The sequence below is a fragment of the Centroberyx affinis genome, unplaced genomic scaffold, assembly GCF_046629955.1.
Source record: "Centroberyx affinis isolate AG114_WGS23_722 - 3 ecotype Tasmania unplaced genomic scaffold, CSIRO-AGI_Caff_v1 ptg002059l_1, whole genome shotgun sequence".
NCBI classification, from domain to species: Eukaryota; Metazoa; Chordata; class Actinopteri; order Beryciformes; family Berycidae; genus Centroberyx; species Centroberyx affinis.
The window spans coordinates 185001-237500 of NW_027280392.1; the positions used below are offsets into that span (position 1 = coordinate 185001).

At 43.5% G+C, this 52500-nt stretch overlaps 3 protein-coding genes across 3 annotated transcripts in view; 1 reads left to right on the forward strand and 2 right to left on the reverse strand.

Annotated features, from left to right (window-relative positions):
- The window catches only part of LOC139654199 (microtubule-associated serine/threonine-protein kinase 1-like), a 39274-nt gene extending 37630 nt beyond the window's left edge, over positions 1-1644 (reverse strand). The window contains exon 1 of the mRNA XM_071531266.1: positions 1561-1644. Coding sequence (XP_071387367.1) covers positions 1561-1599 — 39 coding nt within the window. The 5' untranslated portion in view covers positions 1600-1644. The remainder of the gene's footprint in view (positions 1-1560) is intronic.
- Positions 1645-16656: 15012 nt separating this feature from the next.
- rtbdn (retbindin) lies at positions 16657-26515 on the forward strand. The gene is made up of 6 exons (XM_071531252.1): positions 16657-16855; positions 18245-18424; positions 19153-19252; positions 19715-19843; positions 20643-20739; positions 24866-26515. The coding sequence occupies exons 2-6, from the start codon at positions 18265-18267 to the stop codon at positions 25202-25204; spliced, it is 825 nt and encodes a 274-aa protein (XP_071387353.1). The 5' UTR covers positions 16657-16855; positions 18245-18264; the 3' UTR covers positions 25205-26515.
- A 6200-nt stretch (positions 26516-32715) lies between these two features.
- On the reverse strand, positions 32716-34533 carry junbb (JunB proto-oncogene, AP-1 transcription factor subunit b). The gene has a single exon (XM_071531225.1). The coding sequence runs from the start codon at positions 34196-34198 to the stop codon at positions 33209-33211; it is 990 nt and encodes a 329-aa protein (XP_071387326.1). The 5' UTR covers positions 34199-34533; the 3' UTR covers positions 32716-33208.
- Positions 34534-52500: the final 17967 nt, after the last annotated feature.

The following is a 52500-nucleotide window of genomic DNA, read 5'->3' on the forward strand; positions in this document are numbered from 1 at the left end:
TGATTAATTCCCTTACAGCCGCTGTCATACATCACAGCAGCAGTGAGCTGAGCACTGTGGATGATGAGACCTGAAACCATCCGTACACCTCAGCTCTAATCCCCCCTCTATTCCTTTATTCCCTCTCTCTCTCTCTCTCTCTCTCTCTCTCTCTCTCACACACACACACAGTAATAGGGGTCAAATTGCCAGTAAGCGTTTTAAAGGTGAAATTCAGAGCACTCACTGAAAATCCTGTTTTTTCGGGGGAAACCAACATAATGAATGCAAACTCTCTTTCAATATCCCCTCCACTCCCACCCATTAACCCCCCCCCCCAACACACACACACACACACACACCCTATCTCCAGTATAACCAGCCTATAGGAGAGGCACTCCTTAGCTCTGCTCAGTTCACTTGACTGAATCCTGAATCATACACAGAGGAGAAAGGGTGTGTGTGTGTATGTGTGTGTGTGTGTGTGTGTGTGTGTGTGTGTGTGTGTGAGTGTGTGTGTGTGTGAGTGTGTGTGTGTGTGTGTGTGAGCATGTGTGTGTGTGTGTGTGTGTGTGTTGGAGGGGGTGTGGGTGGGGGGTATGACCCGTGGTTAAGCAGGCTGCTTCATAATGGATGAACACGTATGGCCTCAGCGGCCACAGTAATGTGCACGAGTCATATCAGTATGCATGAGTGACGATTCATTAGTGTCAACGTTTTGTCTAATAGACTACAGCCTAAATTATTCCATTAGGAAGAAGAACTGTACTAAGCCTATAATGAATTTTAAAAGGAGACTATAGAAACATGACAGCAAAGCCTCAAGTCTTTATAGTAGTATTATATGACTATTATGGTGATATCATTGCAGATTTTTAAAAAAATGCCATAAATATCATAAGGTCACTATGGAGTACCCCAGGCACACTGTAAGGCCCTATAGGAATATATTAGAAATGCTTGAGGGATTATTTGTTAGGGAGTTGTATGAACAATGAATCATGTTTGGACTACATTTTACATTATTCCCTTATGAAAAATAATAATCCTGCAACATACAGTATTTTAGAGGGATACTAGCCTATATCAATATCACAGCCTATAAGTTACATGAATATTATATGAATATTATAGTGACACCATAGGAGATAAAAAACAAATACCATAAAGTAGGCCTAGGATAAGATAAGTGTAAACTCATTACCACAGGCGCACTGTAACTCCCTATGGGAATATTTTTGTGAACGGTTGAAAGTGAGGCCTACATTGGTGCATTAGCAATAAGTCTCCACTTTGTACCCTAACAACGATTTCTACTGTGGTGATGAAACCATAAATTGAAAATTGAAAATCACAGCCAGGCTCCTGGTTATGAATATGCAATGAACTTGTCACTGCACATGCACAAGTTAGCCTGTGGCTACATGCTATAGGAGATGATGTTTGACTAAATGGCCTATCACTAGAAGCAATAAGAAACATGTTTTTTCTTATAACAGGGAACAGTTGCACACATGACAGGATGATAATATCCAGCATCAGAACAGGAGTCCAGCCTGCTGTGTGGTCAAACTGCCTCACCTGCAGCCTCCGGCGCCGTATTATCCCCGAGTCATCCATGGCGTAACGAAGCGCAGTGGAGCTCCTGGTGGGGATTTCCCCCACTAAATCAGTCCCTCGACCCTTCACTTATCTGGGTTTTGACCCAGCAGCGCTGCGGCATCCGCCGGCGGTCCGGTTCACACCCGAACTGCACAGCAGCAGCAGCAGCAGCAGCAGCGTCCTGGCGCACTTAGAGCCAGAGAAGCGCGCAGAGAGGCGTCCGGTGTCACGTAGAGGAGCCGCTTGGAAATACACAAATGACAAGCGGTCCCATTCTGTCTGATTTCACAAAAAGCCTCTCGTCGAGTTCCTAGGACTGAAAAACGTAACGTCAGTGTTTCTCTCAGACTCACTGAAGCCCCGTGTCCTATGAAAATGTGTCGGTGTTGACAGGCGGCTGCTGTCTCTGCGGTCTGCGCTCCGCGCTCCTTATGGGGGCATCCTTGACATTTAGCCAAAGGTTTGTGCGCTTTGATGCTGTCCAGACGAGAGACTGGGCGACCTCCTCCGTAGGCCTGAACGATCAGTGGCAGGCTGCAAACGCAATGTTCATGTAGGATCAGCCGATCCGACTACTCAACCCAAGTTGTTGCGGTGCCGAATAAGAATCTCCAGAGGATCCTGGTTTCTTTCCACATTCGGTTTGAAACGGCGACGAGTTCACTGTCGGGGCAAGCGAAGACGAAAACAACCAAGCGAATTTATACACGATCGTACCGCGGTTGAGCTGCAGCGTTGGTCTGAGACGCGCTTCATCCTTGAGCTCCTCGGTCGGGTTGACATTGCCGCTGATTCGCCGCTGAGGAGTCTGTCCGGTCCGGTAACATCACCGTGTGTGGGGACGCGCAGGAGAGCAGGTCCTTCTCTCTCGTCTTCTTTTACAAGAAATAAGTGCAAAGTTTCTACTCTTACCCGTTTCATTCATTCATTGCTCCTCCACCTTCACTTCCTAGGATACTGGATACTGGACGGGCGACAGCAGCAACGCGATATTTGTAACCCCTTCCTGGGATTCCCTCTCGCCCCTCCTCCACACGGCTCTCCTCCGATGAATGGTAGGCCTGTCTAACCCGTGTTGAGAAGATACACCCTCCCTCTGTTGCCGTAGGCAGCCATGAAGATCACATCATTGACTTTTAATATTGCTGTTGTCATGTGTAAAAACTCGTAACTCCAATTTCGGTGATTTTCATGATTTAACTTCAATTGAGGGAATACAAGCTTCTCTACAGATGGAGAAAATTTGAAACTTGCATGGAAAGTGCATGGCGGTCAGGCCAAAGGCAAAGTTGTTTTTCTTAGCTCCTGAAAAGTTCACATTTTGGAGATACAAGCTTTTCACCGGACAGCAGGAATGCGTAAAGTCAGTTAAATGAGGCAAATTCAGCACCAGGGACAGCAACACAGGATACACACTCAATTCATAGCCAACTGTAGCGAGAGTTTATTGTTGAAGTTGACAGTCAGGGAAAGTTACTAAAGTAATTAGTTACTTTATTTTGTTACATAGGCTACTTTTAAATGAAACTAATTACGTTAAAGAGTTAAAAGTAGGCCTACCTCGTTAGAATAGTTTTACACAGACTGCGTTTTATCAATTAGCAGTATGTTGTCTGTGCGAGATTTGGACTTTTTCTACTCGGAATTCTATATAAAAAAAAAAAAACTATTAATGGATTACAGTAATTGAAAAACTAAGGTGTTAAGTAACTAGTTACCACAAAACTAATCTGAGTACTCTAAAGCGTTAACCACCAACACTGTTGCAGGATACAAGGTGACTCAAAAAGGTGAGGTGGACAGTGCTTAGTAACATGTAAAACTTGATAAACTGTGCAGTAAAAGGTTATTGTCCAAACTGTATGGCCAATTCTGTAGCACCCAACACTAACAGCCTACTTGTTAAGCAAAAAGTTAAAAGAATGTTGGAATATCATCTTCCCTATCCTTTATGGACCAGTCTCCCTCCATACAGTAAGAGACGTTAAAGTTAATCATGGATAGATTTATTACTGTTTGTCTTGGTGTTTCCCTTGATGCTGAATGAATAATGCTGAAAGCAAAAGAACACTACACATGCCCATGTGTACAGACACACAGGCAATATGTGCACATACATGCACACAGAGGAGCACATGCACACACACAGACACACCTCAAATTTGTATCTGTTCATGTTGAGTGCATGAGGTGAGGAGCCAGCCAGACTGTGTAAAACTATACTAGCTACTGTAATGCTGTAATTCTAATACTAATACTGCAAGTCTCAACACCTGGTGTTTGATCAATAGCAGGTAGCTGCATGGTGTCATGCCAAAGTCATCAGTATGCAAGACTCTAAACCATATGACATAAGTGACCCTATGCATACTGTAGGCTTATCATATGAGGAGAATACATTTATCTGCATATCTGTGTCTATACAGTATCAATATCTAGATCTATGCCATCTACTGTTTATCAACATATACCAATCTATATCGAGAAACTGAAAACTGAATATATGCAACTTTGAATAGATAGCTAGATAGATAGACAGACAGACAGACAGACAGACAGACAGATTAAAATGACATAACAGCAATACAGAAGTTGCAAATGTTCCAAATATTTAGATTTCACTTTCACTCAGTGCTTAAGGCTTCTTCTGTAAAATATGTTTTCTTTTGACCTGAGTTGGCCGTCCTTTGCTTGGTTTCTCCCTTCAACATTTTGACTAACAGAAACGGACAAGACTCTCAGACGCAACACAACCTGAGGGCAGAAAGAAAAACAAAAGAATCGGCTGTGACCTTTCCACAGCGTGCTTGCTGGGTCACTGTGGACTCTGGACTATGTTTCCACCCATGATATTATTTCTGTGATTGACAGATGGGTGGCCCTTTGGCAAAATGGTTGCGTAATGCCTTGTTGAGGATTAGGACTTTCACACAGTTTTTATGTAACATATGGTCCGAGCTGCCCACACAGCCATGGCCTCATCAGAGCCGGACACAGCGAGGGATCAACAGCACAGCCTCCAACACTGACCCGTCCAAAAGAAGAAGCCGTCCAAAAGAAGAAGTCGTCCAAAAAGGCTGCAGGAAGGCTGCTGGTTTGTCTTCTAGTGACACTTTTCTTTGTAAATAAAAGGCTGAGTGCAAAGGAATAATAGCTTGACAGACCAAGCAAGCAAGACCTTTTATTATGATTTTACTTAGATTTTTTATATAACCAGGTAGTCCAAGAAGCAACAGACCAAGCCAAGACAAGCATAAATATTGCAGACAAACAACAAACAATGCACATAAAATCCCATAAAAAAGATCATGTAAAAGGTAAGCACAAAGTAAAAATTTCTACATAAGTGCTGACAAGGCAGCGGTCCAGCTGCAGACCAGCAGGATCAGGGGACAAGCCCATATGGATCTTGGCCAAACAGGTCCAGAATAATCCATCCAAAATCCCAAATACACTGGTGGTTTAGATTTGTGCAGCACAATTGTTATTCTCTGTGAATAAAGGCTTGAAAAATGGGTTTTATTTACCAACGATTGCATCAGAATCTTATAGATAGATAGATAGATAGATAGATAGATAGATAGATAGATAGATCGTTCATGGCTTCATATCATCCACTGAGTCATGCCATATTACATTTAAATAGCTCCACACAAATACATTTAACAAATCCGTAAACACTGAACTCTGAAAAGCTTTCGACTGCTGTGGCAGAATGTGTTCTGAGACGCACAAATCTCGCAGGGGAAAAAAGCTCCAGTAAGCAGCCTGTGATTTGCTTGATTAAATGGAGCTGTCAAGGCTGTCTGGTTGGCAGTCAGAGAGCCAGCCAGTCTCACTGCTGATGGCAGTGCTTTGTTCTCTAGTCTCTGTGCTGCGTGAGCCCTGCTGCACAGACAAAACGCTCACAGCACTGTCAACCGCCTTTCATACGCACAAAGCCCCGCTGCGCTTCTCCCACTCCAGTCCTCTCTCCACTCAGGGAAAAGTCCTGAGTGCTGCTTGTGCTGCGGTGGAGCCAGTGGACACGCTGCAGGCCGGAGAGCCTATTGATTTCTGGCTGAACTGACCTGAAAGCCAAGCACAGGTGGAAGTCTGGCTGGTAAGGCACACTTCACTGAGTTCCATTATGTCGTTATGACAGTCACTGTACAATGAGCTGATGTTAGTCAGTGGCTGCTGAAGACGGAGACACTGCTGCTTTCACATCCTCTTGCATAATAACTCTGTAATCCCTTTGCTGTTTAGAGAATAACAGCTGCTCAGTTTTGTACGGAATGAGCTGATGATATCCTGTTCCTCTCTGCAAAACTCAAGTATAATACATCCTAATTACTCCGGTAATTATGCCATAGCTGTCACACACAAAAAGAAACATTCACGTCTGATTCTTCAGGTTCTCACCTTTGAATAAGCTCGCCAGGCAGAGCCGTGTAGAAGATTATTATGAGGGTAGAGAATAAAACCACATGGCTACTGTACATCTGAAAAAATCACTTATTTTCCCCCCACTCATTTTCAGCAACAACATCCTTTATAAATGTAAGGATTAGTGGATTCATGTCCCATTACACAACTGAACAGCCCACGCACTGAACTCCACACACTCACAACAATGTCCTAAATGGGACATTTAGGACAGAATGTTGGACAGGGATCACACTGTCTCTGTTAAAACAATTGCTGTTGTCATGTGAAAAACTCCTAACTCCAATTTTGGTGGCTTTGATGTTTTAACTTCAGTTTAGGGATTACATGCTCCTCTCTGGGTTGAGGAAATTCCACAACACCTGGGATGATGAATCCAGTGTATCCCATTGGATAAAGTCAAAAGTGTATAGTGGACAAGCTAAAAACTGTCTGTTTTCCTTAGTCACTGAAAAGTTGACATTTTGGAGATACAAGGTTTTCACTCGACAGCGATGACAGTTTTGCAGGACTGTATAGATTGTGTAGGTTATGAGATTTTCACGCCCCCATGGCCCTGAGGTACGGACGATAATTAACACATATGGCATTGGTGTATGTTTGGATGTGTTGTGAGAGAGGGACAGTGTATGTGTGAGTGTGTAAAACAATGTTAGCATGGCATGATGCAACAAACGGAAGCTGTGTGCAATCCCATGGCACACAGACACATGCAAACACACACGTACACACACACACACACACACACCTACACTCACACAGAATGAGAGCTGAGGTATGGAAGCGCAGATGGGAGCAAAGGGATGTTTTCCGGATCACGGCCTCTCTCCTCTCATCCAGCCGCAGCGTTACTGAAAAACAACTGTACAGCTGCCAGTCCTGAGCGCACTGACTTCTCTGCTGAGCTCCACTGCAAAACAAACAAAGGCTTTCTAACAGCTCAAAGCCCTTAGGGATGCAATAACATGTAGTATGTATTCTTGTAACAGATTTAATTATGTATTGGCTTATCCATACAGGACCATACGTTAACATTGCTGGAGCATTATAAAAAAAATAAACAGGCTATGCCTCTTTTCAATAATCAGTTTCACCACATTTTTAAACTTTTCTTACTCCGACTTCCCTGCTCAAAAACACAATAACCCTTGAACCTGGTATTTCCATGTATCTGCTTCTTGCCAAACCTATCATCAGTCAACAGCATAATCATATCTTCAAGCACTATAGTGTCTGTGTAAATGACATAACAGTGAATAGCACCATAGAGTATACATGAAAGTAAGGAATATAAACAGTGAAGCTGTGTAATATTGGCTCTGAATAGCAAAATGACAAGAATAGGCCTGTGTGTAAAATAACCTTGACATAAAAAGTGTGTGAGAGAGAAAATATCCAAAGGTTTGTTGAAGGGTCTGTTTTTATTACTTTAAAATGTCAACTACACCAACCACTTTCCTCGAGAACTGAGTCATAAAGAATACACACACACACACACACACACACACACACACACACACACACACACACACACACACACACACACACCATCCCCACCACACACAATGCACACACAAGCCTCAAATGTACTTTCATTCTTCTTCTCTTCGCAAGTCTTGTGCATCCACACACACACACACACACGCAGAATGCCTGTGTTGAGAGAGACCCCTAGAGGATCACCACTACCAGGAAACAGACGCAGCTCTGGGCCTTGGGGTGCTTGTTGTCTTGCCAAGGCGTCAGGAGTGTAAAGACTGAAACAATAGGAGGGGGTGATGAAGAAAAGGAGAACAAACCCAACTGATGTTTTATTCCCCCTCATCCTGCTGTTCCCATGATAAACTCAGTTTCCTCCTCCCTCCTTTATCAACTATTACACCGGCACTCTTGTACATGATCAGTCAGAGTTAGCCTTTTTAGTGTCTTCTCTCTAAATTAATAATAATGTGATGCTTTATTGATCCCTGTAGGAAACTATTCCTTTCGCTTCGGTGTGTGTGTGTGTGTGTGTGTGTGTGTGTGTGAGAGAGTGCATGTGTGTGGCATGCGGCAATAAATCACCACTGTGCCACCCTGTGGTGACAGCTGACAGTGCAACAGTGATTTCACACATCCACTGCACAGTATTGTACATTACTCTGTTCGAATGCACAACCGAGATTAAATTCAAAGGTAAAAGTAGTTAATTACATTTACTCACTTTACTGTAGTTGAGTAGCTTTGTTGTATACTTGTACGTTTTTGAAGTATTGTCCTTCACTACATTTTACATCACATTACAGATTACAGGTATAAGCATTAGTCAATGGACACTCATAAATGACCATATTGTGGAGCCATTTGTAGTAAACGGCCAGTCAGCAAAAAATTGCAGATTAATGTGGCTTTACTTTGTTTGTGCACTTTAATTTGTAATTTTTACAATTAAGTTTGAACTCTGTCCTCTGGTCCTTTTAGAATTGCATGGGAAAGATCACATCTAACGACGCTCTCTTTTCTAAAAAGTAACTTTTACTCCAAGTATATTTTCAATGAAAAAAAAAAAATCACTTTTAAAATCACTTTTATTTTTACTTAAGTAGATTTTTACACCAGTATGTTTACTTCTACTTCAGTAAAATATCAGCAAAGTATCAGTATTTCTAGTTGTAGTAGGACATTCTAGCACTCCTTCCACCACTGGTTAAATTAAATTGTCTTATCTCATATGCTCTATTTTATCTTCTCCTATCATAATACGCCGTCCACTTAGCAGAATGAAACCTTAAATCTGTTCTCTTTCCCACTAAACTGTCCAGAGGCATAATATGGAATTACAAATATATTAAATGAGGATGTTTTCTTCCAAGGGGAATCAATTAAGTCAACCTGGCAACTAAGTCCACCTTGTGAATGGAACAGCGATGTTCTTAGTGCTAAGAGGATCCTGGAGCCATACTCTGGTCTACTTTTGCACTCATTCAGAAGTACACATCGCTTCCCTCATCAAATAAATTAGCTTGAGCACCGGGAGTGCCACTTGATCTGTAAGGCGATCACAGGTTCAGGATCGGGTCAGCATTAAACACAATTAAAGTCGAGGTATCAGACGTCATGGCAACTAGTCTTAAACCACGAGTGTCTACTGTTTATCTTGTTATATCTCTCTTGGATGGACTAGGCTAGACTATAAATAGAAGAGAAGAGAAGAGAAGAGAAGAGAAGAGAAGAGAAGAGAAGAGAAATGTGTGATTTTCATCCTTCTTTCTCTTTTCTCTCTCTCTCTAATAATACAATACAGCAGCAACAAATACTGCATGTAAGATTTTTCTTTCATTTCTCTATTTCCACCCCCTCCTTCCTCTCTGTATGTCCCTTTATCAGTTACACCCACACACACACACACACACACAGGGCTAGACGTTCCCAGCGGGCATTGTGGGTAATCCTGGTGGTCACCATGTCTGAGCCTGAGTCAGGAGGCCCCTCCCCTGCTGGCAGAGCGATGCACCGGCCCAGCAGGGCGTCCCTAAGCCCTCTCCAGCACCGCATCGCCCACTGCTACTGTTGACGAGCGGACACCATAAGAGGATTGGTCCATTCACTCTGGCCAAAACATACAAGCAAACACAGACAAGCACATGCACACACACGCAAGTGCACATCGACAACAACACACACAAACACACACACACACACAACAATCACAAACCCAGGGACACAGGGTCAAAACAGCTAAACATGGATTGAGCAAAAATGTTCTCTTAGACCAGACTCCTTCCATTTCAAAAGAGCGCAATAAAATCACTTAGCTCGGTAAATCTGTGCCAGTATACCATGGCTGGGATTAGGCTCTGCTCTGTTACAGATGAGGACACTTCATTTACTACCGAATATGGCTCATGTAGCGATGTAATATTCATTGAACTGGCTGTGCTGCAATCCTTTGTAGTCTGACTTGTAAGTCTAAGCATTTTAGAATTGGGTCTTGTTTGGGTCTGTGCAAACAACACTGATGCTGAGAGAGCTCTTACTGTATCCCTTGTATCAGTTGATCTTTGGGGGATCTGTGGGAGGGAGAGAACACAGAGAGAGAAAGGGAGGGAGAAATGGAGAGAGGAGAAATGACAGGGCCTTTCTTGTATAATTCATTATTACTTAGCTAAGGCAACAGAGAGGAATAACAGAATGAGAGAGAGGGAGAGAGAAAGAGAACAAAAGCAAGCATTATCAGAGGAGTGCTTTTAGAGAGCAAGTTTTGTATTGTTTCCATTTGTGTGTGCGTGTGTGTACGTGTGTGTGTGTGTGTGTGTGTGTGTGTGTGTGTGTGTGTGTGTGGTTTAGTCTTTGATACAGAGGGTAATTGAGTGCAGGTTCATAGTAGTATTGGAAAACCTCAAACAGAGCTTTTAGTCCCTCTGTTGATGAAAAGACAATAGAGTCTGCCAGCAGGGCTCTGACATCCGTGACCTGTACACACACACACACACACACACACACACACACACACACACACACACACACACACACACACACACAAGGACACAGCCAAAGCCTATTACGAAGAAGCAAAGGGTCAGTGTATTGGTCCTGCAAGAGTACATGACAAGATCTGAAAAGTAGCACACAGCTGCGGCTTTGTGCTTGGACTGATGCAACTTTCGCTGACCTTTTAGATATGGACAACAATATTTTGGGCCCCCCAAAAATATCACAATACCACAGGAATTGTTACATTTCAGTCTATGAAATGAACCTACCGAACCTACCAGAACCTGCATAACTGTAGATATACTGAATGTGTCACCTTGTCATATTATATTTGAATAATTGCTGGGAATGTGCAATTTGCTTGACCAATCAGGGTGATGTCATGGCTTTTGCACATGCGAAAGGTTTTTGCACCCATGAAAGACTTCAGTAAATGACCAGTTACCTCCAAGAGAGGCAAAAGCCCCCAAGATGACCGAGATTGTTGCAGAGAAGAGAGAGGGAGAGGGAGGTCAGGCGTTGTCTATTGATCTGTAGTCATTTTAGAGGTGGAGTTATGGGACAAATGCAGCCGTATGAGGGGACGTCCCTCTGCCATCCATCTACGGCCGAAGACGCTGCACTTGTAATACAAACATGAATCGTCTGGGGGCCACTGTCATGTGATATATCTTCCCAAGGTGCATCCGCAAAACTCCAGCATTACGAATTGCCTGTGCCTGTATGTGTGTGCATGCGTGTGTGTGCGTGTGTGTGTGTGTGTGTGTGTGTGTGTATATATAATGCTTTCTGCTTTGTGTTTCATTTTTCTTGCCTGTGAGGCCCTTCCTTTGTGAACAGGAGGAAATGAACCAAAATAAACAGCAGGCTCCACCCAGAGAGCATTAATCTGGATATGAGAGAGATAATGAGGAAGACAACAAGGTGCAGCAGAGCCAACTGTGAAGTCGGTTTTCTCCCAGAAACTGATTTTCACCCCAAAATAACTTGGCAATTAGAATTCGCAGAGATACAGATCAGATCACGAAGGGTTCATTGAACAGCGAGCTAATTAATAATGTGTCTGGTTTTTTTTTTTTAAAGCTATCTGTTGACATTTATTAAGAGAGGAGGCTTAAAAACTAATGTTACTTGCCATTGATCTCAGATAAGTGAATGGAAAGTTTTAATTAAAAGAAATATTAAATATTTTTTTCAAAATGAGATATCCACCATTTGAAAAAAAAAGTGACAGCCACTCTAACAGTGCAAAATTAAAACAAGTTATGGAGTCCTTCCTGGTGTTTCAGGACCAAGGTCAGCATCAAAACATAGAATCAAATTCTGGTTGAGATAGGTTTCTTTATCAAAATGCAGTATATTCATTTTGAGTGAAAAAAATCAGCAAATCACCACCTTACCCCACAACCTGTCAGGCAACTACTAAAATTACCTACTAGCAGTCAAAAAGCACACTGTAACAGAGTCTTTTTTTTTTTTTTTAATCACTTCTATTCATTCAGTCCCTGAGTATCGCAAGGGCATTTTGCCCTGCAGTACATTCTCTGCTGGCAAGAGACCTTGTCCAGTCTGTCTGTCGCCAGCGCCATTGACGCATTTTGGCACCAGGCTAAGTCTGAGGATTTGACGTGTGTCGTGGCATGTGAAGGCAGGGTAGATAAAGCAGTGTGGGTAACCAGGTGTTCTGAGCTTCAAACACAACAAACACCATCCATCCTGGGAGAGAGGAGAGCTCACATCTGAATTCATCAACACTTACCGAAGTCAAAGTACCTGTCCATCCAAGCCGCAGCGATGGAGCCAATCACACAGGCAGTGGAAGCAGCAGATGCTCACTTACAGAGGCGCGGATGGCGGGTTGCACCCCGGGGCGCCTCGTCACAGTTTGTGGGGAGCACTATTATGATTTTGTCCACATATGCTGTTGCCACCCTGACTATGAACTTTGGGAAAAACATCCAGGAGCGCAGACTACGACCAAATAGCAATTAACAACGATGGACTGAACAAAGATCTGGACTCACCTTCCTCTTTCTCACCTTTGTGCGGATGGCAGAACAATTTGAATTTAACAAATTCTTCACCTCAACTCATCTCAGCTGTATGCTGCGAGGATGCAGAGGAACATCTAAATCAACTAATGTCAATCAGGACTCCTATAGAGACACTTCTTTCTTATGATCTGGTTTTGAAGTAAGGAGTTATAATCATAATAATGATTTGAGAATAATTACATGCAGTGCTGGCATGTAACCACAGGGTGGAGAACTTGGACTGCTTTGGTATTTTCCTCACTTCCTCACTTCCAACAACAATAAACCGACCCTCACAGTACATGGATGCCGGATCTCACTACCGGCCCACCTACTTCTTCATCACCTAAGAGACCAAGTGTAGCAACAAGAAGACCGGACAGTGACAACACAACCTGTCAACACATTAGGTAGAATGGAGATTAAAAATGTTGTTCTGATGTTGTGTGCTTAGCTACTTGAAATAGGATGAGATGAAATTTGAAGTCTGTGGATATTTGTGTATAAAATGAACGTTGTTTTTTTTAAATCTTTGTAATAAAATTGACTTTTAATAAAAAAATATATATATTTATGTCACGTGTCACAGCATTTGTTTTCTTGGGGATGCTCATCTTGCCAGTAAACCTTCCTTTTTTGTGGGATAGGGCATTGGAAAACATGGGTAGGCTGAGCAGGCAGTCCTTCATTATTTCATGTGTTTTTCAGAAGATACAAAATGAGGATTGAAAGGGAAAAGGGGCAGCACAGGGCAGGCAGACATATGAGCTGGGGCTTTAACTGCTGTAACGAATGGCTTCACAGACAACATTAATCTGCCCAAACACTGAGACAGCTCAGCCTGATAGCCTCTTTCATTTTGTTACTATCTTCCCGACACCAATCTTCACGCTCATAGTGACACTTGAAACACATCTTGTCAGCAAAAAACCTTAATTTGGCAACAACAACAATTTGGTATCTAACCAATGACATTTCCGTGCACTGACAGGGTGCAGACTTTGACCTTTCTTTGAGGATAGCCTATATACTCACAGTAAAGGATACCTTTAGTATTAAATGTCACCAAGTAATATAAACCAGGGCCGGCTGAGATGAAATGCAGGATATTTTCCACATGATCAGATCGTATTAAAGGGCTTTCAGGGGTTTTCTGTATGTCTATGTATAGGATAATCCATCTCAGATATCCTGCGTATAGGATTTCCTCATGATGAAGTGATACAGAAGGCAGATCCTTTCTACTGAGGACCCACAATAACAATGACTGATTTTGATTTTATTACTTCTACTTTTATTACAACTACATGGACTCACAAGACACTATAGATTCAGTCGCATTGATATACAATATAAAGAGAAACATATCCACATGCAAACTCAAATTTCATAAGTGTATTTTTTCCCTGGCCTTATAAATAAAGTTTGTCACATAGAAACATTACACCAGTCCTACTCCAGTACTTCTCATTTCATCATATAAGGGACAGTAGAACATAAAATGGATTTCATTTTCAATTTCTCCCAAATCCCACAACAGATCTACAGTCTATCCTCCTCTGGGAACATTGAATCTACCTGTTTCTATGGCTAAAGGTAAAGTATCAGACCGTAACTGAGCACAGAGAGATCTTTGGCTTCTGGGTGCGTTTTGCTAACCTATTGTTCTGATACATATCTATTCTTAATAAGACAATATGTCCTTCGTTTAGGTTTATACCCTATATACTCTATATAGACCATGTTTTCTCTGTGCATAAGGAGTAACTTATTTCTAATATCCTGTATATCACATTGTAACCTATTATGAAACATAAATGAATAATCAGTCATATGAAATAAAGACATAAATTCATTAGCCCATGGATATGAGTTTGAAGTTTCCCAAATAAAGTGAGTGAGTCAATGTTCAGGCATGTTTACAAGTCTATTCCATATTTGAACCATTTCATATTTGTGTTTGATAACAGTTGGTTCCCTCCACATATCACCATAGGTAGCAATATTCAGAGTGAGCTTTGAACTCCCAAAAGGGGGAATAACCCTATGAACTGTGTTACAATTTGTACAAAATGTACCTGACTTCCCATGAGAGAAAGGTTTTTGCATGCAGGTTCTGCAAACATAACCATTTACAGCAGCAGTTTCCAAAGCAGCTCTCTTCAGTATTCCTGCTGTAATGATGTGGTTTCAGATAAATGTTCCTGTTTCTCACCTTTTCTTAAAAAAAAAAAAAAAAAAACACTCTATCTTTATGCATTATGCCACATCAGTTAAAGTACAAATGCCAGCTATCATGGAGAAATAGGTCAGTGGAACAAATCAAAGAGTCTCTAAATGGTGGGAATGAGTGTCTTTCAATTAGTGAGTCGACAAGGACAGTTAGCACTGTTTGCCAGCTGAGGGCCAGCCCGAGGCTCTAATGCCGGCAGTGACCCAACCTTGTTGACTGAGAATGAAAACAAGGGTACACAGAGAGCAGTGATGGCCTGTTTTGTCCTCCTTCTCACTGTTCCCTGAATAGCTCCCGCACAAAGGATATCATTATTCCTCCTCTAATTACCAAATGGGACACTGTTTGTCTCTCCTCTCCTCTCACCCCCAGAAATAAAGTGCTCTGTGTGACGACCCCACGGCAGTTATGAAATCGTCTGGGAGACAACAGGGACCCATGTGAGGCCTCGCCGCAGCAGAACCCTCATCCCTTCCCCTTCAGCTCGCGCCGTGCGAATCTGAGCAGAGCGTGCGCCGCGCTTCTCCACGGGGACCATTTCATCTCCAGTCAATCTGTGTGTTTATTTGATGCCCAATCTGTCCGGTCTCTTCCTGTCTCTGGACGCTTTTTCGTTGCCAAACCCAATCATGTCCGTGGCATGTCACCAATTTCACAGTCTTGGTTTTAGGCAGGCGTATCTAGGCCACAAGACGCTCTCCATCTGCTCCGCTGTGGCCAAAAGCCTTGGGAGGGCACACGGGGGGAGAGAGAGAGAGACGCAGGCAGCCAGGGATTAGGTTGGCACACCGGGTCTGTGAGATTAAAAGCCAGGAGCAATAATACACACCAAGAGGAACAGCGAGGTGGAAAAAACACACCGGTGCCCTGTTCACGTATTCCCATTCAAACCGTATATTTTAGGAGCGTCATTGTAATGTAAACATCTATTTTCTATGTTTGTTACCCTGTCAGCAAATTCTATGGTTAAGAGTTTAATAACGTTGTAGTGTTTACAGGGATTACAACATTGCTGGTGAGGTAGTTGCTCCCAGCCTGTCCCCAGATGACCCATATATATCTTCAGATATGTTGACTCCTGGTTAATGTCCATTTACAGACACAATAAAATGACAATCAAAAAATGCCCTGAATCAGGCTGTGTCTTTGTGATAATGGGATAAGTAGAGCGGGTTTTGCAGCGCGCAGCAGCTTCCCGGTATTGGTGAGTTCACAGTGTTTTGTTCCGCAGAGATTTGTGTTCCCTCTCCTCAGCATATCATACAGTATTAAATCTCAGCTATACCCTCCTCTAACCCCGTCACCTGGAAAAAGCCCTGACCTCAGTGTGTGTGTGTGTGTGTGTGTGTGTGTGTGTGTGTGTGTGTGTGTGTGTGTGTGTGTGTGTGTGTGGAGAGAGCTGGGGGGAGGACAGGTGTGACTCAGCAACACCTGTGAATGATGCACTTAAAACCAAGGGCAACACATCCCTTATGGGGCAGGTTTGGCCTAAATCAATTTGAATAATCAAATCCCAGTGTTTCCACCCACAATACACAGAGCTGTTTTCTGTTTTTTTAATCTGGACATACTGAGATGGAAAACAGTAAACAAGGAAGCTTTGGTAAACATTTCATTGGAAGATTAACAAGGAGGGAGGAAGCCCAGGCATTTGTGCGTGTGCGTGTGCATGTGTGTGCGTGTGTGCGTGTGTGTGTGTTTCATTAGGCGTATGTGCAAGAGAGGGAGGGCAGACAGAGACAGAGACAGAGAGTGAGACAGGGGAGGGGGGAGAGAGAGAGAGAGAGAGAGAGAGAGAGAGAGAGAGCGAGAGAGAGAGACAGAGAGGCTTCCCAGCAGGGGGAGGAGGGACCTGCTTGGTGGAAGGGACTGAAATGTCCTTCATTTAAACCAGTGACAAACTGGCGAGCGGCCCCCGGGCACAGCAGAGATCAGAGCGAGAGGAGGACCGAGCACTGCGCACAGCCGCTGGATCCACAACACGACACACACCGACAGAGACAGAGACAGAGAGAGAAACAAAAACAGGGAAAGAACAAATCGGGTTTTTTTTTTTTTTTTCACAGAGGAAGCCGATCCGGACGGAGCATCCTTTCCCCACCGACAGGTAAAAGAGACGAGCATCAAAAAAGTATTTCAACAGATAGACAAATTACCGGTGAATGGAGCAACACTTGACTCGAAAGAGCTATAGTGATCCTAAAATACATTTTAGAAAGATACTATACAAACTACACGCTCCTATAGGAATATTATAGGGATGCTATAGTGAGGTCGTTGCAGATTAAAAAAAAAAATGCCATAAAGTGCCATGAGGTCACTGTAAACTATAACTCACAGTATACGACTCTATAGGAATATATTGGGAATGTTTTAGTGATTTTTCGTGAAATTCGTCTTCGTCTGAACAACGCATGTTTAAGTGTTTAAGTTGCAGCTTTTATTGAAATACTAGTACTAAATCATACAAGCATATCAGAACCTCAGTTTTAATATAATGTTTATATTCTGGCTCGTTGCTTGGCCTGGTTTCAATGGGAAGATGTTGGCGATATGAATGATGATTTCGTGCAATAAGTTATATATAATTAGTGTTTTTTTCAAGGTTAGGCCGTCTTTGGTACCAACAATTCTGTATCACTGATTCGTAGCAAAGCTTATGTAGACTAGAGTTGTGTCACTATTATATAACTTTTGTTGGTGGGATTTTGTTGATGGAAAAACAGAATATTTAACTCTTACTCTATTTGTAACACCATATTAATTAGTTGTTTTGTTTGTTAGTAGTAACTGCAACAGTAGACTTATGTGCCAACGCTGCCCATATTTTCTCTTTAAATGTCTCTGTCGTCTAAAAGGAGGGCACACTGGACCTGTCCAAGGCCATGTGGCCATGTCCAAAAGATTTGTTTAATTCGTGTTATGTAGGCTACACATAGGCCAACCGCTTGTCAGATTAAACAACTACGCATGTCATCCATCTCAGCACGATGCCTCAGTCCCACCTAATTAGGCTCACCCCGTCTACTAGGTCACCACACGCAGAGCAGACGAGCAGCTAAACAGCCTGTATTAGGCTATACAGACCGAGGGACACAGACCGAGGCAGATAGGGAGTATGATGTCATGATTAAAACTTGTTAAATATCAAGAAAACAACCATGATTAAGGCGTTTACAGCCGTAACGTGTTGGATTTTAACATTAAAGCTTTGTCTATCCAAGAGTAGCTAATTATTCCTTTTGTTCAGTTAAGAGACAAATTATGTTGTTTTGTTTTTTTGCTTCAAATCAACACATAAAACGGAATGAAAGGTAGCCAGTGGCGTCCATAGCGTTTATTGACACATAGGCCTACTACTTTTGCAGAGTCGTAATTTTTGCTCAGTGATTCAGGTAGAGGTGTATTGTGTTTTATTGTGTGTGTAAAACACCCTGTTGCACGCCTCACCCCAGTCCCCCGCTGTCCAAGGTGCTGAACTGATAACTTCTTACAGGCCTGTTGCTGGTTGAAAAGATGGGTATCAAGTCACGCTCTCTGCTATTGGTCGGTGCTTATTTGGCGGCGGCGCTGATTGGCCCAATCAGCTCGGAGGGGGTGTGTCTCCAAGACGGCAAACACAAGGCCACGCCCAGTCCGGAGCCACACCTGAAGGAGTGCTCGCTCTATGCTGATAGTGAGTGACTGTGGTTATTTACCTACCTTAATACTGTAGGCCTAGTCCTTGATGATTTGTTGACAATATTAAACTGAATACTAGAAAAACTGTACTCAAACTGTTGCTTGTGACAGCCCATAGTAAGAATATGTTACTAGCATATGTGGCGTGTGTAGGCACGTGTGTGTGGGGGCGTGTCCGTGTGCGTGTTTCTTAACATGACTGACCGTGGATCGTCTGTTCAAATTGAAACGGCAGAACCAAAGTATAATATGTGTATGTAATGTTAAAACTGTGGGAAATGTGGTAGAAATGTACTAAAATGTAACAATAGTGAGAAGAAAAGGGTAAGCAAATATGTAAAAGACACATTAAAATGGAGAAGAGTGAAAAAATGAGAAGTGTGTGTGTCCAACAACGTGAGTGAGAGAAAAGCTGGAGGGTACTAGTAGTATAAAGAGTAGGAAGAGTAGGAAGGCTTATATATAAAAGCTGAAAGGTACAAGAAGTATGAATAGTATGAAGAGTAGGTATATATTCAGTAGAAAAAACAGAAAATACGAAAGTGACAAGTAATAATGTTTGAAATGTACTAAAATATAAAGTAAAAAGGTATGAAAATATGTAAAAGACATGTTGAAATGAAGAAGAGTGGAACAAGCAGAAGAGCTGCATGTGTAAGAGAGCAGCAGTAAGCTCCTGACTGACAGGTGGTTGAATTGTTTCCATGTTCTTACTGTCAACAGATAGCTGCTGCACAGAGGAAGACATCCAGGACATTTCTCATGTTCCCTCTGCTGGCAATAAGAACTCACCCTGGGACAAGTGTGGGATTCTGAGCTCTGCGTAAGTCCCACCCATCTCACTTCAGTCTCAATAGTTTCTCTACTTTTTTAACCAATTCTTTTAATTGAACTCTTATTTACAATGCGGCCTGGCAAGAGGCAAAAGACCTCCTGGTGAGGAATTAAGGGAAAGGGAACAAAGAAAAAACTAAGACAAGAAGAAGCCAAGAAGGCAACAGAAAAACAGTAATGTTGAGAGAGACTGTAAAGTAGCACAGGCACAAGCTGGACAGACATACCATAAGGACTTAAGGGAGAGCAAGCAACATAACAAATGACACCATCAGCGACAGGGACACCACCACTTTGTCTTTATGTGATACTGCTGGTTGGAGCTGCAGTGGAGCGGCCTTGTGGCCAGCAGTAGGAAAGCGTGCGCTCAGTCAAGCTTCCCAGGATAAACAAAGGTTTAAATAAAGATGACACGACGATATATCATGACTGTCCCCTTCTGTCTCCTCAGGTGTGAAGGCTTCCTGAAGCGTGTGTCATGTTTTTACCGCTGTTCCCCCGATGCGGCGCGCTGGCCTCACCCCCACCGCCGCTCCTACATCCAGGCTGTGCCCCTCTGCCACAGCTTCTGCCGCGACTGGTGAGCTCACCAAACACATTACCAAGGAAACCGAGATCAAAATCGATAGCCGCCTGTGTTTATATCCCTCTTCGCTCATAAGACCGTCAAGAGAGATTATTAAGCCCGATACTGAAAACAGTAATACGTTGTTTTACCCTGAGCTATCCCTTGTGAGTGCTTAATAAACTGTATAAAACTGAGATATAACACAGGTACAACCCACAGGTTACATATAGCTGGGTCCTCTCTAATTATGAAGGGTGTGAATGCTTACAGCAGTGGTTCCCAAACAGGGGTCCATGGACACCCAAGGGTCCTTGATTGGGTTCCAGAGGGTCACAACAAAATGAGGAATAATTTCTCTTCATGGTTGATTCATTCATACAATTTAGCACATTTGGACAATGTATAAGAATGACTATTAGAGACAGATGTTTCACTCTCTGTTATCTCCCCACCTACAGCATACACAAATAATAATCTTCACAGATGTGGGTCCCTGGGACAAAACCATTATCAGATGGGTATCTATAGCCCAAAACATGTCTATTTGTGGGTTGTTGTCATGACAAAGTCTGAGAAACCCTGCCCTACTTTGTACCTCTAACATAGGATACATATATTTATGCTCATAGCTTGTATATCTAAAGAGCCGGTATACCTCAAGTGACAAATCGGTACCTTAATGCTCTGGTACAGACATGCACTTTAGGAGGAAATATTACAAAATATACAGTTGAGCATTACAAAACATTGCAAAAACGATGCATTTTCAGACATTTTTGGGAAAGTTTAATTTATTCCCACCTTTCTTCAGGTTCGATGCCTGCAGGATGGACTTGACTTGTGCTCGTAACTGGGCCAGAGACCCTCGGGGACAGAACTGCACTGGGACCTGTGTTCAGTATCAGCAGGTAGGTTGTGATTTGACACATCTCTGATTGACAATTTACATAATCTATGATCTTGCTTTTTTGCATCAGAAATCAGATATGTTCAGTGTTTTTCACCTGTTAAAAAGAAGGCCGGAAACAAAAGCATCAACAATATGAACTGACGTCCACTAACCTGAGCGCTTTTTATGCAAGTAGAGCAGTCCTGCCTTAGCCTGCTCTGCTTGGACTCAATAGAAGATGTGTCACTTTTCCTGTGGGAGACGGAGGTTTGAATCCCATTGACTGACCTCAAAGCTTGTCATCCGAGCCAGACTTTGAGGGTAGAAGGTCAGGTACTGTGTTGCAGAGTCGGTGTGTGTCGGTGGTAGAGAGAGTCTGCGGTCGGTGAAGGGTTAAGAGCGCAGGGCCGCGCTGTGGGCTGAAGCGTAAAAGGGTTTGGTCCTGCTTCGGTGGGCAGAGGCCAGCTGGGTGATATAAAAAGAGGCAGAGTGACTGAGGGCTGCAGTACAGCTGGGACCAAAAGTGAACTGACTGTCACACACACACACACACACACACACACACACACACACACACAGCAGACACCAAGACAGTACCATCTATCTCTCTCTCTATCTCTCTGTGTGTGTGTGTGTGTGTGTGTCTCTCTCTCTCTCTCTCTCTCTCTCTCGCTTGTCTTTCTCTCCTTCTCCTTCTCCTTCAAATTCAAATGGGCTATATTGGCATGAAATGCAAAGGTACTTAATACCAAAGCAACATATACAAACAATACAATACAAATTAAGATTATATTAACAGTACTAATATTACAAGTGAAATAAGAAACTAGTTCTCAATATGATTAACAAATCATTCCATTACCAAACAATCATTAAAACAATGTATCTAGTGACAATGGTGTTTTTAGGCTTTCGTTGTCTCTTGTCTTGAACTATGACAGTTAAATACAAATCTAGCAGCTAATTTTTGGTGAAATGTGGGAAAGTATAATGTGCTCTAATGTGCATGTTTGGTACAATGCAGGAGGAAGAGCAGATCTCCTTTGAGTGAACACAGCCTGTCCTCCCTGTGCAGTCAGGTCTGCCTGTTTCTATGGCCAGGCTGTGTTTTTTTCTCTCTCTCTGTCTCTCTCTCTCTCTCACACACACACACACACGCACACATATGAAATGCACACACAACAACAGCCACCGCACCTATACACATAAAGGCTGTCTGGTTGATCTTAGATGATGAATACAAATGGCATATATGTAGTAAGAGAGAAAATACATAGATACAGGGAATATTTGTGTGTGTGTGTGTGTGTGTACGCCTCTGTGCCTGTGTGTTTTGTGCCTCTCTGCGCTTGTACCGGCCCATTTTCAAGTAGGGCGCCACTAATCTCACAAAATAAAAGAGTCTAAATTGCAGAAGCGCTCGATCATGAATAAAACAAGGGCCCTGCTTTTACAGAGACTTCTTAACAGGGTCTGAATAGAAAGGGATGACTCACCGCATCGAGCGCAACAAATCACCGCTCATAGAGAGAGATTGTAAACATAACACCAGCGCCTCTACAAGTGTCTCCCTCTCTCTCGACAGTTTTGGAGGTCAGAGCGGTATAGTGCTTCATTTTGTTTTCTCTGGAGACGGGAGAGTTGAGGAGCTTACGCATTCGCAGGCGCTGCCACTGTGGACTGAGCTTACAGCACTTCAGTCCGCCTCATGCTGCCATGCACTGTGCAGGAAAGCATTTGAATTGTCTCTGTTGTTGCATGAAAACCTCGCAACTCCAATTTTGGTCGATTTTCACGCTTTAACTTCAATTGAAGGATTACACGCTCCTCTATGGCTTGAGAAAATTTGACGACCCTTTGGGCTGATGAAACCCTTACGAAGCCTGTTGGAGAAACTCAGAAATGTCTCTGAGAAACAAGTCTGTGTTTCTGGTTGGGAGATATAAGGTTTTCACCCGACAGCGATGATATGTAGGTGTGTGTGTGCATAATATATAGGCCTACACACAGGCTTTTGTAAATGCTGACTGGCAGTAGATGTCACTTTGCATACAAACAATCTAATACACACACACACACACACACATACACACACATACACAAACACAGCCACAGTGTGAGTGGGGAAGAGGGGTTGCAAAAATCCCTCTGGCGCTGGCTCCTTATCTCTCTCTCTCTTTCTCTCTCTCTCTCTCTCTCTCTCTCTCTCTCTCTCCCCCCCCCCCCTCTCCTGACTGGTCACATGATGATTTGCTAGGGTCTTATTTACATCAGCATGGAAAGCCACAGCCACACGTTCTGCTCCTCAAAGTCTGGGAATGAGGTTAACAGGAGCTCATGTTAGGTAATGACGCCTGTATGGACTGACAATGTAGCTGCAGGGAGTTGTTGCCAAAAACATGTAGAGAGGGGAAATTATCATGTCATACATGTTCTCTATTAATATATACAAATTTGATATGGCAAGTTTTAGTTAAATGTAAGATGCAGCTTTTCAAATAATCACCTTAAATACTGGCATCATGAATATCTGTTGATGAATATCATCACCTGCTCATAGATTACTGGTAACAGATAATGTTGCTTTTCTCTTGACAACAATTTCAGTGATTCTAGACCTTGAGATTTTTCCTTTTTCACATGTATATGTTTTAACTTAGACGTCATGGATCTTGGTACAAAGCGCAATATCCAATACATTCAGGATAGTGAAGGACAGAAGAGGATAGAATAGCAGAGTTTATAGGAAAGGACAGGACGGGATAGAGCCCCAGGAAATTTCAGAATCCCACTTATTTGATCACACCATGTCCGCTAAAGCTACATGAACATGTAGTGAATTAGCTTTGGCAGCAAACCATGTCTGCCTGGGGAAGGACAGAAATGTGTGTGTGCATGTGTGTGTGTGTGTGTGTGCGTGTGTGTGCCTGTGCGTGACAGGGGATCGCTGTGGTAAGACCTGAGTGTCAGACAGGGAGTATCTAGTCACGCGCAATAGCCCTCATCCTCCTTGTCCTTCTAACACGGTAAATATATTACAGCTTTTTCTTCTCTGAGCACCCTGTGTGACTCAGTCTTAATCCCTCAACAGACAGGAGGATGAAGCGAAGCAGGTGGTGGGGTGGGGGTGTATTACAGAGAAATAGGGGGAATAAGAGAGACATAGAAAGAGCGAGAACAGCGAGTCGCCGAGACGAGGAAGAAAGCAGATAGTGTGGAGAAAATAGGGTGCAAAATGAGGTGCAAAGCAGGCAGGGGACAGAATGGGCAGCTCTTCTTAATGACTGGTTATGAGCCGCTCACTACAGAGAGAACGGGAGCTTAAACACAGAGAATCATAGTGTGTGTCACTGCAACTTCACTAATGAGCTTTCCCTACTATTGCTAAGATATACTCCATGAAGGTTTTACTCAGCTTAAGCGTCTGTTGAATTGTGATTTTTTTTTTTTGCATGGTTATGTAATATCCCTCTTAATCCACAAACATTTCTCATTAGAGAGGAGTGTGATTTTGCATGCTCCAGGAACCATGAAGCTTAGCTCTATACCATTTGTCAGCAGTAAAAAGAGTTTTTCCTCAACTGCCTTTACTTTACAAAGACTATTAAAGCCATAGTGTTTTTAATGTCAGATGACAATGAAAAAGGGGTTGGAAGTGACTTGATCTATGAGTTTATAGAATCACTATTCCACCACATAGAGGCAGAGAGGCATCACACAGGCTTTACAGCGTGGATCCCAGAGATGTAGTCATTCAGAAAGAATTGTAGGCTTTTCAAGGTCGTGTCTAGTGATGGGCTGTGCAGGCTGGGGGAGATGAGCTGAGGTGAGGGACGCATGGAGACAAAGCCGGTTGGCAACAGCAGCTGCCAGGTGCCTACAGCGCCTTCTAACACCTGGCAGAGGGTGTTTGTTTTCAAGGCTGGCACTGCCCTGAAAGGGCACGTCGTTGCACAATCAATCGTTGCAATTCAAATGAACGCCTGCAGCACAGGCAAGCTATACTTTCTAAAAAACAAACAAGGTAGACGGTTGACAGGACAAAATGGCAAGAAACTGAAATTTTGTTTACAATATATTTTTGCTATCGTGCAATTACAGATACATATTGTGTGTCTGTGTGTGGTGTATCTACCTGTTTGCAGATGTACCAGCATGGCAGGGATCTTTGTGAGAGCCTGTGGGGGGACGCCTTCATGACGGTGGAGGACGAGGCGGAGGAGGCCGGAGAGGCGGGAGACGGCGGGCGTCCCTGCGGCTGCCTGACCCTCAGCCCCTCCGACAAGGACGTGATGGCCGCCCTGCGGGCTCAGCAGGACGACCCAGAGGAGCTGGACACCACCAAGACCGGCCTGCCTCAGTACCGCGCCCCTTGCCAGACCAAGCTGCCCCTGCAGGCCAGGAGGAGCAGCAAGGGGAACTCTGTGCTGCGCAAGCGCTCGGTGGTGGTGGACGACGTGGAAGGCAGCGGGAGTGGCTTGTAGAGAGGAATGTTTGGTTGTTGTATATCTAGAGAGAATTGTATACCCCCCTAATATGCTAAATCTATAGCACTGTTCTCCTCTTCAGCTGGAGTTATAACCTTGCTCCTCTAACTAACCTTACCTCACAAACTTACTCTCATCACCATGATCATCATCTTTCAGATATAATCCCCATGGTTTCAAGTAATGCTATATCTGGTATAAAATAATCTGACAGGCCTGTGACACTTCCAGTACTCGCCTGGGCAATTATTTGCTTCAACAACCAAAACAACCAGGCTTTCAAAAACATGTGCAAACTGAAGACAGGTTTCTAATTGAGTCTTCAAAGCAAAAATGCTGCGACTGAATCATATATTCTAGGAGCATTTAAAAGGAAAATATTCTTCTTTCATCTGTGCAACTCCTACAGCTTCTATAACAAGGCATAATGATAATATCACAGTCACATAACAGTTGCACAGATGTTTTATTACAAGTAAACAAACTGACAATTTTTTTCTTTATCAGAGAGGCATTTTGTTTGCTGAATTATGAAGATCTCCCAGGCTATAACAGACTATGAATCAGATATCTGTTATGGACAGACTTAATACGCATCTCATGACATTATGGTGCGATGTGTCTGGAGTCTTACAAATGGGAAATGTAAAGTCACATTAACGCTTCCGCATGAGAAGAATACAACTGAACCACACAAGGACTGTTGGGTTCATGGCACTCAGCACATATTATATTCATGGGTATACATGCACCACTACTCCACCACCCTTCTACTCTTTTTAACCGTCTAGATGATTAAAATCTGTGTGTTAATCAGTCGTTAAAATGCTTTGCAGAGCTTACTGTTGTGGTAATGTACGGTACTGTCTACTTGTCATGAGGTATATGATAGTGGAGAAGGTCATGCAGGGTTATGATTATTATGTTAAGTGTAACTTAGGCTGTCTGACTGAAGCTACCTTCCTGAACTTAAGGGATCTGGTATGATAATGACACTGAGGAAGTATACTTAATACTTGAAGGATGTTTTGATTTTCTGAAACACAATCTGCCTGCCTGACAGAGTAAATCCGCAGAGGCAGCATTCATGCCAGATAAGGTTGTTCTGGTAGTTTGATCACATATCACCAATGTACTGTGGCAGTTTCTTTTATAACAACGTGAAGTATTTCTAGAGCCAAGCTCTGTTAGATGTAAATGTTTTGTAAAGTAAAAAGGGAATTCGATTTGTCCGATTCATGGTCAGCTTGCTGGAATGGGTGTTTCTCTGCTTTTCTTTACATTCTCAATAAAGACAACATTTCTAAATGTCAACCCGCCCCTGTCACAGTTCTTCTCTTTGTGCTTTACAGCTGAGCTATTTGTTTCTTCAAATCCCCCCGTACCATGGATCAGAAACCTAGAGGCTGTGGAAGTGGAGGCTTCGCACAGCAGGCGTCTTGCTGCTCGGTCTACTTGCTACACATTGGAAGTTAATACTCTCATATCGCTGCTGTCAGGTAAAAACCTTGTAACTCCTTCAGCAACTAACAAAAACAGCCTCATTTTTAGCTTGATGACAAAGCATTTTTAATGTTATCAAATGGGTTTTGAAAGAATTTTCTCAACCCATTGAATACATGAAAATCATCCAAATTGGAGTTACAAGGTATTCACACGACAACAGCGATATGTTATTCACTGGGTACAGATATGGACGTGCACGGATATTTTAATATGTATACTTCTTTTTGTTCAGAACAGACTAAATCAAATCCATCAGTTTGACATATCACCTCAGGCCAAGCACAGTGTGTTGGCGTTCTGCGAATGATTTGATTTGCAGTGGTGACATGGCATCATCAGACACGGCCTCCAGGATCCTCCACCTCTGATTATGGAAGCAGAGCGTGTCTATGCCCTGTCTGACCTCATCCCACCACTGCCAAACCCCAATTTACTGATACAACATGACAAGTGTGTTTACCCTCACTTCCAGACAGCTGTCACTCACTCTTGACCTTTACTAACCATTGCTTAAAGGGGGTCATATTGTAGAAATTCAAATGGTCTCATGTTTAGATAAGGATGTGATCAAGACTATTAGAAGGAGACACTGTCAACGTTTGATTGTAAGGGGCTACACTGCCAGTCAAAAGGACACATCACATTTGTCTTTATTTTTACTATTTTCCACATTTTAGAATAATAGTAAAGACATCAAAACTATGAATTAACACAAATGGAATTATGCAGTGACCAAAAAAGTGTTAAACAAATCCAAACTATCTTATATTTTAGATTCTTTAAAGTATGTAGGGACAGAAATCGGCCTGAAAACAGTGTGTGCCCTCTGCAGGTGAAGCTGCGGTGAGGAAAAGCTGTGCGTCAGAGCTGTGGTCATATTGATAATGCCACATAGCACTTGACATTTTCCTGTTAAAAGGACACACAACGAGGCGCAATGTGTGGCTACGGCGAATGACCACAGCTATTTATACTGAGAACTGGTGAGACTTGATGATGTTGGCTAATAATGCATCCTCCCTGAATGTCATCATCAGGGCAAATGACAGAGCTGGACAGACACAGGGACACACACACACACACACACACACACATTTAAGGTGATGACTGGCAGTATGCAAATGTGCCAGTAATAAGAAAAATCATCATATAAATAAGATTGAGTTATCTTTTTAATTTGATTCAACAAAGTTATACAGACCTTTGCAGCTCATGCGAGGCCATCTGACCTTCAAAGTCCAAATCACTCTCTCTCTTTCTTTGTTTCTCTCTCTGTATCTTTCACTCACACACACACACACACACACACACACACACACACACACAGTACATCTGAGCAGTGACTGTTCTGATAGCTCCCGTGTCTGTCCACATTACTGACTTAATTGTATTAGCATCCCTTATCTGTGGAATATCCTCACATCAGAGAGGAAATTATTCTTATGGATGGCCATTCAGTTTATTGTATCATAGAGAGAAACATTAAGTGAGGAGACATTTGTATAGGCTACAGACAGGCAGGTTTGCAATGATGAATATGAATGTGCTCTACCTGGATTAGGAACGACAATAGTGTAAAACAGATGGCAGAATAAATTATCCTCACTCCCCACAGAAAACACAAACCAAAAGCCGGCATAAAACAGACAGGCGACTGTTACCAACGGTTCCCTACAATAAGGAATTGTTCCTTATTAAAGAGGAAAGTGTTATGTTCCATATTTAAGCAACAGGAGTAGCAGTTTGATCCTCATTTCCCAGGTATGATTAAAGTGTCAATAATATGATGATACATCTAGAACAGATTACTTGGAATCAATGGTGAATACAAGTGCTTGCTCAAAAATAAATCAATGAGCGTCACAGAACAAATGTTCTGGCAGGTCTATGTCAGTTACAGTATGTGGAGGCAACAGAGGGGTGCAAACGACGCCTCACAGGTCAGAGGTTTGACTTTGGAGACAAATAAGTTGAGGAATTCCTTAGGAGCCTTGGCTGCCCTATAGGCCCAGTGCAAATCCATGATATAGGAATATGTAGGTTTACATTATGCACATATTACATGCCAGCAATGCATTCAAAGTACCCGTGTGAAACAATAATATAATTTATAAATTTTTATTTATTTATTTATTTATGTATTTATTTATCTATTTATCCATTTACTTACTTAATCTAGATTATCACTGACCAAAACACGCCAACCGTTCCCAATAAAAATCCCACTGTAGCCGAGACTGACACCCGTAACCGAATCTCGCGAGATTTATTTTACCCTTGCGTTCTGGTAATGACTGTGCCAGTCTTTTGTCATTTTTTACCTTAGATAGCAACGGGAGTCCTGAAACTAGGACAACCATTGTGGGTGCTTCTTTCTCTCAGGCATTTGATATGCAGTTTATAATGTACGCGGCTATTCCACAGCGCCACCACTAGATGGCGGTATGCACCCACAAACTCATCCTGAGTTTTCTGAACCAATCCATTGCTGCAGTGTTAGGCTATAAGATGACCAGACATTACGGTTATAGATATATAACAGTCAAATGTTGTCTATGACACGTCCATTTGCTGTGTATTCAGATTCAGTCTCTAAGTATGTCACATGTTAGGCCTATGTAACTACTTTTTTTTTACAAGAAAGGGCCATCTCTGTAAGGCTGAGAAGATATAAGATAAAGACTATGACCTGATAGGCTAAATCAACTTTACAAGCAGCATTTTGATGGTAGTATGTGCATGACCATAAAATGGAATTAAATTCATGTGACAAATGATACATTAATCTGACAATGATGAGGTTAATATTAAGGATAGAAAAGTGTTTTGTATTGTCCTAGGCCTATGGTTATTATAAGCAGAAGAATCCTTTAAAAACTGAAGTCTACTCATCAACACTTTCACTTCTGTATAGTTTTCAGTACAACTCAGAGTGGGAACACATGCATAAACATAATATTTTTCAATGGAAAATATGATAACATAACAGGTTCACAAAGGATTTTACATAAAACTCTTTTCCAGCTCGGCTTCACAAAAAAGAAAAATCTTCCCTTTCCAAAACTGCTTTGTTTCCAAAGGCCCTCTAGAAGTAGTGATGCAACTTGTGATCCAATTACTGTAAGAACCTCAGATGGCCGTGGCAAGGTGGGAGGAATATTCATGGCTCTTGAGAAGGTAACAGAAGAGAGGAGAGAGGGAGAGAATGAGTGAGAGAGCCAGGCAGGCCTGTTTCTGTGGGAGGGGAAGGGGGCTAGTGGAGAGGAAAATCAAACCCACCCAGAGCTCTTCATACGTCACCATTCACATCACAGATGTTCCCACAGACACTAAGTGTGGGTTGTGGGCCGAGGCGTGTGGAGAGCCAGTATGGCTTGAATTGGCTTGTTATTTGAGAGTGTGTGTGTTTGTGTGTTGTGTGTGTGTGTGTGTGTGTGTGTGTGTGTGTGTGTGTGTGTGTGTGTTATAATAGGCCTATGCACGCAAATGGAAATTCAACACTGCAGTGATATTTGTTATACATCATCTTCTTGAAAAGGAACTGAGCTCGAGCTACCAGTATCAAACACTGAACAAACATTTATGTATAGGCTATGTTTATGTATTTATGTATTTTATTTCACAGATGATTGTGAGTGCAAGAGAAGAGATTGGTGTTTTCTATGGGCTTGATTTTGATACACTTCATGATTCCCTGAGTTATATATAAATATAATAGAAAATGATGCCAATTATATGACATGAGGACCACAGCAGACTTTTGTGATATCCTCAATGATGTTATTACAGGATTATGTGTTTTTTTACGTTGTCAAATACATCAAAACAGACATTGTACTCAAAAGTGTGTACATCCCCTAAAATATTGGTTTCTAGCTAAAAGTCACAGAAAAGGAGAACTCGTGTGGGCGTATCTGGTTCTGTTTCCACGATGATGGCAAAATAGGAGTTGTTATTGATGGAAATTAGGCTATTTCAATACGTGTCAGATGAAAGGGAGGTTAAACCTTCCCCTCCAAAACAGATGAGGTGAGAGTGCGCTCAAACCGCACAGCACCCAGTTCTTCCTTTGAAGTGGGTTTTTTTGGTTTTCATATGTACTCTGAGAGATTGTTGAGACCAGACCGGCTGGTTTGTTTGCTTGAATACGTCACTAGCTGCTTAACAGGACAGAAATCCCCCTCCGGTTTTCCTGAGACCAGCTTGTGCACATTCAATTACTTCTCTCTCGGCCAAAGCTCGCAATAGGAGGTCTCGACTTGTTTTCCACATAGTTCGGTGGCTTTAGAGGTTTCCCAAAGTGTGGTCTGCGGGACCCAGGGGGTCCGTGAGGGAAATCCAGAAGGGTTCCCCGCAGCGAGAGAGAAATATTAGTTTAATGTCACTATCATTTCACTTGGAGACAGATTGTTATAGGATCACTCTCCCTGCTTTTGTCTCCCCACAAATATGGACCTTTGTATGAAATCGTGTCCAACAATAAAATCTTATAAAATAGAGGTCCATGTTCTACTGTGCATCTACTTGAGTGGGCCGTGCTTGACATTTAAACATTTGGGAATCCTTGGCTTAGCACTGACCAGACCGTTTGGACAAAACCGAGAACAATTGATGACTAATCTCCATTCAAGTCTACTTAACGCGGGGAATTTTTCTCATATCCCTCTATTCAGCTAATATTTTGTCAAATGGGGGTCCTTCAGATTAATTATTATCAAAAGGGGGTGCGTGGACTGGTGTGTTTGAAACGTTTTGGAACCCCTGGCCTGGATTAACCAGACTGTTTGGATAAAACCGGGAAGGACCGGTGACTCATTTTCATTTAAGTCTACTTAACGCGGGGACTTTTCCCCATATCCCTCTGGTCCACCCCTAGTGCAAGAAGCCGCACATATTTGCCCGTTGATGCGTCCCCAGAATGTTTTTTTGTCCTTGGCAGCGCGGCTCCCCATCCATTCACACAGATGCTCCTGCGCGCTCCAGACGCCCACTCTCACCCACTGCTCCGCTCTGCCAAGCGGCGTGGCATCTTGAGACGCCCCCGACATTCCTAAAGTCACTGTCACTTCCCCTCGAGTGCAATCCTTCAATTATGATGACACCTCAAATATGTCTTTCATACGACTGTGACGGCTGAGCGGCACCGACAGGTTGTTCTCACCCGTGCGCGGCCGGCCGGGATGAACTGCCCGGTGGATTTATCACTCTGTCAGATTTAGGAGTGTGGTGGCAGTGTTGTGGATGAATTTATAACCTAAAGTGAAATATGGTTGGGTTTAAGAAAAGCCTGTATATTAAAGGTTATGTTTAATAATGTAAACTCGAACAAATAATGCATTAAAGCTATCACAAACTCATTTATTATATATCATATCGTTGGCTATCCTCTACTGTGTTGATTTGAACTGGGGTATGTTTCCTACATACTGTGCTCTATGAGGCATAGTTTAGACTAACTTTTATCATTCTGCCTTAATATTTAACTACATGCTACTTGGTCCCTTTGGTCATGATAGTTCAGGTTGTAAGGTGGAAATGTAGGAAATTCCACCACCCTCATGTAGCCTATAGAGCTTATCGATACAAGAGAAGGAGTGTCAATTGAAATGTGAAATGAGACCAATTGCAACATGGGCGGGGGTTCCCAGAAATCCTCCCCTGTGACGAAGTCTTCACCAACATGCCCAAATATGGATACGCCCGTGCGTAAATAGGAAAGGCCTACGTGCCTACGCTCTGTGCGTGAAAACACTGAAACCTAAATGTGCTTGTGTAAGAGTTTCTCACTGTGAGCTATAATAACAATAAAGGTTGAACATGGCACCTGGTTTGATAAAAACCTTGCTTGTCGTGCTGAATATGATTCTCCACTCTTTCCACTGCTGCCGTCGACATATCTATGTGTGACAATGTGTTCGACTATGTCCTGTTTTTAACGTTAGAGATATGGTTGTCTGAGGGTGAATTTAAAACAATCAAAGACAAAAGATCATGAGGCCAACTTCATTTTTAAGATACTTTACTTAAATACACCTCACAAATAAAAAAGACATTGTAAACATACGACATCATTATAGTTTGTCTGGATCAACCTGACAAACAAAATAACTTACACAATGAATAAATGCAGCATTGCATGACAATATCATCAGTTGCAAAAGTACAAAGAAATACAATAATTATTCCCATTTTCTACCATTAGTAACCCAGACTCATGGGGATGTGCCTGGTGTGTTGCTCAGTGTCTGTTCAGTCTAGGATGCTGCCCTGGTTTTATTAGGGTTGAATGGTCCTTTGAGCGGTGTCCAGCATCCGGGAAGTACCATTTCAATCAGTCTTTTTCACCCTAAACAGCCTAAGAGTTGTCTACACATAGCCCGCGGCCCTGTGCTGCTGTCATTGCTGACAACACATCGGCCACTATTCCAGTGCTGCTCATGTAGAACATTACTCCAGTGTTATTACTTTACTTCTCAGTCAGTCAGTCTCTCTATTCTAAAATGCCTCCATCTTGCTTGTGAGCATCAGCTGACAGCCGCTGCTGACATGTGTCAGGACTTTCTGTTTGAGCTGGGCGACCTGGTCCCGGAGCACCGACGCCGTGTTGGAGAGCCCCGCGTTGTCGCTCTTCAAAACTTTCACCTTCTCCTCCAGTCGCGCGATGCGCTCCAGCTTGCGCCTCCGGCATTTGGTGGCTGCTAGCCGGTTTCTCAGCCGCTTCCGCTCCGCCTTGATTCGCTCTTGGTTCTCCATGTCGATCGGGGACATGGGAGGCGAGCCGTCGCTGCTGAGGAGGTCAGGCACCGTTTGGGGCTCCTCTTTCAGGGCGACGAGCCGCTGCGGATGGAGCGCGGACCCGGGCAGAGCGTGCTGGAAGGGGTGCGTCCCATGCGCCGTGGTCTGCTGGTGGTGGCTCTGCTGGTGGGGCGGCAGGTAGCTGATGGTGGCCGTGGGGTAGCTGGATGCGGAAGAGAGGCTTGTGTTCGGGCAGTAGGCGTTCAGTGTTGTGTAAATGGGAGGCTCCGGCTGCAAGGAGGAGCCGAAGACACTAGAGGCCGCCGCCGAACACGTCGTAACTCCACCAGCTCCGATGGACACGTTGGGAGGAGGCATCTGGTTCATCTTGTGCAGCTCGTCCAGGGCTTTTACAAACCCCTCGGCAAACCCCTCCTGCTCATCGGTGATGCCCCGGTTGTAGAAGTACTGGCCTGGTGTGGGAGTGGTGATCACTCCGTTACTGTTTTGGATGATGAGCCTCTCTAGCTCTGGGGATGCGAGCTTCAGCGACCCCACGTCTTGATGCGCCCCTTGGTAAAGGTCTGTCTCGGCTCTCAGCTGGGATTTCAGGTTGCGATAGGGCTCTGTCAAGTTCAAATTCATATTCTGCTTTAGCAGTTTGTAGTCGTGCATTGCTGCATCTGAGTGGCCGTAAGCCGACAGAAAAGAGTCGTCATGATAAAAAGGTTGCTCCATCTTTGTAGACATAAAGTCGTAGGAAAAGTCAGCTTACCAGTCGCTTATAGAAACACAGTCTCTGGGTAATCAACAAATGTCAGTGTCAGCAGGGAGCATGCATCAATGCAGGCACCCGTCTTCTCTCTCAGCAATGTCCCAAAATCAAAAGGGAATAAAAATTCACTCTGAAAAAGCGAGTGAAACTCCAAGGTGTGGAACTAGTACTGGTCCAACAAAGTCTGTCTTCAGCTCAGCGGCAGCAGTTTAAGAAAGTCTTGTCCAATGTCTGATTGCGGTTTTCTTCGCAATCCTATATGGAAAACTCCTAACCTGTGATTCTTATATGCTGGTGTGTTCGCCGTGTTGCTTGTAGAGGTGTGTACTGGCGGCCAATTCGTGCCTTTATATACACACCGTCTCCACGCCCAGACAGCACACGTCAAGTGACGCTATTGCCGGGAACCAGCGACTGTAAACAAGCCTGTAGGCAAGAGAGCTCGCCGAGGGCGCGCTATGGAGACGAGCCGCACAAATACACAGCTCGTCTCAGTTCAGTTCTTTATAGTTTAGGTTTAATCTGTTGTTTGCATCGGCGCATGGTCGGATAGGTGGTGAGGTGAGATTATTCAGGGAGGGCAGATCGCTGCTATAATTCATTCTTGTGGTGGGGAATGTGTTGTAACAAATGTAACATCGCACTGTCGACTGTTTTTCCGTTTGGAGACATTGTTGCCAATCGATAGATCGCCTTTCTTGTGTGATTCTGACCTTTCTTATTCAATTTACGTAATTTTTTTCACCTGTCATCTCTGTATTCGACTATGACAGCGCATTAGTTGTTTATTGATCGGGTATAGTACATGTCGGGTATAGTACATTTGTCTTTTTATTACGATACAATTTATCGGACCACCGAAATTCTTTCTCTAAACAGTAACAGATTGCATTATGCTGTATTAGACTCAGTCCATCTGCATCCTGGTGTTTGATTCATCACATATGAATTAAACATGTTGAACTAGACCGAGATCCATCCCGGAGAGGAAGTCCTCAGGTCTTATATGGGCACGGTGACGTGTTAGTTCCTCCGTGGGAGAACCGGGAAGCCACGCCCACCCGGGCCTCGGTCCAGCAGCATTCCTGCTGTATAAACGCCATCCGTGTGCTGGTTAGGGACTTTTTGCCTCAGCGGGGAGGAGAAGTGAGGTCGGGTATCTTAATCCACCTGTGTTCACTGATCAGGAGGCCAACAGATACTTTTGAAACATTCGTGTTATGTTAATACCACCAAGAGCTGGACATATCGCATGTCAAATGGACTCCAAATGATCAAATCACCTTTTTAATTTAAACAAATTATTGTAATTAACCCTTCCGTGATTTTTAGGTTATTGTTATTGATACACAAACATTTGATTCGATTGGTTCTGCCTAAGTGACCCCCCACTGCAGCAGAAACCTCTGTCTTTTTTTTCAGTTTACCAACCCATCCTTCTCCCCACAGCATCTTGAGAGGTTTTTTAGGTAGATGAGCATGTTTGGCCTGCTGCCTGGAGTAGTGCTTCTTCAATCATAGATGGGAATCAGAGGAAACTGTGTAAAATAGGAACCAAAACCAGGCTATTATCTCAAGCAGGAAGAATCATGTTCAATAAATTACCCTTTTGATCTATAAAGCCTGCTTCACATAAATTACATTTCATTTGGCTCTGCTCCACAGGTGGATCGTTTTCGGTCCGCTCTCCAGGAGCACAGCAAAAAGAAATGTGATTCCTCAATGGTGCACCTGTTTTAGTTGTTGAGAAGGGAACCTTTGTCTCCTGTTTGTAATTCTCCCAACGCCCACACAAACACACAAAAAATCCTCCACAGATGTATCCCATATCCCCGCTCAGTCAAAACAAGTCGGATAGGATGCTCTGCCTCGGCAACCGATAAATCCTCTGGCTGCACCCGAAGGATGAATCCCTGATCATATTCAATAACCTTCATTTATACAAGGAAACACACCAACACTAAAGCTCTTATTCTTACATGTAATACAGCAAAACAAAATATAGAAATGAGTGTGCTTACAAAAACAAGCTGGGAGAGATTGCAAAACAAGAGCGCTGCACAGTTTGGATAACACACAAAGGTAAAAGATAGCAAACTTTGAAATTAAACAAGAGCACACCGGTGTTTGAATATTTCAAGTGCAGCCCCGCCTTTGATTATTCAACCTTTGCCACTCTAATCCACATGTCAGTCTGGATCCAGCCTGTGCTGGAGCAGGGAGCTGGATCACGGCCTCAACAGGTTTTCCCCCTGGGATGGAACAGAGACAGCTACCTTGTGACAACATGTATTGGCTGTAAATGGTACAGAGATATTTGCTCAGGCAGACCCTGTTATCATGTTTAGGCCTAAAGGTAATACTCCTGTTAGGTTACTCAACATCTTCATAAAACTGTCACAGAAAGCAGCAAACAACTGTTTACAATCATCTTGAAGCGACTTGGGAAGTTGGCCCGATTTCTCCCAACTCAAGTTACAACCTGAAACCGAAGTCCACCAACTGACATTTTAGGGCCTCTGTCCCTGATAATACCCATATTATAACCATGTCTCAGGTAATTCTCTGGTATTCAGAGCAACTATTTTGGTTCTATGCCTTTTTGTCAGTATCCATGGGAATATGGATAAACAGAGGAAAACAACAGTTCCTGGCAGTGTTGTGCCTCCACTTTGCCACCTCCCTTATAAATTCTATTCTGTGTGCAGCTGCCTGCATGCTGCAGCCCTGCTCCGCTCGGCTCTGCTCTGCTTTGGTTTAGGTTTTATTCAGCGTTGTGGTAGAGGTTGACCACAGTCCCAGTGACATTTTGGCAAAGCACAACAGTAGGGTCCGGAGTGGTGAGTGTTTACTGGAACACTCGTGAGATGGCACCCTGCCATTCTGCCAAATGTTAGTCAAAAACGGTCATGTTACCCAACCAATGAGAGAGAGAAATGTGTGAATGTTGAGACAGATGTACAGCGTGTTATGTGATGAGATTGATCATGTGGTATCTTCTTTGCCTTGAACAATCTGTGTATCAACTAGGGTATTAATCACTCTATCAGCTATATATGTACTTTCCTGCTGCTGTGAACTCTTTGGGTGGATTCAGTCGTAAACTATGAAATGTGGTAAATGTTCAAACACTTCAGTTTTCAGGTTTACAGCTTTTGTAACAAAAAAAACAAAGACGTGTGTTAGTCACATCTTGATTAGTCACATCTCTGTTTAGTCTGTTTAGATTTAGAGTCGTTCTGTATACTCAAGTACAGAAATTCCTTTCTTGTAGTTCTGCTTTTTGTGTAGAAGTCCCAATTATCAGCAGCAACTGCACTAGGATTTTTGTGTTGATGTGTTTTATGCATATTTCTGTGCAAACCTCTCAAAGAGGTCCAGGGCAGAACAAGCTTCTTGGCAACAGACACGGTTTTAACAGTTGGGATCACATGGATGGGGGCCAAAAACAACTGAGTGTTACCTGCTCTTGTTCCTGGGTGAGTTTGGGAAAGGCAAGGCCTGAGGGTGGAAGGAAGCTGTTTACCGTAAGATAAAGCAGAGTGCACGTGTGTGTGTGTGACTGTGCGTCTGTGTGAACAAGCACGTATATCACTCAGGGTGGAGTATTCATGAGTTGAAAAAGTTTCTGACCACAGCGTGAACATCTGCATGGAGGGAGGGGGATAGCAAAGATAAAGATAAATATTTTTCAGTGGAAATTGTTATCCATTGACTCCCACATCTCAACCGCTGAAGCTTTAATGTGTTGACATTATGGCCAGAGTGACTTTTTTCTGGCATTGGTAATAAATAATGTATGATGAACTAATCTATGTGGCTTCATTCTCAGGAAATACTTTGCGATGTGTGTGAGAGAGATTGAGAGAGAAAGAAGAAGGCAGGCTGCACCGGCATACACAGCACATCTTTTATAATATTAGTGTGCAACAAAAAGCTATGCAGCACATCTTTCCCTGCTCCTCCAGTCATACAATATCACCAATTCCTACACAGAAGAAAATCCCCCTGGAAAATGGATTTTTTTTTTTGCTATAGATTCTGTTTCTTAACAAAGCAGGCTTTCACAATAAGGTGCTTATGGTGGGGATTGAGCCCTCCTCACCTCCTCCTCTCAAACCATCCCATTGTCCCTCTCCACCTCTGCACAACTCTCCTTTTGTCAGAGCCAGGCAGTCCGTACACAACAGCCCTACCCACTGTCCTCTGCTGCTCCGCAACGCGGGCCTCTGGTTGGCTAGACGGCTCCCGCTCCGTGACTCAGAGCGGCTGGAGCAGTCAGGGCCGATCAGAGGTCAAAGCCCCAAGCCGAGGAGCTCAGCCGCCCTTCTCACTTCAGAGTCTTTCCCCCGACCTTCACAACTCCTCAAAACACCCAGTCAGCAGAAAAGCGAAGGGGTTAGAGAGAGGCGGGGGGGAGAGAGAGAAACAAAGAGAGAGAAGGAGAGAGAGAGAGAGAGAGGCTTGGTTGGATGAGGTTTGTTTGTGAAGCGCCCTCTTGGTCGGCTCTTGACAGAGCGGCTGACTCCTTCACTCGGACATAATGGGGCCTCTCATCCATAGCGTCGCTGTTGTCCTCTGTGACTGCGGTCACTTTATTGTCAGGTTTATTAATAGAGTTATCCATCATCGTTTAGGTCGTCGCCGTCATCGTCCTCATCAACATCACATGATGGTGTTTTCCTCCATTGATCTCAAATGGCCGATGTTGATCCATTAACACTTAGCCTATTGATGTAATGGACAGCTGTTTAAGGGCTCAACCTTTGTCTGCCACTAAGTTAAAGGCTAAAGTTCATGAGCTTTCTAACCGGGGATGCTTCACTGACTCCAGCTTTGTTTTTCATGCTTGACATGTTATTAATATGCCAATTGAATGTGAAGAACTTTGAGTTCTCACAATCTCACAAGAAGAACTGAAATTGTCTTGTAGTTACGCAACCCGCACCCTGCCTACGTATGTTTGTCAGCTGGGCACTTATTTTCAAAAGACTGTATCATAAGGTGTGCTGTGACATACTGTATGTCTGCTAATAGAAATACTTGTAGTCTTTTATTAGAAGGGTTTCATATTGTAGGAATAATACCTGAAAGAGCAGATTCTACTGTGATTCTGGGTGTAATGGCTTGCCGTCCTTATAGGAATTATTGTTGTTAATTTCAGCCAAGCAAACTGAATGGTCAAAGCTGAAAACAGACACATTTTAGACGCAGTGATGGACATATTTATTATAAGACTCAAATCATTGCCAAAGCAAAATAAAAAAAGAACTTGTCGATCTGATGTGAGGAGATAGTTGGAGGGAAAAAGAGTCTGCGCCTACGCCCATGCCCATGGCACTGTGCTGAAGGAGTGCAGAACGCAACGGAGCACAAGTGAGACGTAGTGGAAGATTTGTACATCAATCATTTACACCCACATGCCACTTTATATGTTGTTTAAAATCTTTAATCGTTAATCTTTGTTCTCAACTGCCCCCTGATATGTGTCTTTCCCTAAGTAAACCACATCTACACCCAAGTACCTTTATGTGTTTTTTCCAAGCAAAGTCAAGTCCTTTGGTTCTTTTTGAGTCAAAAAAAAAAAAAAAGGACAAGATGTCCCTTACTTCCCCCGAAGACTAGTAACCTCTGTGTGCATCAACCCACTCTGGGCTTGTCACAACCTCTTGCTCACTTATTTCTGATAAAAGGAGGGGGGTAAAAAGCCTGTTGGGTAGACACATGGTCACACACACACAGCGCTGGCCACAGCCGCAGTAACTAAAGGGACGCAGCGGATCTCCTTGGCAAGGTCCCGCGTCCATCCTGCTCGCTGAACCTGAACACGCCTGTCGGAGCTGTGAGTCAGGTAGCTGACCACTGCGGGGGGGGCAGCCTCGCAGGCAGCGGGCCGCGCTCTGAAGGCAGCCAACACAGGCAGAGAGGGGAAGAAGGAGAGAGAAACTGTTAGTCAGTCAAAAGTGTGGGTCACTGATGTTAGCGCCAGAGGTCAACATGTTTGGCTGTATCCCATGGCTCTGCTCAGCCCTGTTTTGCTCCATCATCCACTCCATCATTTGCCTCCATTATCGCTCTCTCTCTCTCTCTCTCTCTCTCTCCTCCTCCTCCTTCCCTTCCTCTTTCTCTGTTCATTAGGCTGTTAGTAAAGGAGTATGCAATCGTTGTAATGAATGCAGAATGTGCTCTTAATGATCTTGCCCTATTCAGAGTTATAAGTTAAAAGGCACGGAGCCTGTAGCGCAAGAGGACATTTAGCGTAACGCGGGGGAATGCGGGGGTGAGGGAGCTGTGGCATGAGAGAGCAATTGTCTCCAGATCTTTCCTGTGTCCTTGTGTGTGTGTGTGTATGTGTGTGTGTGAGTAAGGGAGCGTGAGGCAGGGGGGTTTCGAGATAGCTGACATTTTCTCCTCACAATCTTGAAGTGGCAAATAAGATACTGCATGAATTCCTCTCCTCCCCAACATCCACACACATTTGATCCCAATGTCTTTGGCGTCTGCCAAGTCTCTGTGAGATTTCCTTTGAGTGGGTCTTCTTAGTTATGGTTTGGCCCGAGCAGGCAGCCACACAAGCTATCTGTGTTTGCTTTTGGTTCTTTATCTGCCACATGGTCGAAACATGGCTTTGGCTTTTATTAAAACGAAACGCCAAAGGATTCTTGCCATGTCAGGCCGTATGGAGCTCATAAAAAGGGTTTTTTAAAACAAAATAAATCATAGGCCAGAGCAGTTATTTCCATCTTTGGAGGTTTTCGCCGACTCAGGCACATTTCAAAGCAGTACTGCTGTCATTGCAGCCCACATCTCTTAAATAACAAATTAAATCCCCTTTAAGCATATCAAAAATATATGTATGTGTCCATCTGTGTGTGTGTGTGTGTGTGTGTGTGTGAACTATGGCCCCGACTATCACTCAGTGGTATGCTTTTGAAAACTGCTGCTCCCAATTTGGAGATGGTCTGTCAGCAGTTGCTGTTTAGATAGTCTAGGTTGAGTCTCATCCTCGGTGTCTGGTCCACTTCCTGGTATCTCCCCCAGTGTAAGTCCGAATAAATGCTGTGGAAACTTAGCAGCACTAGACAGCGGGACGTCATACTTACATCCAGACCAGGGAATCCCTTCAAGGGAGAGAAGGATGATGGGAAGGTCATGAACTTATGAATATGAATGACGTCACTGGTCGGCGAAAGGAGAGAGATACAGAGTTCAAAGTGGTGACAGCGGAGTGAGTAAGTTTCAGCTCACACACCCAGTGTCAAAACTCACAAACTAATATAAACAAATTGTATAACAAATATGTTGCATTACTCAGTTTATTATTGTGCAACTGTGTGTGTGTGTGTCAGTGTGATAGAAATCCTTTGGGAGTATCTCAGGATAGTGATAGTCCACAAAAGAAGTGCAGTGCCAGCAGTTTCTGGGGGCAAACGTTCACATGCAGGTTTTCTGTCAACACACAAAACCACAAATCTCAGACTTTGTCTGCGTCTGCAACTCCTGTTAAGCCTCGGGGAGCCTTGCGTGATCCTGTAACTGAGCGCCATTCCCAAGGCCCGGGATCCAGCATGTCTTAAACAAGCCTAGACACGGATGCCCTCCAGTGAATCAGTGCATGTAAAACTCATCCGACTCCCCCACAAACACCCACATATTTTATCCCATCGCCCTCCTCTGCTCTCTCTCACACAACGTGCCGCCTTGCGCACCCTACTTGCTCGAATTTAAAAGACACACACACACATGCACACACCTCACAGTGCCCCGTCCCTCTGCTCAGCCTGCTATCAGACATGTTTTCGTATCTCATGTCAGCTGACAATTACTGTTTGCGTGCGCTGCCCTCGGTCTATAAGCAAGACGATTGTGTGAAGTACGGAGGCTGAGCCCTAAAGTTGGTATTAGCAGCAGTCTGCAGGTTCTGTTGGGTGGAGACAAGCAGAGACGACCACAGGCAGCTCAATTAGCAGTCTGTGGTCTGTATGTGGAACACTAATTACCTCACATTTAATGTAGTTTACCTTAAGTAGCGTGTTTAGGAAGCCTTTCTCCAAATTTAGACTCTGCTTCTCTCTCGGGGCAATTTAAGAGTCTCATTTTGTCACAAATCACTGTTTAATCGTTTGCATGACAGAGTTGTTTACTGGTGATTTCAAGCAGAGAAAATATTTGGCTAGTTTTGGGGAATTTGGAGGCTGGGCAACTTACAAGTATTAAAGAAACTACGATTTTGCATGATATAAGATCGTGGATTGGCAAAGCTTGCGGATTGTGGATTGTAATATAAATTTGTTTTTACCTTTCACACCCTCAACTTGCCCCAACCCTGTTAAGTATCATAACATGTGGTAGATCTGAAGTGTACCAGACCAGGCAGCCGAAGACAAACAGCCACCGAAACACAGGAAAAACACACTGAGGTCTCAGAAGCCCTCAAATTGTTTTCCCTCAAGTCAAGAACAAACAACATCTTCCCCTCCATCTCTCACTTTGAAAGTTTGGGACTTAGTCATCTTCACAGTGCCTGTCAAACAGTTCACTGCTTTGTCACTCCTCATCACCATGACGGTCTGGGCAAAGTCAGAGGTGTCCTCATTTATTATCACGTTTACCTCGATAATAATGAAGATACTTGCTGTGTTGGATGTCTTACAAGAACAGTTTGACAGAAATGTTTGCATTTTCTTCTCTGCCTTTGTCAAAAAAAATTGTTCAACATATTTGTTAAATGTGGAATAATGTAGGGAACAGATTGTACATAGAGTTACATTGCTTTAGGGAGTAGTATTCGGTATTTGTGAAATTCTGGGGTTTTTTTTTAGTGATTTTCATCTCATTTGAATTACCAGCATCACTTACAGTAAGCTGTATCACTGATATCGCAATAGAAAGAGACAAAATGACAGCTTCTTTCTCCTTGTCAAAGAAGACAGCTAGTCTTCTGTGCAGGACATGATGCTTCCTGTTGTGGCTGTTGGTTTTTTGAAGCGCACCGATTTAATGGGGCTTTTGCTCGATGTTTCAGTGTAAAGCGAGAGGACAGAAATAGCTAAACAATGCCTGGCGGCTACAGGCTCACATCCATAATGACCCCAGCCTTGTGATTGAAGAGGCCCCTCTAAAAGGCAGAGCAGGTGGAAGTGTAGGTGGTCTCCACGCTCCCCCCCAGCTCTCTCACACTGCATATGCACACACAGCTGCCCCACAACCTGCACAACACACACATATACCGACTTGCAAGAGCACACACACACGTTGCCCACTGGTGTATGCGCTGATAGATGTTCTTTTTCACTTCACTCGCACTCCCTCACTCTCTCACACTCACTCATAGATGCATGCACGTACGTGTATACACACACAAACACACACACACATACGCACACACCAAATATTTCATTTCATATTCGTATTTTTTCACTGCTCCACCCGCTCCACACTAATAGGTGGATGAAATGATTGTGTCTCATGTGGGGACAAATCAAAGTCTGTTGTTGTGCACATGCATTAATGCTATTTCTGGGTCTCTCTATGGGTTTGTGTGTATTTTAGTGTGATTAGCACTCCTCTGATCCCAGCTAGAGGAAATCACCTACTTGAGGAATTGATGCTAATCACAAACCCGTACTGTACTTGTGTCCCATTTTCCAGAGCCTCTCGTTTTGTGTAACATTTCACAGGCGCGTTCTTGCATTTCAGCCTGGAGTTGTATTGGTTTACAAGATTCACACACTAGAGCAATGCTAAAGCAGCTGTAGGGATCCATCAACTTTCTCTTCTGTTGTGAGTAATAGTGAGAGTTGTACTCTCAGCCCATTGACGTTCTGAGACGACGCTGCGGTACAAGTGACTGTTGGAGAGCATCTCCATTCATCTTACTGAAACACTACAACGCCCTGAGACACTGAGGAGGAAAACGAGTTTCAGTGTTCGATGTAAAACACAAACAGTAAATGCAAACTTTGCTGCCATCTAAACAGTTTTTTTTACCACAAGCACTCGAAACCTGACTTCTCAGCTCAGCCTTTGCACTTACTCACATAGACTGTTCCAAGTTTGTGTGTGTGTGTGTGTGTGTGTGCCCGTGTGTGTGTGTGTGTGTGCGTGCGTGCGTGTGTGTGTGTGTGTGTCCGTCTTGCGCTCATTTGATGTTATCTGGTGCTAACCTCTGCCAAGACCATGGGTATTCAAAACCTCTGACTCATAAACACTCTTGACATGTGATCCTGAATATATGGACACGAGTATGGCGGCTCTATACTGAAATGGAAAAGTAATTTGGGCATTTAAGTGTGTTATTGGATAAGTAGATTGGTTTCTTTGTGCTTACTCAGGGATAAGCGCGGATGTTGTGTGTAGATGATTGCATGCAGGTGGATCCACGCAGATGTTCCTCTCTGCTGACTCTGGTTACACACACACACACACACACACACACTGGATGCCCCCCCCCCCCCCCATCTCTCTCCCTCTCTCTCTCTCTCTCTCTCACTCACACACACACACACACACACACTGGATGTTTCCCCTCCCTAATAATAATCTAGTAATAATCTGTGATATTTTGTATATATATATGTGTGTTTTGTTACTCTCTATCGCCAGTTGATATAATACATTAATGAATCAGCCTATACCCAGTTCATGAAGGTGTTTACATTTGTTGTACTGAAGGCCCGGGGAGGTCATCTTCCTCTGTGCACAGGAAGTGATGCGTTTTACATTTCCAGCAGCAGCAACAGTGGTTTCTTTGGAATGAACAGAAGAAGAACTGGGTAGTTAGCATAAGCAGCGATAGCCACCATGACTGAACAGATGAAGAACAGAGCGCCACCTACAGACACTCAAACTGCATCAACAGAAAATCCACAGAAAAAAAACGTCATACTCGATACAATGTTTGATTGACAGGTGATTTCTGGGAAGTGAAATGCAAAAACACCACAGGAATGAATACTTAGCACCACAGATCATAATCAAAATCCAAAAATGAGAATATTGCAGATCACCACTTAAACTCTTCTATGATGTTCAAGAATTTACAATCAGTAGGGAAATGAGGCCTCATTAGACGTCACTGAGAGCCTGTCTTCATCTACCAAGGTTTAGTTGTCATTTCTACCTTGTGTCCTGTGTGTGAGTGTGTGTGTGTGTGTGTGTGTGTGTGTGTGTGTGTGTGTGTTCTCAAAATGTGTTCTCAAAATGTGCTCTTCACATGGCATGGAGCATCTGATCTGTCAGGCCACATTGAACAGGCTGCTACTAACCATGCAGCCCTATAGCAGCACCTGAGTCGCCTTATAACAGGCCCACTCACATCTGAGCCTGCTGTCTCTCTCTCTCTCTCTTGCTCTCTCTCTCTCTCTCTCTCTCTCTCTCTCTCTCTCTCTCTCTCTCTCTCTCTCTCAAATTCAAATTCAAATATGCTTTACTGGCATCACAGAAAGGATCTATGTTGCCAAAGCATTTGCAAAGGATAAAGTCAAATAAATAATGCCTCTAATAATCTCTCTCTCTCTATCCTCCCATCCCTCTTGCTTGCTGGACTTGTTTTCCTCCTTCCCCTATCTAGCTACTCCCTCCTCTCTATCCCCGTTTCACCCTTCATCATTTCCTAGTGCCTCCCCCGCTGTTGTTTTCCTTTTTTTCCCCCCCTTTCTCTTTCTTTTACAGCCTGCACCTGTGCTTCAGCTCCCTAAAAAAAAACACAACCTAGCCCAGTACCCCCCCACCCCCCGATACCACTAACCACCCCACCAATAGCCTTGTCCCAGTTGATCAGAGGCACCATGTGCCCGCGGCCACATACGCTCACAGCAGGGGCAGCACTTCAGACTGATGTGTGCGTGAGTTGAGCCACTTAAACAGGACCATTCAAAGCCATGTGGACCCAGCAGGTGCCTCCTCCATCCTCCTCTCTGCGTACACAAAGCCCCTTCCTCCCCTCCTCCTCCCTCTCCTCCTCCTTCTCCTTCTCCTTAGCCATCCACCCACACCTATGTATCAATTAAGAAGGATCAGAGAGTAGAACAATGTCCTGAGGCAAATCATCTGCAGCATCGAACCTAATCGCATTAGCGCTGACTCTTTCACGCAGGTTTCTGTACACTCACTCGGCAGGCTGAGTGTCTCTTGTGGTGATGAATGGATTTTATCTCGCGTCCGTCAGCCACTTCTCAGCTAAGCACTTGCATATGTCAAGGCTGGGACAGACGGAGATTGTATTGAATGTAAACTCTGTTAGCATTGATTGCGATATCCGTGTTATTCTTCACTCAGCTCAGTGTCGTATTCCCCGTCATGTCCCATCAAACCCCTCGTGTCCTTCCTCGCAGACATGACTTCCGGTGCTGCTGTGGTAGTGGGGTTTTCACACAGGATGCTGAGGGGACAGAGGGGATGTTCGAATTCTGATCGCATCCTGTGGTTGTGTATGTGCGCGCGTGTGTGTGTGTGTCAGTTGTTCAGCTCACTGGAAGCCGCAAATGAAAAACCTAAAATATTATGTGCGAACTGATTCTGCCCATGATATAGGCTACCAATATTCGTCATCCCCCATCACTGAACACACTGCTGCATAGATTATTTACGTCACATTTTCCGCAGGTCAGTTTTTCCAACTCCTACCCGCTTATCCTAGCTGGGGCATTCTGTAATTGTAGGTACAGTTCACGTCTGTGTGAGATATTTCTGATGCAATGTTTCAATGCTTATTATTTTTATATATGATCATGTTTTAGCAAATATTATTAGACATTGCAGGGGCTTATATTTTCTTACAAACGTATGCAGGATACTATCAAAACCGTTGTTTTCTGACTTTCTCGTTCTCATTTTCACCAAAAAACATTAAAATGAGCTTTTGTATAAATTCCTTTCATCTTCATCTTTAATGATCATGAGATATAGTTATATAGTTATATATATAGTTTTTTGCTGTCATTTCATCAGAAAATACAAGACTCTAACCTTGCTCTACTTTTTCAATATCTGTGAACAAGTCATGTCTTGGTCAAGAGTAGATTAATAAGAGGTCAACAGTATCAATATTTAAGTGCTCCAAGTAGTATTTTGTGTTTCTCAAAAAAAGGCGTATCTCCCCTAAACCCTGTTGCTTCCTGTCTCAAAGAGGATGTTGCTACTTGTCCTGTCTCTCCCTCCCTCGCTTTTGTTTGAAGTGCAAGGATATGAGCTGATAAAAGCCTTTGATAATGCATTTTGACGAGGTAAGCTAATGTGAAGTTGGAGGTATGCAGTTAGAATAGTAAAGTTGGAGTAAAGCAATGTAGAACTTACAATGGTTCTTGTTTTGTGCTGTAAAGCAATCCAGCTGATTTCCCGCGAAATCTGACCTGGTGGCAATTAAAGGCTGTCCGTTTTCTCAGTGACAGTATTGTTACTCAAGATTAATGTAGTAATGATTCACTACGCCTAGCACCTTTAATAATAAAATATTAAAATATTACTACTTACCTATGTGAAGCTTATAGTTTTTTGATTTAAAAAGTACCATGTGATATCTGTTCCCAGGCCTCTATTTTGAGTACAGGCCCAAAATTTCAAAAAAATGTCAACTATGTCACCTTTCAACATAGTTACCTTTAATAGACACAAATACACACTCACCCAGACAACAGACAGACAGCACATACTGTCTACTTCTCTGGCCACAGACAGGACCCACCTTGTTGTGTGACACACCTGCCTGCTGCGTGTTTCTGACTGAACACTCACTCCTTTGCCCCAAAGCCTCCGTCCCCTCTGTCTCTCCACCTCACCTCTCCATCCCTCCACCTGAGTCTGAGATCCAGAGGGATAGAGAACAGGATGTACGTAACTAATGATTCTTATGATCGATTATTAGCTAATTAATTAGCTAGGTAATTACTCTCTGTAAAGTACAGTTCATTTGCTGGGTCTTTCTGCTTATTGATGTCCTGTCAACTGCGTTAATCACATCAACTATGTTACAAAAGTATCAACTGTGGTATGATTATGTTTCTTTGTAAAAAATAAAAATGTTTCGAAACTGCAAGTAAATTAAGAGGTTTCTAGACATGTAGTATGATACTTAGTATAATTTTATTACAAAACTGTTCATTAATTTGAGGCTTTCTGGAGAAAACATGCAGACCATTGAGTGCAATCTGTGAAATTAGAATAGTTTAATAGCTCCAAATATATTTTTTCAAAAATGTTGGTATACACAGTTAAAACTCTCGATAAATGGACAACTGTCCTATCAGGAATAATGCTCACTTAAGATGTTCATTCAAAGTTTAAATATTACACTTCTTGTCAATAACACATTTGATAAATTAATTTTAAAAAAAGTTCTCTTTGTCACATAAACATCTGAAATCCTCTTTTAAGGATGTAAATATATTTCTGACATTTACAAGTCCCATTTCCAAATGCCAAATGTATCCACAATTACCGAGTCCCTCTGCTGTATTATTGCTCTGAAAGGATAATGGTGGTTTGTCAAAGGCAGAGAGACACCACCACAATTATTCCTAGACGCCAGGAAACAAAAAAAAAACCCAAAGCGAGACAGACAGACAGACAGACAGACGTAGAGGCAGAAGGGCAGACAGACAGGGAAACAGGCGGGCAGACAGCGACCCAATGAGAGGAGACTGCCAGGAAGGATACAGGGCCACAATGGCTGCTCTGCCAGAGCGGAGGGATAGGAAGAACACACCAGAAAGAGAGGAAGGACAGAAGCCACAGGGTCAGACAAGTACACAAACCACAGACTGGAACGGGCTCCTATTCACACAGTTTCCATTTAAACAGCCTTTCTTTTTCCACCAGTGCCATTGTTATTGACTGAGGCCTAAAACACCAGGTCTGAACCTCCATAGCAGGCCTTGGTTAAAACAGGAGAAAGGTCACCCTTTTTTTTTCCTGACAAAGGACCATTGAGTCAGGAGGTGATTGTATAGTGTTGCCCACGGATGATACCAGAGAGTTTCCCAGGAATGTCAAGAATGTCTGTTTTAATGTATTGTCATTTGTTTCTACGTGTGTGTGTGTGTGTCTGTGTTCGCTTGCTTGCGTGTGTGTGTGTGCGTCGATGCATCATGGGGGAAAACGTGTGTGGGTGTACTCCAAGCCCTAGGAATAGCACTTGCGTCGTAAATGCTCTGTTTAAAACAATCAATATCCACTCTGGTTTATACACGATAAAAAAACATGAAGTGTGTGGTTTGAAGTGTTTGTGTGTGTGTGTGTGTGTGTGTGTGGCTGTGCGCTCTACATGGTGGGAGCCCTGATGCGGCAGGGTGAGTGTGCGTGAGCGTGTGTGTGGGCTGCGGGGCCACCCTCTGATCGTCTCCTTGGCAGCCGCGGCGCTCAAGTGCTCTCTGGGTGCTGAAGAGGCCTCCCAGAACCAGAAGAAACACACACACTCCAAACACTTTATCAGAGCTGACAGGCTCTTTTTGCGTCTCTCTGCACTTGGGTGGGAGCCGCATAGCCTAGATGCATCTCTGCAACTTTGTGCCACGTTATGATGCAGCAACACGCACACACACACACGCACACACATACATAGACGTACTCCCTCCCTCCCCCCTCCCTCCCCCCCGTTCGCCCTCCCCGTGTTTGATGTGGTCTTTGGAGAACCATGTTTAAAAGAAATTCTTCTCCAGCTTTGAAGTCTCTCTCTGTTTCCCACTCTTTTTCTGCTATTTTTCTTCTCCCTTTTATCTTCTGATAGTTTGTGAGTTGGGAGGGAAACGGGCCGGTGTGGAACAGGATACTTGCCCCACATACGCGATTTACCTTGTGTTGTGCTTGTGAACCTGAGAAGTTTCTCAAGTACAAACTATTGTTTCCCCAAGATATGGGTATACCCCCCCCTTGCCAAAATACTGTGGTTTCTCTGGATGAAGAGCTCTTTTTTTTTTTTTTTTAAAGAAATGCCTCGGGAGCAATGTTTTGATGTCATTCCAAGCATTTATCAAGCACCATTTGTGAGGGAGGGAGCACTGAGCTACGTCTGGTATGCTTAGTCAAATATGCCGGGTGTCATTATGGCTTTCTGCCCTACAAAGAGACAATTACTTCAAAGCTTTCATCTGCAGCTGAACACTCTTCCCTTGACATGACAGCTCCACTCAGTCACACATAAAATTCACTCTCAAGTGGCAGTGACAGCGCCGAGTGGAAATCTCTGTCTTCAAAGAAAGAACGGTTGATACACTAATGCTGACGTGCCCTTTTTTAAGAAAATGATAATTACAACACCATCCATTGCTTGCATGTTAATAAAACATTGTGCGCTACGTGATACAGATGTTGCAACGTTGTGGTTACTGGAAAAACACAGCACTGGCCAAAGATGGTGGAACTGCAATAACCGGGTGTAAATTGTACAAGGTTGAGAAATGTGCCATAGTGAGCAGCAATTGTTTTGATTTATTTTCTCACCAGGAGCATAAAGGGATTACCATGATTGAAAATGAGTTAACAATGTTGATATATCATGCTTCATTACACAAGTCTTTATCATTATTAATCTACCTCTCTGGTGTATCGAAACAGAGTAGACCAGTGGAAGTAATTACAGAAATGCCCTGCTCTCTCACAGGGGCTCTGAGGTCTAATTGGCTCTGCTCAACTCGCACTGACCTTATTCATTGTAATGAGCCGGATCGTCTCACAGGTCAGTGGTGCTCACATCAATGTTTACAGAGCACAGAGGTCATAAACATTATTAATTATGCTGGTGAAGAAGTGGGGCAATGTTTGTAAAACTCATTTCTGGTAGAATATTCCTTGCTGGAAAACAGGTTGGCCCCGACAAAACAGCACAGCAGAACTTGAAATGAAACGCACAATCTCACACAACACCGTGTCAAGCAAAGGTAGAGCTGAGGTTTAGGCTAATACAGTTCACAGTGTGGGTGTTATGTTGAAGAACAGAAGAGAATGAAGGTTAAAATATCGCTGCTCCCTGCTGAATGTGTTAATTAGACTCCATTATATGAGCTCATTATTCACAACGGACAGTACGACCATATGTTAAGGCCCAAGCACCTCTCTCGCATGCTGCACTCTCATTTTTCTGAGAAGTGTTTACCAACCGTAATATCATGCAAGTCTGAGAAGTGAGCCTGGTGTCCACTTCAGGGCCTCTTTATCATCATTAGTGACCCCCCCACCACCACCACCAGCACCACTCCCCACCCCTACCCTCCCTCCATGGCAACGCAGACAGACAAACAGGAAGCAGCTGTTGCCAGGGAAACAGCCAGAAGGTCTGCGGTGCTACAGTGTGGCAGAGAGTGTGAGTGAGGTAAGAAAGGAGAGAAAGAAGAGGAGAAAAAAAAGGATCACTGTGGTGGTGGAATCTAATTAGACTGTGACAGAGGATATAAAGGGATATTTCCAGCTTGCACTGATAGAGAGAGCGAGAAAGTGTGTGTTTGTGTGCACGCGCACACGCATGTGTGTGTGTGTCTCTGTGCGCACTCATGTGCGCATGTACCTGCGTCTGAGCCTGGGAATATGCTGACTGACGCACGGCATGACAGACAGGCTTTGGAGTCCTGGCAACCCTGCTATTTCTCTCTCCCTCTCTTTCCTCTCTCCCTCCCTCCCTCCTCATCCCACACCCCCACACCTCCTCTCATCTCTCCCTCCATCTCCTCTCTGCCATCTCTCTTCCACGTCTGTCTTCTCTCCCTTGGCATAAAGTGATTGCATATGGATCGTCACATAATCCGATTCAGTCACTGAGAATAGCTATGCCTTCATGGGCCTCTCATTTCCTCCAGAATGTGAATTTGGATCACTTATCCATATAAATTGACAAGATGAACCCAGAATCATTACATTAGTATTCACAGTGTTACTGCAGGGGCGCACTGTGGGAATTAGTTTCATGGAGGCTGATATGGCTCTTACCTGTGAAATGGTGTTATGAAGTGGATAGTCTGGTTTTTGGATCAACATTAAAGAATCCACCAGCTCCTCTGGGTCTTTACTCAGCTGTGACATACAATGCAAACCCCTCCAAGCTACTTTTAAGGCCACCTGACTTTGATCTTGTGCCTGGAAAACAAACAGGAATCTATCAAGAGCTACCCACTTTCAAGTTTTCAAGGTTGAGTATTCACACACACACACACACACGTATGCGCGCACACACACTCACACACACAGAGGGAGATCAAAGAATGGATCTGTGTGGAATCAGATAGCCACAGAGTGGAATTCCTAATACAATACATTATATTTCATCTGACATATCATGTACCACCTTCAT

Excerpts from the sequence above, each read along its gene's own strand:
- rtbdn (XM_071531252.1), top strand. The coding sequence starts at position 18,265 with ATGGGTATCAAGTCACGCTCTCTGCTATTGGTCGGTGCTTATTTGGCG. Across the intron at positions 19,253-19,714 it reads TGTGGGATTCTGAGCTCTGC|GTGTGAAGGCTTCCTGAAGC; the intron begins GTAAGTCCCACC and ends CTGTCTCCTCAG. Across the intron at positions 20,740-24,865 it reads CCTGTGTTCAGTATCAGCAG|ATGTACCAGCATGGCAGGGA; the intron begins GTAGGTTGTGAT and ends ACCTGTTTGCAG.
- junbb (XM_071531225.1), bottom strand. The coding sequence starts at position 34,198 with ATGTCTACAAAGATGGAGCAACCTTTTTATCATGACGACTCTTTTCTG.